At 38.0% G+C, this 72089-nt stretch overlaps 1 protein-coding gene across 1 annotated transcript; it reads right to left on the bottom strand.

Moving 5' to 3' along the window:
* Nucleotides 1–26587: 26587 nt before the first annotated feature.
* LOC134677899 (homeobox protein DBX1-B-like) lies at nucleotides 26588–57397 on the bottom strand. Its single transcript, XM_063536344.1, has 5 exons — nucleotides 57253–57397; nucleotides 50749–50820; nucleotides 50321–50466; nucleotides 27579–27789; nucleotides 26588–26700 (listed from the first exon to the last, which is right to left on the bottom strand). The coding sequence occupies exons 1-5, from the start codon at nucleotides 57359–57361 to the stop codon at nucleotides 26588–26590; spliced, it is 651 nt and encodes a 216-aa protein (XP_063392414.1). The 5' UTR covers nucleotides 57362–57397.
* Between the last annotated feature and the right edge of the window lie 14692 nt (nucleotides 57398–72089).

The following is a 72089-nucleotide window of genomic DNA, read 5'->3' as shown; positions in this document are numbered from 1 at the left end:
ATGTTGATGTTAGGCAATACAGTGAGAATCAATACAATTTTACCCAGTGGGTGTAGCTACATATTTACTTACTTAACTCAAGGACGATAAAAGGGATTTCCTTTATCGTCCTTGCTTAACTTAAGCCCCATTTAGACGGTTCAAGAACTTGCATGCAATATTCGATACATTGCTAACTACAGAGAACAATTAATTCAGTCGATCGACCAAATACAGCAATGTAACGAAAATTGCATGCAAGTTCTTGAACCGTCTAAATGGGGCTTTAGTCATTCATTACTAATTCTAATAATGTATACAGCTAGACTTAAATTAGGATCATACGAACAATATTTTGTACAAAAAATACCTATTCAAATTAGTGGAGTAGATCTAATTCTCATCTCATTGGATTAGCAAATCCAATTTCTATCATGCTGTATAAAATATAATCCATACTTTTACGGTGGGGAACAAATAAAATAAGAGACTGTGACAAGGACAAACAATTCTACTTCGCTGCTACTCCTACTGAAATATACATAAGACTATCGGTCGGGTCGAGTTCGGTTACTTCCCCCCACCCCCCACCTTTCATTCCAGATCCAGTTAGATTCATATTACCTAATACACCACTACCGATCTAAAATAGTAGCTAGACAATATCAAAATTTCCACAGACTGCAAATTTAACAGAAACACCGAACAATTAAAATTCCATTTTCGAAATGCCCGAACCTCGCCCGAACGCCAATCAGTGTTGCCAGCGCCGCGGGCCGTGTCAATCAGCCGCAGTGTTGTCAGATGGTCACAAAAGTTACATTTTTCGTGACTTTTCGCCTTCTCGTGTGACATGTGCGTGACTTTCGATCATGAGGCAATTTTTGTGACTTTTTAAAATTCATGAAATCGATCACAAATAGCATTAAGTATGAAAATGTGTGTTTCAAAAAGAAAAATCATATAGGTAAAGTTAGTAGATTTTTTGTGAAATATATTATTTTCTAAATTTTTTCTAACAAAATCGATTTAAAGTTGGTCAAGCAGATCTTGTCAGTAGAAAAAGGCGGCAAATTTGAAAAATGTAGGCGCAAAGGGATATCGTCTCATAGAAAATTTGAATTTCGCGCCTTTTTGAACTGACAAGATTTCTATACCTACTCATACAATACAATAATATAAAATGTGACTTAAGCAGCAAATACGTGACTTTTAGGGAAACGAAACGTAACTTAGGACTCCAGAGCCCTGGCAACACTGATCAGCCGTAATTGTTTCGCAGAGCGCGGTCCATTTGATTTTGACAGTTTGTTTTTTTTTTTTAATTTTCACATTCAGAGGAAAGAAAATGTTGTATTGTTTAGGTGCTTAGTTTTTTTTTTCGTCCATCTGGACAGGCTAAAGCTCTAAGCCATACTGCCTTTTAGGTGCTTAGTTTCAAAAGAAGAATTTTGTGAAATTCCTACCAGGGATTGCAACCGTTTTTTTGCAAAAAAATTCCAAATAATCCTATATTTCGAATTATTTTATGCTCGAAATGTAGGACTTATTTGTGTTTTAGCATTTAGGTAAATATGTACTTCGTATCATTAGATTGCCCAATTAGAAATGAAGTAATTAACAAAGAACGAAAAAATACCGCTTTCGTTCCCATACAAAAAATACCGGGATCCGATCCCATTCCTTCAACCAATAACTAGGTATTTAATAGGCCAATTTTACATAAAAATGTAATTTATTTCAAAAACTTATTCTATTGCATTAATTCCTATTCCATTTAAAAATAAGTCTACACGTAAGGCTTCTTTTTAAATGGAATAGGAATTAAATAGAATAGTTTATAAGTGTTAATAAGCTTAGTATTATTTTTATCCATGTTTTTAGGGTTCCGTACCCAAAGGGTAAAGTGGGACCCTATTACTAAGACTTCGCTGTCCGTCCGTCCGTCCATCTGTCTGTCTGTCACCAGGCTGTATCTCACGAACCGTGATAGCTAGACAGTTGAAATTTTCACAGATGATGTATTTCTGTTGCCGCTATAACAACAAATACTAAAAACAGAATAAAATAAAGATTTAAGTAAATGGGGCTCCCATACAACAAACGTGATTTTTGACCAAAGTTAAGCAAAGTCGGGCGTGGTCAGTACTTGGATGGGTGACCGTTTTTTTTTTTTTGTTTCGTTTTTTTTTGCATTATGGTACGGAACCCTTCGTGCGCGAGTCCGACTCGCACTTGCCCGGTTTTTATATTTATGCCCGCTAACCCTAAGCCCTCAAACCCTTTCTCTAACTTATTGAAACTTAACTTATTCTTATAAAATATAATAAATCAAAAATCAATCCGATCTAATGACCCGTGAAATGTTGCCATATATTTATTAAACAGATATTGAATCGCGTTAGTTACGACCCCGCATATGGCAACATTAATATCTCGTAAAATTGCGACCCCTTTCAATATGCTGTGACAGACAATACGCTGTTCTTTCTATATTGATTCATGAGTGTTACTTGTAATAAAATAGGTTTTTAAATATTTTATAAGTGATTATTGGACCTTAAATAACCTATTACAGCCACAGATGGTACAAGATAAAATACGATAGTTACGTATATTGAAACAAAACGATATTTCTCTCTTTATTCAACGATACAAATTCTAAACAAAATATAGCGCGTCACTTTTGCCAAGTCAGCATACCTGTGCCCAAATACTTTTTTTTTCTAAACTGTTCCAAACTTTTTAAAGCTAAACAACGGACTGGCAGCTGCCCGCCGCATCCGTTATGATTGAGAACTCTAAATTCGAAATTCAAAGTTCAATTTTCTAACTGACGATGACGTGCGGCGAAAAGTTTTGTGTTCATGAAATACGGTTCGCGAATGAAATAACAATTTCGGTTTGGAAGGTAAATAGTGTTTTAAAATGGAGCAAAGAATCCGTAACGGGCAGATCTAAACTAAAAGCGAGATTTAGGCTAAAATGTAAGTTTTAGTCCCGTTGTTGCGATACCGGGTACCTACTTCATTATTCTTTCCTGACAAATTATACGAAATCAGTAAGTAATAGTAGTTATTTATTTATTTATTTTATTGTTTTCAATTAGACACTTAAACATTTTTTTCTAGGTCCTGAATGTAAATAGGTTATGGGCCCGAGAATCCCAAAATTACGACATTGACTTCAAAGTTAATAACTACATAATTTAAAATGATATATGTTCACTGATTGCTATCTATTAATTGAGCCGGGTACTCACTAGCGAGCTGTAACGCTACGTCTTACGTAGGCGAACAACGCGCGAACGCGGCGCGGCGCGGCGCGGCGCGGCGCGGCGCGGCGCGGCGAAATCAATCCTTTGATGCCCATAGAAGTGTCCTACGTAAGCGATCTCGTTGCGAACGCGGTGCGGCGCGATTTGCACGCGAATGTCAGGCGGCGCGGCGCGGCGCGGCGCGGCGGCGGCCGCTTTCGCCGCGCCGCGCCGCGCCGCGTTCGCGCGTTGTTCGCCTACGTAAGACGTAGCGTAACCGAACATGCGTGATACAGTAACGAGGTTCTAGTGTGTACGCGTGTTACAGTTTCGGCTCGCGACGTCGCCGGAACGCTTTCACCGAGCGTACTCATTTTGCGAGCTGTAATTGTAACCGAACAGATACAGTACGAGGTTCTAGTGTGTACGCATGTTACAGTTTCAGCTCGCGACGTCGCCGGAACGCTTTCACCGAGCGTACTCATTTTGCAAGCTGTAACTGTAACCGAACAGATACAGTACGAGGTTCTAGTGTGTACATCATCATCATCATCATTTCAGCCTATATACGTCCCACTGCTGAGCACAGGCCTCCTCTCATACGCGAGAGGGCTTGGGCTATAGTCCCCACGCTAGCCCAATGCGGATTGGGGACTTCACATACACCTACGAATTTCTTCGCAGATGTATGCAGGTTTCCTCACGATGTTTTCCTTCACCGAAAAGCTAGTGGTAAATATCAAATGATATTTCGTACATAAGTTCCGAAAAACTCATTGGTACGAGCCAGGATTTGAACCCGCGACCTCCGGATTGAAAGTCGGGCGTCATATCCACTCCGCCACCACTGCTCCATCTAGTGTGTACGCAAGTTACAATTTCGGCTCGCGACGACGGCGAAACGCTTTCACCGAGCGTAATCATTTTGCGAGCTGTAACTGTAACCGAACAGTAACGAGGTTCTAGTGTGTACGAGAAGGCCAAGCCGCTGGAAGCCGGATCTATCCTCAGTTTTGGTTTGTAACTCCACGATGAAGTATTTTTCGCTTGTGCAGCATACATACTAGATGGTCTAGATGCCTACTCGATGATCATAAACGGCCACGATGATGGGGGATTCACAGAATGTATCGGGAAAGAAGATCCATAAAATACTTACGTAGTACACTATTTTCCCTGTAGGCGTCTATCAGCAAAATATATTTATCGTCTGACCATTCACTCATGACGAAGAAATACTCGATATAGTTGGTTCGCACTTCGCAGCGGCTAGCAACAACTGGTCTTGACGTCCACGAGCGCACTGCGAGCGCCCTTTGGTTCGCGCCAAAAACCGACAACCGTCGGATCGCTGCGAGCAGCTCGTGTAGCGTTCGTTGCAGGCTCGCGAGCCACGTACACACTATGTTTTTGGCAACAGTAACAGTTACAGTTACGTGCAACGTTACGGGTTCAGAAATGAGTACGCTGTAAACATCGGCTCGCTGCGAGCCGCTCGTGTAGCGTTCGTTGCAGGCTCGCGAGCCACGTACACACTATGTTTTTGGCAACAGTAACTGTTACAGTTACGTGCAACGTTACGGGCTCAGAAATGAGTACGTTGTAAACGTTGGCTCGCTGCGAGCCGCTCGCGTACCGCTTGCAGCAGGTTTGCGAACCACGTACACACTATGTTTTTTAGTTACATTACATGCAACGGTTACGGTTACAGCTCGCTAATGAGTACCCGGCTTTATATAGATACAATTAAACTCTACACTTACTAAACCGTGTCACTATTGTTTTTAAATTCATCGAGTTAAGAATAGAATATCGAATACATTCGCGTGTAGAAAGGTCCAAAATAAGGAAAACTTCGAAATAACCATATTATTTTATAGGTACTCAGTTGTGTATTTACGTCACGACTTCGCATTATTAGATTGCCCAATTAGAAGTCACATAATTAAACAAGACAACGAAAAAAATACCGTTTTTGTTCCCATACAAAAAATACCGGTTACCGATCCCTGGTCTAAAATATTCATTCATAATCATTATCAGTTCGTCGGGTGACAAGCAAAAGTCACTAACTAACACCATTGAAATTATTGGACAATAAACCGTGTTACAAGTGTAATAAAGTGCATTGTTACTTTAATTTTTTGATAGTACTTAGTGACTTTTGTTTGTCACCCGACGAGTTACTCTTTATCCGGTAAGCTGTCGACTGTAGAGGTTTTACAAATCAGCCGGTCTAGCCAAGGTTACAATCGCTATCGCTTCGACAACGAAAAGCTTTATGTCTCTCTATCACTCTTCCATATTAGTGCGACAGTGACAGTTGCATTTCGATCGCTACGGAGCGTAAGCGATTGGCATCTTGGCTACGTGGCCAGATTGATAAAACAGAATAATAAAAATAGCACCAATGGTTCGTTACAAAGTGTGTGTAGGTATGGTTACAGTAGGTATATATAGCAAATTAGCGGCCATTTCAAAACCAACGCCGAACTAATGTTATTAATGAAATAACACTCTCAAGGAGTTTATGTACCGTAATAATGTTTAATTAGAACTTCAAAAACTCAAACCAGTTCCCAACAAGGCAATTTGTAAACATTAGTTTAAAAAGCAACTGTAGCGTAAACATAAAAGCATTATTTATGGTGTAAAGTTTCTAAAGAACGAGAAAATATCATTAATAAAACACATTTTGTCGTCACAACATCAATAAATTACGTGACAATGAAATTGGCGCGTTTTTAAACGTCAAATTAGTCGCCATTTTTACGATTGTCACCTATTGTGTCTTTTGGGTGCGTTCAAGCGTATTTTTTTACTTTTTTAATTCGAAGGGGTGAGGGCAATGTTTATACTTTTTTTTAAAACTGCGTGTGGCCTTTTTGGATTAAGTTGTATCCGTTGAAGAATGTTGTTTTTTTTAAAGTGGATTCTGGGTGTTTTGCACGTGTTCGCCGTGGGCGTGGGAATCAAGCGCTAATACCACATATACTTGGTCAAGCAGATCTTGTCAGTAGAGAAAGGCGGCAAATTTGAAAAATGTAGGCCCGAAGGGATAGCGTCTCATAGAAAATTAGAATTTCGCGCCTTTTTCTACTGACAAGATTTGTTTGACCATCTATAGAGACTCCTCGATCCTTGGCTCGCGCTTAAGTGAGTCGTAATTGTTTACCGCTATCTTCTTCTTCCTCACGTTATCCCGGCATTTCGCCACGGCTCATGAGAGCCTGGGGTCCGCTTGACAAATTACCGGTAAACAATTAATTAATCAATTAATTGTTGTGACACCTTACACCTTGTGTTACACCTTATAAAACAAAGTCCCCCGTCGCATCTGTCTGTTGTGTGTGTGTGTGTGTGTGTTTATGTTCGCGATAAACTCAAAAACTACTGAACGGATTTTCTTGCGATGTTCACCTAGGGGCTGCCTATAAATTACATCATCTATTTTTGACGATTTTTGACACCCCCCCCCCCTAAAATCATCCAAAAATCATGCTTCGAATGGCCCCGTTTCCTCCTAGTACGTCATGCCACCATCATCCGATGTCCAGACCTCCCCTAATTTTAAATGAAGTAATTTATGAATAGCCCCCTATCGATAGAGTGATTTTTGAAGAAGGTTCATGTGTATATTTTTGTTAACCCGTGCGAAGCCGGGTCGGGTCGCTAGTTGCAGAATAATATAGGTAGAGTTAGACCACGAAAAGTCTGCAGCGATTTTGATAGCTCACGCAGTGCAAGTGTTATTATGAACGTCAAACTAACTTACACTCCAATAAGTTACAGATTTACTATTCACTAGAATTTGCGCTGAATATTCGTAGCGGTGGTGATGGTGGTACTGGTATACTTTGCGCGTAAAAACATATATTACTTTTTAAATTAAGCCCAATCTTAATTAAAACCAAAATATTACTTTGCTTCTTCTTCTTCGATTCGACCTAGCGTTTTCCCGGCCTAGCGCCAGGGTCCGCTTTCCTGCTCAGTCTTCTCCACTTTGCCCGGTCTTCGGTATCCTCGGGTGTGAGATTGTTCTCTCCCATGTCCGCTGTCACGACGTCAAGCCAGCGCTTCTTAGGCCTACCGCGTGATCTTATTCGCGTGAAAATAATACTTTGCTAATCCGCGTAAAAGATAACGTGCTAGTCAATCAGACCGGGCGTTAGACCATCAACAACTCCTGAGGATGCCTCGTAGAGAGGCGGAACATGTGTCGAGTATTATTCTTTTGGTGGTAGTTTGTTATATTTATTTGCGTATATATTTATTTTTGCGGTGGGAGGGTGGGAACATTATTTGCATGCAAAAAATACGCAAGTAAGTATAACGGGTTAGCACTGATTGACTAGCACGTTATCTTTTACGCGGATTAGCAAAGTAATATTTTGGTTTTAATTAATATGGATTTCCGCAAAGTAACGCCTGATTCTAATCACTATATAAGCCCAATCTTGACTTGAAGTACTGTCATAGGGACATTTTAACCCCTTAAGACTCCCCTGTGTCAAACTGTCTGCTCTTTTACTTTACACAGTAAACAGTGGCTGATCCCCGTTAAATTCACTAACATCTCAACAAACATGGCGCCCGTGTTTGCGATACACTTTGCGGTGTCCGGTTGCGAACATTGATGGATGAGAAGTTGAGAACTGACCGACTGTTACTGCCCTATTCGAACTTTAACATCTAGCCGCCCAGAGACCTATAAAAAGTTCTCCTGTTCCATTCTAATTTGAACTGTGTGTTGACAAAATAAAATTTCATTTTGCTTGGCAACGTTTGACGTATGGGCGGCTAGAGGCTATTCGAACTTTAAGATCTTAGAGAATATAACCAACGGAGTGGTCATTAACAGGCGTTCCCCTCTGTCGAAAATAGGCGGCCAATGGTCAACGACATGTTGTATGGACTGACGTATATCTGACATGGCTATGTTTACGTTACATTTGATGTGCCCCTCCCCCGCAACGAACGGCAGACTATTTTGTACCGTAAATTATAGACATGGCATCTCCGTTGGTTATATCCTCTAAGTTTAAGATATAGTTGGTCAAGCAAATCTTGTCAGTAGAAAAAGGCGCGATATTAAAATTTTATATGGGACAGTAACCCTTCGCGCCTACATTTATTAAATTTGCCGCCTTTTTCTACTGACAAAATTTGCTTGACCAAGTACCTATAGGTTCGTCAAATATATAATAGATCTATAGCTGGTCAAGCAGATCTTGCAAAAAGGCGGCATATTTGAAAAATGTAGGCGCGAAGGGATATCCTCCCATAGACAATTTGAATTTCGCGCCTTTTTTACTGACAGGATTTGCTTGACCAGCTATAGAAACGATATGGATTAGATGTTTCAGTGTCAAAAGTGACGTTTTTGTTTGAAGAACGACGTGTCTTAAAGTTTAGAGTTCGAATCGGGCCGTTACTCTTGGAAATCTGAGGGCCTTTTACGAACCACGTTCGACGTGTTGCGTCTCTGTCGCACTTGTTAATTCGTACGTAAGTGTGACAGGGAGGCAATACGTCGAACGTTCGCGGCAGGACCTCAGATTCCCTGTGGGAGCGTAGGTTCGTATCCTGACTGACTGCGCCATTAAGTATTAAGATATAAAATAAACAACTCTAGTTTCGTCTAATAATGATTTATTCATGTATTCAACGATAGAGTTAGACCAAGAAAAGTCTGCAGCGAATTTGATAGCCCACGCAGTGCAAGTGTTATTTATACGTCATAATTTCTTAGATTTGACGTTTGAAATCATACTTGCACTGCGTGGACTATCAAAATCGCTGCAAACTTTTCTTGGTGTAACTTTAGACACAAAAACATATAAGTCAAAGACAAACTAAACATACTCTACAGTCTATAGCAGCGGTCGGCAACCTTTTAGCAGCCAAGGGCCACATAGTAGTTAACGGAGGTGACGCGGGCCGTACTTTGGTAATATTCATGACTTTATGAGACATTGTCGTTTGTCACTATTACATACAAAATAGCCTAGGCGGCTCTCGGGCCGCAAGTGACAGGTTCACGAGCCGCATGCGGCCCGCGGGCCGCAGGTTGCCGACCGCTGGTCTATAGAATTATAGCCTATAGACTTTAAGCGTCAGCGTCAACCTACTCTACATACAGACATCAGTATCAGGGACCACCCCACACTAGCGTCTTTTGAGCGTCGGCGTATAGTTCACGCTATGGAAAATGGCGTCGCTGCGCAGTTGCTCCAACGTTGCGTCGTGCGAGAGCACAGAAGAAATAATAGTACTACCGTACAGAAAGGACACTTCCTACAAACCCGAAGTTTGACAGCGATTCAGGGTCGAATCATGCTATCCCTTTCTAATATATAGCACTATCCCTTTCGGCTATTTAGGGTTGTCAAAATTCAAGTGATTATCTTATCTGTGGTCGTGCACGCACAAGGAAGTCAAGTGGTGCCAACCCTAATTTGAACTTCAAAGAAGGTAAGCGGTCTTGACATGTCTTTTGATTGAAAAACGCTACTAAAACTATTACTGAAAGCAGAAGAATATAAAATGATCGTATTAGATTCATAATTGTTACATATTTGCCGTAACTTATTTTTAAAATGTGTTTTTCAATTAAAAGACACATCAAGATTGTTTACCTTATTTCTAATGCTAAAAAAACGAACTATAGACGCTGACGCTCGGCAGACGCTAGTGTGGGGTGCCCCTAAAGGTCAACCGCCATCCGATATCGGACCGGACAATGTGAAAACACTCTAAATGTAGTAAAAGATACCTACATTTCGACGAGGAAGAAAACTGCACGATCTAAAAGTATCGGATGTTCACAAATTGCTCTGTAACGTTATATGTCGAGGGCAGGGTCGGGATTCCGCGAGGGTAGAGGAAAAATGTGTTCTGTTGTGTTTTGTGATGAAAAGATTTTCTGCGCTAACTAAATCACGGGCAAAGCTAGTGAATAATACATTTATAGTTCGTTTTTTTTAGCATTAGAAAGAACTTGCAAGAAGGTAAGCGATCTTGACATGTCTTTTAATTGAAAAACGCTTTTTAAAATTCAAAAACTATTACTTATGAAAGCAGAAGAATATAAATGATCGTATTAGAATCATAATTGTTACATATTTGCCGTAACTTATTTTTTAAATGTGTTTTTCAATTAAAAGACACATCAAGATTGTTTACCTAATTTCTAATGCTAAAAAAAACGAACTATATTAGTATCGTTAGAGCCGTTCTCGAGATCCCCGAAATTTAAAAGTTTCTATGTTCGTAGTTCGTATATATGTACTTTAAACTATTACCAAACGAGCATTGAAACACGTCAAACCCATTCAGCTTTCACCAAAACTATAATTTGTCCGCAACCACAGACCACTTCAACCACTAGACGGCACATGAGTCAATCGAGGTCACCACACATAAGCGCTCCTGTACATATTAAGTACCTACCTACTAGATACTTATTTTTTTATAGGCGCAACTATTTAAAGAGGAACTGTACATTTGTCAAATTTCACTATTTATTAGTGCGATAGAGACAGTTCTAAATAAATTTATAGCAAAAATTTCATTTTTGGTACAAGCTTTTATCACTGACTGTACTTTTCTTTCCACAGGCAACTAAGTAATACTCATCAAGACAATTCTAAAAACCCCAAACACAATTAGGGTTTCGTTGTTTTATCACAGAGTTCCTATGGCCACCTCCGGTCTCCATCATTAGATCAGCTCGATGATACCATAATATTGCATTGTCACCCGATTTACGTATGTATGCAAAATTTCAGCTCAATCGGAAACCGGGAAGTGGATCAAATATAACTTGCAAGATTTGATTACAGACAGACAGACAGACACCGGTCAGGTGAAACTAAATAAAAGCTTGTAAAAAGAAGGTGATTTGACTAGTTTTAGTAGGAAAGTAGCCTGTTAATAATGCGGCGCTTGCGGTATCTGTGCAGTCTGAGCCCGCAGCGCACTAAATACACGCATTTCCACCGAAATGACTCAACAGGTGGTTGACATCACTCATGGTTGTCAACTTCGACACGGCGCCCGCTTCCCGTAGTTAACATGGATTCACTTACCTATGTGAATAATTACAACCAGTGCCCTGTTTATCAAAAGCTTGTAACTTGTAATACAAGTGGAAGTCCCTTTCTATCACAATACAAATCACAATATAAATCACCAAATAATCACAATATAATCACCATATACATATGTGTGTCAAATATATGTGTATTGCGATCACAATATTAATTCCTAAAAATTTACCATGTGTAATTTTAAGTGACATTGTATATTGTGAGATAAATAAATCATATCATATCATATCAAAAGCTGTCAAAAAGGGACTTCCACTTGTATTACAACTTTCAAGCTTTTGATAAACAGAAGACAGGACCCTAAATGACAGTTACTCGCAGACAAACGAAACGCTGTCTCTAACACACTATTAAGGAAGAGTGATAGAAAGACAATAGCGTTTTGTTTTCTGCAAACGACTGTAACCTTGGCTATGCCCCCTGGTCGCAATAGGGTATTCTCCTACTAGTCAAATCAGTTTCATTTTTCGAACCGTCAAAACGATTTGTTACTATGGAAATTATATGAAACACTAGCATATGACGTCACGATCAGATTACCTATAAGCTTTATAGCTAAAAGCTTTTAAGCTTTATACAGGTTTTAAAATATAAATTGTGTCTTTGTGTCTAAAAATAACTGCTGTCTACGTTTTTATATCAATCTTCTGGTGTTTTATTTCTTGCATGGTAAATACCTACCCAAGCGAATCTCAAAAAAATTTGAGAGCAGGTTCAGTGATTACATAGATATTTTTATCAATTCAGTTTTTGAATTTTGTTTTTAAATGAACATACAATTACCTAATGAGTTTTAAGCTACGTATGCTCGCGATGTCTACCTACTTGGCTATATACTCGTAGGCCTATAGGGGTTTTTGGGGGGCAAAAAATCGATCTAGCTAGGTCTTATCTCTGGGAAAACGCGCATTTTTGAGTTTTTATGTTTTCCAAGCTCGATCTCCCAGATTTGTTCATAATGCGGTGTCTATGATGACACAACAGGTGGTTGACTTGACATCACTCATGGTTGCCAACTGGTTTATGGCGTCCCGCTTCCCATACTAGTTAACATGGATTCACTTATCTATTTGAATAATTACGAGTTAGTAAATCAGGCGCTTAGTTGCGCGGTGCTCTCCGTAGCGAACGAAATAATTTACACTTACACTGTCGCGTGGCTCACTCCGCGATTCCGTCGCTTTGCTACAGGTAGCTAAAAGTACATCCGTTCCACACCAATTTTGGTGGCTAGCCATAAGCCGCACGTGGCGCTGTCGCCACCTAGCGGCCATATCTGTCCTGATCGTAACAGACGCGTTTTGTTAGAGAGTGAGTCTTCTGTACCTAGTACTATTATATTTTATTCTGTGCTAATATGAAAGAGTGGTATAGAGAGACACAAAGCGTTTCAAATTCATCAGGACTATACCTATAAAGGAAATCGAAGGAGACAAGAAGAAAGGGAAGCTAACAGACCTCCAGCCTGTATCTTTAGGTATTTAAATAAAAGTAAACAAACAATTTGTACATTTTCGAGTAGTTATAACATTTATTGGTTAACCGACCAAATACAAAACCGTCTGGATCTGTCACTGAACGACCCGACTTTAACCTACATTATTTGATCGTGTAATGTTTTCATCTACCCTCAACTGGGTTAAGGTGCCATTTGAGGGTAGATCTTGTTTACTTTTATTTAAATACTTAAAGATACAGACTATAGATACCCACTACGACCGGTCAGTACAATAATCCACGTAGTTCTGTAGAAAGCGACCAACTTTTTATTTTTGTCAAAGTGACTTACACCCTAACTCAGTGGCTTTGGTCGCTTTCTGTATTGATAAAAAAATTGAGTTCGTCGTTTTCTGCATAACCACGGTCCATTGATGTACCAACCAATGAAAATAAAATACGCAAACATCAAACCAAAACCTATAAAATAAAAGCATTAACGCGTAAAACGTTATTAACGTTAACGCCACGCGACCGCCACGTTTCCGACACATGGCGTGCGAGACCATATGTGTTAGAGCGAGAGGGTAGGTTTTGTTTTTAATTTGTCAATTGGACTTGGGATTAACTGGTGGCAGATGGATGAGACAGTTTTAGCTGACATTGATTTGGAATGAGGGAATTATATGGACAAATTGCTTTTAAGGAATCGACGAAGCAAATGCATATAAAGTCAAAATGGTTACTATTATTATATTAATTGTAGGTTGCTGAGTCAGACCAAGAAAAGTCTGCAGCAATTTTGATAGCCCACGCGGTTCAAGTGTTATTTATAAGTACGTCATAATTTCATAGATTGCGTCATCACGTGTGGTTTTACTTAACACAGAGATATATATAACTCCGTATAAGATAAATAAAGTCTAAGAAAAAAACGTGCCTCGGACGGCCAAGGAAAAGTCGTTCTCGAATAGATGGCGCCATTACCTTTTTACTATTCTCGGCTAGATGGCGTTAACGACACCGTTTGGTATTTGACAATTTTAACACATATCAGTGAAAGAACATGGGTCAGTAGGGAACAATAAAAATTAAGAATCATTTATCCGTAAACATATTTTGATTATTTTATACATTTTCAATTTTATTTTAAGTTTTAATCTTGTGTCGATAGATGGCCGTAAATGTACCGTGACTACAAAATTGACAATGACAGGACCCCTCTATACTATCTATTCTTTTTGCTTAACAGTAGATAAAGGATTAGCCGGTCGGGGCCAGCTACAAATCGAACAACTATACCTACAGATTAGATGCGCCATAATCGAAATTGTTCTCCATTGAAACACATCTTGATTCCAATCTTTTGAAGTAAAGATATGCCGATTCTCGAGGGTGCGTCAGACGCAGCCCTTTGATCTGCATGCGTTTGTAACGGGTTTGAGGCTAGGTTAAAAATGGGGAAGCATGTGTGGGTACCCACTGCAGGCATTATCATTTGATATTTACCAGTCGCTTTTCGGTGAAGGATAACATCGTGAGGAAACCGGACTAATCCCAATAAGGCATAGTTTGCCCTCTGGGTTGGAAGGTCAGATGGCAGTCGCTTTCGTAAAAACTAGTACCTACGCCAATTCTTGGGATTAGTTGCCAAGCGGACCCCATCAGGCTCCCATGAGCGGTGGCAAAATGCTGGGACGCCAGTAAAAAAGATGATGACTGAAAAAATAAGAAATATTAAAAAGCACTGTTTTGTACACTGGTCCTTCTGAAAAAACAAAGCCATTTAAAAATCTGATAAACGATTACCACTAAAAACATATTCGTAATTCTATAAATAAGTAAACACTTAAACATCGCCCCTCAAAACGGACTCCCTAATCTTAATCGCAGCAAACCGTTGTAATGACCTTTTAGGACCAACTTACCGTTTCCGCGGCGAAAATTGGAACTAAAATTCCGCCATAGTAAGCATCCGTTTCGTTAGCGATACTAGCGCCACGGTAGCTGTATGTGTTAAGTTTGTGCTGCGCTTTTAAGGGTGGCGCGTCATTCGTTTGGACCGCGTGCGTTTGACGTTAGTTTTGGCGGGAGTGTGCCGTGTCAACATCTGGTTGGTATCGATTTGTGTAATCTGCGATTTTGAGATCAAAGTGCCATGATTTTGAAGTTTAAATAAGTGGGTGATAACGCCTTTTAGCAAGTTATGACCGGTTGTTTATTTTAATCGCTTAGGCCCGCTTGTACCATCCCACTAACAAATAGTACTGGTAACCATGACAACTCCAGGTTTAACCAGTTAACCCCGGGTTAGTGGAATGGTGCAAGTGGGCCTTATTGAATTTCTAAAATAAATATTTTAACTCGTACTGTATGAGAAAGTTTTTATTACAGTATAGAAGTAGTTAGGTTTAAGTATGTTAAACCCCATACGAGATAACAACAGCATGAAATTAAGTACAGTCAGCCACCAGTCCGCATTGTGAGGACTTTATTCTTCTTTTTCCTCACGTTCGGAGCCTGGGGTCCGCTTGACAACTAATCCCAAGAATTGACGAAGGCACTAGTTTTTACGAAAGCGACTGCCATCTGACCTTCCAACGCTGTGTGAAGACCTTTTTTATGATTTATTTTGGAGGTGAAAAGTTCAAAAATATGGTTCTAGTTAAAAAATGAAACAAAAAACCACATTAATATTATTTAAATAATGTTCTCCGTCTTCATATTATACAATATATATATAATTTATATTTATTAGTTTATCTTTGTACATCATATAAGTATTAGTATTTTATCATAATTTTGTAGGTTTATGTTATTATGTTTATATGTATTATTTGACTTCTCGGTTACATTTCTCTTTATAAATTATGTATCTCCTGCACCAACATTTGTCTCTGTTTGACCCAATGGTTGACTGGTAGAGAATGCCTTTAGGCATTAAGTCCGCCATTTGTACATTTTTCCTGTGCTTGTGCAATAAAGTTTAAATAAATAAATAAATTAATTAATTAATACAATATAAATAAAATAACGTTTTAGGTCAGAAAATCGTCGTCCAAAAAATACAAGTAAAGACGTCCACACATGAGGTGACAACAAAATAAACGCGGCTCGGCGTCCTGCGGCTGACGTGTACTCACACCTTTATATTTATATCGCCCGCCCACTGGGGATTCGTTCGAAAACGCATACCGAACAAAATTTACGCAAAAGATCTAACCAACCAGTTTATATACGTGCTCTAAATTCATATAGTTGTTACGGTTCTCGAGGTCACGATACGCTGGTTTTAAGAATTTTACTCGCTCGGCAAGCGATGAGATGGACTTTCTAGCCGCATCCTCGCCTTTAAAAAAATATTGTTTATGCTCTACGGTTGGTATCAATGGGTATGCGTTCCATTTTCGGTTTGAATTTTCCTTTTATTATTGGTTTTGTGGGTGTTTAAAGTCATTGTTTTAGAATTTTTATAGACGTGAGTTAGGATACCATTATTTTTTAAAAGCTCAAATTTTTAACGCAATCATGATTTCATTCATAAAGTATATTGAATAGTATTTCATTCCATTTCCTGTGGTTTGGTGGTACAATTTAAAAGGACCCTTAGCAGTATTTTATTTATTTTATTTTGTATATTTTTGACGACCGTTCTGGCATAGTGGGTGGGGTGGGTAGTGACCTTGCCTATGAAGTCGATGGTCTCGGGTTGCGGTAAGGGCATTAGCCCCCATCCCCCATTCGCACAGGAGCTTTTTCAAAGCACCATGGAGACCATGTATGTATTCACACGACCGCGGTGACGCTTTTTATCAAGCGATGTTGGATTTTCGACTTTAAGCCATGGTCGTTAAATCGAATTTGATGCGGGCAGATTCAAGCGCTTTTTTAACGCGCGTTGAAAAAGCTCTCGTGCGAATGGGGGCTATTTGTGTGATGAATGTATTTAAGTATTTATACCTAGACGACCGGTCTGGCCTAGTGGGTAGTGACCCTGCCTGCGAAGCCGATGGTCCTGGGTTCGAATCCCAGTAAGGGCATTTATTTGTATGATGATACAGATATTTGTTCCTGAGTCATGGGTGTTTTCTATGTATTTAAGTATTTGTATATTATATATATCGTTGTCTGAGTACCCACAACACAAGCCTTCTTGAGCTTACTGTGGGACTTAGTCAATCTGTGTAAGAATGTCCTATAATATTAAAAAAAAATATTTATAATATTATACCTTATGCCTGTAGTGTAGGTATATCGTAGTCTGAGTACCCAAGCTTTCTTGAGCTTACTTCGGGGCTCGATCACCGGTTGATTTGTATAATAATGCCCTATAATATTTACTTATAATAAAACACTATTAAATAAAGTTTTCAAGGAAAATATCCAAGGCATAGCTCGAAAATATGACGCTTTTAGCTTCTAGGCAAAATCCTTACGTTATTTTTGAAATAAGATAATTAAAATCAGCTTTCAGTAATTAACTGTACATATCTAATGTGTTTTGTTCGTATCATTTAACGGCCCTATTTCGATGCGGTTCGGAGCACTTACCAACAGACTCCCGATCTGCATTTAATATAAGTACTGTCACCGCCATACTCCCTCGATCGAAGGGTGACAGTCGTGTACAAAAGTTTCTTTAAATAGTGTATCATATCAATAATGCTTTATGTTTAATATGTATGGGGTAATTTCCAAAACACTTTCGAAAGCATACTTTGGCAATGAATACTAACCGAAACCAAAGGTTGTCTAGATAAGATCGCTCTTAAGCGATAAGACGGCCTGTTGTTACCTCTATTGTCTTTATGTTACTGTACATTTATTGTAAACTACGCGTGTATGTGAGGTGTACAATTAAAGAGTCATCATCATCATTTCAGCCTATATACGTCCCACTGCTGAGCACAGGCCTCCTCTCATGCGCGAGAGGGCTTGGGCTATAGTCCCCACGCTAGCCCAATGCGGATTGGGGACTTCACATACACCTTTGAATTTCTTCGCAGATGTATGCAGGTTTCCTCACGATGTTTTCCTTCACCGAAAAGCTAGCGGTAAATATCAAATGATATTTCGTACATACCCTAATGGCATTTTCTTGTAGGGATTTTGTTGGGCCTTTGTTTACGTATTAGTTGGGCAACCGTTATATTTGGCCGTACGATTTGCTGGAGGGCCCTCGACAAAGGCCCTCCCGAAGATTCCCAACAGAGGGCCATAAGAGTAATTTTTTCGTTGGGCCTATTTAAATAAATCATACAATTATTCAACGGTGGTGGTTTTGGTTGGGCCGTGGTTGGGCCTATACACATTTGTTTGATGGTTGGTTAATTGTTACATTTGGCCGTACGATTTGCTGGAGGGCCCTCGACAAAGGCCCTCCCGAAGATTCCCAACTGAGGGCCATAAGAGTAATTTTTTCGTTGAGCCTATTTAAATAAATCATACAATTATTCAACGGTGGTGGTTTTGGTTGGGCCGTGGTTGGGCCTATACACATTTGTTTGATGGTTGGTTAATTGTTACATTTGGCCGTATGGCTTGCTGTAGGGCCAACTGCAAAAAAATAAAAAAGGGCAATTTTTTCGTTGTGCTTCTGTTTGCAAATTCAACAATTACCCAACGGCAAGTCAGGTAGGTCGGTAGGTAGTCGTGCACCAGGTTGAAGGCCCAACACAGCTTGTCCCACAAAGGGCCAACATTGTAACTTTAACGTTGGGCCTTGTGTAGGATTCTTACAATACTACCGTAGGTAAATAGTTGTGTAATTTATAGTGTGCCTACAGTCCTAATTATGTAATGGGCTTTTGTTTACGAGTCCTACAGTTACCCTACGTTAAGTAAGTGGTTGTGTAATACGACGTTGGGCCTTTGCTGATAAATATTACAATTACACTACGGTAGGCATTGGTTGTATTCACATGAAGGCCCTAGGCAGCAGTTGTTGTTAATCTTCTCTGTATCGTTCCAATTTTAGTATATGTACTGCCGAAGCAAGTACACTTACTATACACTCTAATTTGTATATATACTAACCGCACTTCGAAATTTCGTAAGCGAGATTTATGTTTTTTGAGATTTAAATTTAGAAAATGTTGGTAAAATATTTTTTTTTAAATTTATGTATAAATTTTATAGTTTAGATTTATAAGTTACTTTTAAAAAATATTATGATTATATCCGGAATAATCGAGAAAATAACTATAACTTCGATGTTTGGAGACAGTAACGCCATCTAGTGACGCCACAAGCAAACTCAACTGGTAGCTATTTTGATGACGTCACGCAGCCCCTGGCCTCTGTTAAAATGCTCGTGTGATATTTATTTATTTGTTTATGGTGTTATACTCTGTCAAGCCATTTCCGTCATTAGAAAAGAGCGACAAATTTAAAAAATGTAGGCGTGAAGGGTTATCTTCCATAGAAAATTTGAATTTCGCGACCTTTTCTAGTGTCAAACTTGCTTGACCGGCTATAGTTATAAATGCGATATTTGTCCTCACTGGGCCATCGAATTATATCGTTGATTAGCCAACGTTACTAAAATACACAAAGGCCCATTGTTGGGCTTCAGTGCCACTGCCAATGTTGGTAAATGCGATATATGTCATCATTGGGCCAAAGAAAATTATCGTTGTTTAGCCACCGGTACCAAAATACACACAGGCCCATTGTTGGGCATCAGTACCACAGCCAATGTTGGTAAATGTGATATTTGTGCTCACTGTGCCAACGAATGTTATCGTTGTTTAGCTACCGGTACCAAAATACACAAAGGCCCATTGTTAGGCGTCAGTGCCACAGCCAATGTTGGTAAATACGATATTTTTCATCAATGGGCCATCGGATGATATCTTTGACTAGCCAACGTTACCAAAATACACAAAGGCCCATTATTGGGCATCCGTGCCACAGCCAATGTTGGTAAATGTGATATTTGTGCTCACTGTGCCAACGAATGTTATCGTTGTTTAGCTACCGGTACCAAAATACACAAAGGCCCATTGTTAGGCGTCAGTGCCACAGCCAATGTTGGTAAATACGATATTTTTCATCAATGGGCCATCGGATGATATCTTTGACTAGCCAACGTTACCAAAATACACAAAGGCCCATTATTGGGCATCCGTGCCACAGCCAATGTTGTTAAATGCGGTATTCGTCACCATAGGGCCAACGAATGTTATCGTTGTTTAGCGAACGGTAGCAAAATACACAAAGGCCCATTGTTGGGCATCAATGCTACATCCAATGTTGGTAAATGCGATATTTGTCGTCATTGGGCCATCGGATGATATCGTTGATTAGCCAACGTTACCAAAATAAACAAAGGCCCATTGTTGGGCATCAGTGCCACAGCCAATGTTGGTAAATGCGATATTTGTCATCATTGGGCCATCGGATGATATCGTTGACTAGCCAACGTTACCAAAATACACAAAGGCCCATTGTTGGGAATCAATGCTACAGCCAAAGTTGGTAAATGCGATATTTGTCATCATTGGGCCATCGGATGATATCGTTGATTAGCCAACGTTACCAAAATACACAAAGGCCCATTGTTGGGCATCAATGCTACAGTCAATGTTGGTAAATGCGATATTTGTCGTCATTGGGCCATCGGATGATATAGTTGATTAGCCAACGTTACCAAAATAAACAAAGGCCCATTGTTGGGCATCAGTGCCACAGCCAATGTTGGTAAATGCGATATTTGTCATCATTGGGCCATCAGATGATGTCGTTGATTAGCCAACGTTACCAAAATACACAAAGGCCCATTGTTGGGCATCAATGCTACAGCCAATGTTGGTAAATGCGATATTTGTCATCATTGGGCCATCGGATGATATAGTTGATTAGCCAACGTTACCAAAATAAACAAAGGCCCATTGTTGGGAATCAATGCTACAGCCAAAGTTGGTAAATGCGATATTTGTCATCATTGGGCCATCGGATGATATCGTTGATTAGCCAACGTTACCAAAATACACAAAGGCCCATTGTTGGGCATCAATGCTACAGTCAATGTTGGTAAATGCGATATTTGTCGTCATTGGGCCATCGGATGATATAGTTGATTAGCCAACGTTACCAAAATAAACAAAGGCCCATTGTTGGGCATCAGTGCCACAGCCAATGTTGTTAAATGCGGTATTCGTCACCATAGGGCCAACGAATGTTATCGTTGTTTAGCGAACGGTAGCAAAATACACAAAGGCCCATTGTTGGGCATCAATGCTACATCCAATGTTGGTAAATGCGATATTTGTCGTCATTGGGCCATCGGATGATATCGTTGATTAGCCAACGTTACCAAAATAAACAAAGGCCCATTGTTGGGCATCAGTGCCACAGCCAATGTTGGTAAATGCGATATTTGTCATCATTGGGCCATCGGATGATATCGTTGACTAGCCAACGTTACCAAAATACACAAAGGCCCATTGTTGGGAATCAATGCTACAGCCAAAGTTGGTAAATGCGATATTTGTCATCATTGGGCCATCGGATGATATCGTTGATTAGCCAACGTTACCAAAATACACAAAGGCCCATTGTTGGGCATCAATGCTACAGTCAATGTTGGTAAATGCGATATTTGTCGTCATTGGGCCATCGGATGATATAGTTGATTAGCCAACGTTACCAAAATAAACAAAGGCCCATTGTTGGGCATCAGTGCCACAGCCAATGTTGGTAAATGCGATATTTGTCATCATTGGGCCATCGGATGATGTCGTTGATTAGCCAACGTTACCAAAATACACAAAGGCCCATTGTTGGGCATCAATGCTACAGCCAATGTTGGTAAATGCGATATTTGTCATCATTGGGCCATCGGATGATATAGTTGATTAGCCAACGTTACCAAAATAAACAAAGGCCCATTGTTGGGCATCAATGCTACAGCCAATGTTGGTAAATGCGATATTTGTCGTCATTGGGCCATCGGATGATATCGTTGATTAGCCCACGTTACCAAAATAAACAAAGGCCCATTTTTGGGCATTAGTGCCACAGCCAATGTTGGTAAATGCGATATTTGTCATCATTGGGCCATCGGATGATATCGTTGACTAGCCAACGTTACCAAAATACACAAAGGCCCATTGTTGGGCATCCGTGCCACAGCCAATGATGGTAAATGCGGTATTCGTCACCATTGGGCCAACGAATGTTATCGTTGTTTAGCGAACGGTAGCAAAATACACAAAGGCCCATTGTTGGGCATCACTGCCACTGCCAATGTTGGTAAATGCGATATTTGTCATCATTGGGCCAACGAATATTATCGTTGTTTAGCCAACGGTACCAAAATACACAAAGGCCCATTGTTGGGCATCTGTGCCACAGCGAATGTTGGTAAATGCGATGGTGGGCCAATACAAAATTAATGTTGGCTACGGAACGAACCTCATCCCAACGTTTTCCCTACCGTTGGCACCGTGGGCCCCAACGAAAATGCTACTAGGGTAAGTTCCGAAAAACTCATGGGTACGAGCCAGGATTTGAACCCGCGACCTCCGGATTGAAAGTCAGACGTCATATCCACTCGGCCACCACTGCTTAGAATATTGTAGTTAAAGAGTTGAGAGAATTGTATTGTATTTAATTGTACTAACGCTGCTGCAAAGTTTACTCAGGCATCTTGTTTACAGATGTAGTGCATAATTGTTTTCCATCGTATTTTCTCGGAAACGTTCGTATTTGTCATGCTACTTCAGTGAACCTCAAAGTACTTTGGGCAGGACGAGGGGCACATGCTAGGTAAATACCTACACTACAGAATAAATAATAGTACTACCGTACAGAAAGGACACTTCCTACAAAACCGAATTTTGACAGCGGTTCAGGGTCGAATCATGCTATCCCTTTTTAATTTATGGCACTAATCCTTTCGGCTATTTAGGGTTGTCAAAATTCAAGTCATTATCTTATCTGTGGTCGTGCACGCAAAAGGACGTCAAGTGGCGCCAACCCTAATAATTGCTCGGAGCAATGCTATGCGAGTTTGCCCGAAGTCAGGAGTGTCTCCCCATTGGGTACACTAAAAATGTTTAAAGAATAAAATACTTTCTAATTTTACCATATTTTTATTTCCACATAATTATGACATTACATAACGCTCCAAGCTTACATATTGAGAGATCACTGGTTTAAATGCTACTATATACAATTGGTGCATCGTATCAAATTAGACTACTTAAATAACTATATTTTTATTAAATACATACGGGCGCGTTTTGAGATCACTAGGAACCGTGCGCGTTGGAGGGTCTGCCATCTTGTGGCCTGAATCGGAAACATATGTGCACATGTACATTGCCAAGTGCTGCATCTACCGTTATCGTCGGTAAGTTTCCTTGTGCATAGGTTCTGCCATCTTGTGTGCTACATCGGAAGCATAAACGACACATTTACGCCTCGCGCCATAAATCTGACGGCTCCTATGCTGCCCCCTATAGTTCATGCATGGGGCCTATTCAATATGGCAACGCTTCGAGCAACACTGGGAATGTGAATTTGTGTGCATGCCCAACTGGGCATGCACACAAATAACGCGGTGACTCGTCCGTACACAAAAAGAGTTCGAGGTGTGCAAGATTTGTCTTTGACGTATGTCATTTTCTATGTATTTGTGTCGTTACAGATTGGATTTTGTATGTAGTGAGTGAGAAGTGCCACTTTGTGCATGTTTCCCCCCGCAAAAATAGTAGAAAGATTTGTACGGTACGATATCGCTTGGGCTCCTCCCTTCCGATGTGTCGGAAGCCGGTGTTGCTCGAAGTGGCAAAGGTCACTCAGAAAAACGGGTCTACTGGGGATACCTGCCCAATTTTGTTGCGGATTTCAAGCGCTATTAATGCTATTATAGTTGACAAAATATAATTTCCACCCATTCGACGTACAAGTGGTTGGAGAGATCGGTGCTAGGAAAGGAGACTCTTTGACAAGCTACCGATGTAAACAAGAAAAAAAAAACCTTTTTTTAACAAGCAGATGTCACGTCTGCGTGCGATACTACAAAATTTTATACTAAAGGATTTTTTTCCCATAATAAAAAAAATCAAGAAGACTAATTTTTCAATTATAAAAGATTTTATCACAAAAATGACAAAAACGGATGTCAAATATGCAAGAAAAACATTTTATACACAATAAAATATTTTCATCAATAACGAAGGATTGCGTGACATGCTAATATAGGGACGTTAGGGACCGTGCCGTTTGGAGGGTCTGCCATCTTGTGGGCTACATCGGAAGCATACCGACATTTACGCGTCACGCCAAAAATCTGACGGCTCCTATGCTGCCCCCTATGGTTCATGCGCGGGGCCTATACAACATTTTGAAATTAGCCGTTGACATGACCTGTAGGACGTACACTATTTCTTACTATATACACCGTGTTTTTTTTGATTTCCGTTAATTTCAAGGGTGCATTCCTGAGCTTAAATCAAGTAACTTTCCCATAGACACGGATATTCTAATTAACTTCATTTCGGAGATAATCAATAATTTATTTTTTTCTTATAAGGCCTCTACAAGCGTGTACACTTGTCTTAGGGCCAGTTTACATATTGATTAGTGTTTAGAATGAGTTCATACATTTGATACTAAACTTAATAAGTACAATCTCGGTCGATCAATGTTCGAAATGACATTGATATGTCATAGATTTCAATTGTTTGGTTGAGTTAAATGTAATGCCCGTGTTACAACAACGCTATATGCTACATTTAATTATTTTTTAAAGTTAATTTTTATGAAAAAAAAAACAAAAAAATATTTTTCTTTTTCAAAATTAACTATGCTATTTAGTTATCTTAAACGTACTTAACCATACCCCGAAGTTAACGGAATTCAATAAAAACACGGTGTATTTATTTACCTAAGGCCCTATCTTTGTATCTTTATCTTTGTGATCGTATTATATATCGTGCATTATTTAAGTAATTAAATGACAAAGTTCTAAATTAAGTCTACAATACTTACATCAGCTTAAAACTATTAAAGTCAATATGATATATTAATGTGATTATTTAAAACGGCTTGCAGGTAAGGGGTCATCCATTAATTACGTCACACGAATTTCTAGGTTTTTTGACCCCTCCCCCCCTCCTTGTCACACTTGGTCACATTTGGCAAACCCCTCCCCCCTAGTGTGACGTCACTTTTTTTCTACGAAATCGCCAAATCGAATTAAGCGAGTACCTAAATATTATTAATATTTTATCAAAATATTTTTGACGATATGAATATTAGTAATTTTATAACCTAAAACTGCTTAGGAAAGAAAATTAAACGAATAAAAACTATTAACGTTTTAAAAACTTGTTATTTAAATGTACAGCGAATAAAATAATTTAAATAAATTTTCGGTTACTGATGAAGTTAAAGTGACGTCACAAAGTTTGTGTCTCCCCCCTCCCCCATGTCACAATATGTCACATTTTCTTGACCCCCTCCCTCCCCCTAAACGTGTGATGTAATTAATGGATGACCCCTAATGCATATTCAGGTTTAATGACCACACGAGTAATCAGATGGCCTACCGCGAACCACGTTCGATGTGTTGCCTCTCTGTCGCACTTGTGAATTCGTACGTAAGTGTGACAGGGAAGAGGGAGGCAACGCGAGCGAGAAATGTGCACGTACTAACGAGCTCCCGCCCACCGAAAAGAAAAATACAAGCTCATGTTTAACAACGAGTATGATAAAGATGAATGGAATGCAAAAAATAATCAAAAATATCTGATTTCTTCGTATAGTTCGTTTTTTTTAGCATTAGAAAGAACTTGCAAGAAGGTAAGCGATCTTAACATGTCTTTTAATTGAAAAACGCCTTTTAAAAATCAAAAACTATTACTTATGAAAGCAGAATAATATAAATGATCGTATTAGATTCATAATTGTTACAATGTTACATATTTACCGTAACTTATTAAAATGTGTTTTTAAATTAAAAGACATATCAAGATTGTTTACCTTATTTTTAATGCTAAAAAAACGAACTATAGGTATAGAAATAAATATGGAAGTATTTTTGGGCTCCTTATGTATAGTATAACCTATCTATAGTTATATAATATCACGGAATTTTTGTTGTTTTCTGTATGAAATCCAACTGTCATTCACAAACAGGCAACCAAGAGACATAGTCCGGTCCAGTCAAGTCAGTCCGGTCAAGTCCGGTCGTGTATGGAGTATTGCAGCCACCTGTGGGATGGCTCAGCTAAATACCAACTCGCCGCTTTGGACTCAGTGGAGCGCAGAGCCAGGAGGATGATTGGCGACAAGAAGCTAACGGCTAAGCTTCAGTCTTTGGCCCATCGGCGGAAAGTCGCCAGCCTGTCGGTATTCTACAGGTTGCACTTCGGGGAGTGTGCTCAAGAGCTACACGAGCTTATTCCACCGTCCCCATTCTACCATCGGACTTTTAGACGCACGGCCGGTTTCCATCCTTACTTGGTAGATATTCCACCAATTCGCACGAAGCGCTTTGCTTCTACTTTCCTTATGCGCACTGCCAAGGAATGGAATTCCTTGCCGGCGTCTATATTTCCGTGTTCTTATAACCCGGCAACCTTCAAATCAAGAGTGAACAGGCACCTTCTGGGCGAGCTCGCTCCATCGTAGGCCACGTCTACGCCTCGGCTAGTCTGTGGCCATGAGTAAGCCCATTCATAATAAAAAAATAATAAAAAAAATACAGGCAACCAAGAGAGTACAATCCTCTTAAACAATCACATGAATGAATAAATCTAACCTATTCTATATACAGCTACGTGTAAACACGTCATGTCACGTTAATTTCCTCGTCGCTGGCGCTGTCACTGTCAAAGTCGTCAGCCTCATCCATTGGCTGGAACGGTTCGCGGTAGAATGGGGCGGCTATTTTGTCTTCGTAACCTGTGGAGAAAGAACATTTTAACCTGGGAAATTATTCGGGATGATTCGGGACAAGTTTTTACCATCAAAGTAACTATCTTTTTTTAAATAAACTGTTCATTTTGTCAATCAAAATCTATCAGGAATGCACTTTGATTTGAAACGGTTATAGTTATTTGTTTTACAAGGGTAAAAGTTGTTGTTTAACCGCTCGTTCTAATATTGATACCAGAGCAAGCGAAAGATCCCAAAATTTTGAAAATTTAACCACGAGTGGTTCAAAAAATGGAATCTTGAGCGTTGCGAGAGTTTCAAATCACTAGGGTTAAACAAAATTTGCCCCCGAGTGAAACACAAAATTTTTCACCACACCAACCCGAAGAAAATATAAACTGTAAGATATCAAACAAAAACAATCCAAATCAAATCCAAATGAATGTTATTAATTAAATTTTTATCATTCAAAATCATCATTTAAAAGTCAATTCAACCAGCAAACATAAGAAAACAACTCAAAATTTGCATTTGATTACTTTGACTCACATGTGAATAAAATGCAACTGTGCTATCGGTTTTTGAACAATCAAGATAAACTTTACCAGTTGGTGTGGTGAAAAATCCTTTGCGGGCCGGAGCTGGCCCGAAGCACAGAATAAATAATAGTACTCGGTACAGAAGGCTCACTCTCTAACAAAACGCGTATGTCACGATCAGCACAGATATGGCCGCTAGGTTGCGACAGCGCCACGCGCGGCTTATGGCAAACCCCAAAATTGGGGTCGAACAGATGTACTTTTGGTAGGTAGCTACAGGTAGTAGCAAAGCGACGAAATCGCGGAGTGAGCCACGCCTGCCCGAAGGCCGTTCTTTGCACACCACTGGTACAGACTAATAATCACCTCTAAATTCCCCAGAAGTGCTGGCGAACTTCTTCTCCTCATCCTCAGGGACCGGAGACATCTTCTGCTTGTCCACCTCAGCGTCAGACAGGTCCGGGTGGGGGTTGTTCTTGTTAGGCAGCGTCTGCTCTCTGGAGCCCCCGGACGCCAGAAGCTCCCGCTCTTTAGAATTGCGCCACTTCATGCGACGATTTTGGAACCAGATTTTGACCTGAGGAAAAATATTTTTTGTGAAAATCATTTTTGATACAAGTTTTCGGACTATCGGACTTTTTTCAATTAAAAAAATCGAGAGGCATTTCAATAAGCAGGGCATAAATCCCGGTTTTACCCTATATTGACACGTTAGAGCAATATACTCGTATTTATTCAATATTTCTTTTTTTTAATAGGAAAAAACATTTTTTTTGCAAATAACAGTAAACTTGTAACTGTACGTACTGTACTTTATTTGTAGTTTATATAAACTAAAAATAAACTTAACTAAAGGATTTGTAAATAAAAAAAAGTTTATCAATAGGAAGTACTTATTATTCTTATATATAGGTTTTTGTTTGATTTAATTTTAAATTAAACAAAGAAAAAGTCCCAAATGCCTAATGTTACTATACTCTTCATCTTTCTGGAAGCTTCATGGGAAAAATCTTAAATCGAAACTTTTTTTCAAGCAAGACCGTTACCGTTAACACATCAAAACCGATCCATCTTTCCGGAAGTATGTGTAACGTTCCTTTTTAACGTCTTTATCAGAAACACTAATGATCTCCGGTAATCAATTATAAACGCGATTTCACGATCGTTCCATATTTAAAACTGACAAATGGCGCAAAATTTCAAATATCGAACATCTATCAATAACTGATTGGCTACGCCAATCGGCGAGCACTATTCGTCATTCGGGAATCAAATTTGCTTTTTTAACGATTTCGCGCCGTTTTCGATGAAAAAAGGTTTGTCTATGGCGAAAATGACGTGTCATTTAATAGTGTGTGCAGTGATTCATCATTGCGCGCGGGCGTGAAAGCATCTGCCCATGAATGGACCGCAATTTCAACAATATCTCGATGATAGGGAGTAAAATGAATGTCTATAAAATGATATTGTCATTATTGGACATTGGAACTATGGAACGGTTACATTTTTATTTTACTTTTTTAAGTGAAGGCATATTCGTGGAGATTTAAAGGAAAAAAAAAGTGCGGTATGCTGTAAGTATTACTTTTGCAGGAGTCAGCAATACGCAATTTATACTTCTGGAGTTATATGACGTTTATAGGCTACGGTGACCGCTTACGTGGTGATGGTGATGGGTACTATTTTGATATAAAATGAGAAAAAGTAAAGTTTGATGTTTGCGTGTACCTACCAAAGAATATAATACTGTACACATTTAGTTTTTTACGAGTTCATCATTATGAGATCAAAATTACCACTTACTTAATTACATACTTTCTTTTTCGTGTGTCTTACTCCTTATAGACATATTCACAATACCTCAAACTATTCTATTGATGACATTGCCACACTTTGTCGTTTTAAATGCCATGCAAATTAAGCTTGGCTTTAGTAGTCGTGAATTTATAAAAAAATATTATACAGTAGGTAATCAAACAATTTTCCTAACAATAAATCCTAATACTAATTCAATACATCGACGTAAATCACATTCATTCTAACCCTTAACAATATATTTTCCATTAAACCCGTATTTTTCTAAAAAAATCAACGACAATCCCGCCATAACGTTTTTTCGGGGCACAGGCGACCACGCCTAGCAGCCATCAATAAACGCGCCGTCAGAAACACAATGCGTGGACACGGTGTTGTTCCAAAAAACTGTTAGATTTTTGCCACCATTATTTGTATTTCGAAATGGGATTCCGATTTACGTTAATGTGATTTTTTTAGTTGGATTTGCGATACGCACACATGTCATCGATGGTGATTAATATTACCTAACTTCAATTATTTTTTAAGTTAAGCCTAGAATCAAAATATACCTACTTGATGGAATTGCCATAGGGACTGTTAAAGGCTTGTCATGGTCATGGGCCTTTGGGTCCAAATAAGTAAATTAATTGAATTAAAATGCAAAATGTATGTACGAAACGAAACATGATATTTTCCAAGAAGACAGTTGACAATGTTTGACATAAACTTTTTAATGTTGGGATAAAAACTCCATTCTGCCATTAGGGTCCATAATTCGACTCGAGAGGTAATAGCAAAGAGAATAGATAGTATAGAGGGCTATTGCCAAAGTTAATTTTGTAGTCACGGTACATTTATCTACCGACACACGATTAAAACATAAAATAAAATTGTAAATGTATAAATTAATCAAAATATGTTTACGTATAAAAGATTTTTAATTTTTATTTTCCATACTGACCCATGTTCTTTCACTGATATGTGTTAAAATTGTTAAATATCAAACGGTGTCGTCAACGCCATCTAGCCGAGAATAGGCCCAAGGTGTGTGCGCCACCTATTCGAGAATGACTTTTTCTTGATTTCCGAGGCACGTTTTTTTCTTAGACTTTATTTATCTTATACGGAGTTATATATATCTCTGGTAATAGTAACACAAATCGGCAGTCGTCAGGAGGGTCAGACTGACTCCAATTTGACAGTAGCGTGCTTCTGACAGCTGTAATTGGTGCGTCAGATCGCCGCCGGGTACTTTTCGATGGACGGATACTGTTGGGTAACTTGGGGGTTGTGTAAAATGTTATTTGATTTACCCCTTCTCGATTTAGGACAGTAGGTACACCTACGGGTCCATATTGGGTCGCATAATAATTGATTGTACTAATGTAATGTTACGCATAAACCTCATTTCGCATAATTGTTATTGTGCTGGAAATATTAACATTTCTGAAAAATTATAACACAAACCTAACCTAACCTACCCTATTCTACACAACCTATGCAAAATACTATACTATACTTGAGGCACTGCTGTGAGAAGCATGTTTCTTGCTACCCATATTATATTTAATTTGTGTAAGTAGTTAAGTTTGTACTAACATTAGACATAAGAATTTATAATATTGTATACTAACAAATTGTATGAGTCATGTTACTTGAATAAATGAAATTTATTTATTTATTTAAAAATATTATCGAAAATACTTTCTGTTTCAGCTGGAGAAAAAATATGCGAAAAGAGATTTATGCGTAACATTACATTATGACAACCAATTATTATAGGATCCCTAGACCTACCCTACCAGCAACCAGTTGACAATTATTACCTACTGTACTTTGTTATATAAAAGATAAGGATAAAATTTTCTTTATTGCACATAGAAAAAGAAAAGCTACACAGCTATATTATTAGTAGGTATTAATAGTAAAGCGCATAGCAGTGCGTATACAGAAATTGCACTAAGTAGGCCAGGCTTTTATTATGAGCTGTGCGTTGCAGACTTGCCTTGGTCTAACTCTATGGTATGTTTTTACCGCAGTTCTATTACTTAAATTTTACATTATTATGCACAACTACGGGACTTAATCGCGTTAAATAAGGTAAAAAAACAAAGTCTTCTCCGAGACCTCGGAGATAACGCCGTCACCGTAACGTTAATAAGCGTAACCCCGCACAAAATGATCGGTAATAGCCGTTCGGTCGATTTGACTGAAATTTTGTGAAAATATAACCTCTAATACTCTGATCAACTGTGTAAAGTTGCAACTTTAATTAATGACTAGTTTTTAAAATATGACTATTTTTATGTTCAATATTTTTTCCTTACATATAATTCTTATTAGTTAACGTACACAGTAGCAACCTGTCTTATTATTATATACGTGGCAATATCGAGATAAAAAACATCATTCGAGGGTTCAAACTATCTTCACACCGAATTTCGTCCGGTTCCGTCCTAGTGTGAGCGTGATGGAGAACTAACAAACTCGTAGGTCTATTACGGTGCTAATACTGCTGTATTAAGGGGGAGGCCTATGAGCAGCAGTGGACGTCTTATGGCTGAGATGATGATGATGATGATGATGAATCTGTACTAAATAGTTACATTTAATTGATATCTGATTGGTTTAAAAAAAATGTCTGTAGTGAATGACAGCTTGACACTGATTTATTAATTCTGACATTTCGCACGAGTTCTTTATGCCGTTCGGCATTTGAATTGGTTTCGCTACTTCATAGATAAGAGACGATAATTATCAATACTACGTAAATAAGTACATATATTTAAAATAGTCATATTTTAAAAAACTAGTCATTAATTAATTTTGCAACTTCACACAGTTGATCAGAGTATTAGAGGCTATATTTTCACAAAATTTCAGCCAAATCGACCGAACGGCTATTACCGAGAATTTTGTGCGGGGTTCAACTTAATTTTACGCTTATTTTCAAAATCAGTTAGCCGCGACCACGACCAGTGAAACCTGCGTCGAAACGTCGGTAAATAAATGTAATAAAATAAATTCGCGATAGACCCGTCTATAAATGTGAGTTAATATGTGTTCAAAACGCGAAGGTTTATATTAAATACCTAAATTCTTATAATATTGAAGCTAAGTATTTAAGGTATTTTAACGTTGAAAACGGTTATATACCTTTAATAAATTGTTGGCCGCCATTATTTATGCGTCTTACATTTTAATGAGCCCAAACTTTGGCAATATTTTGCCAGCTGAAGTTCTTTCATCGCTAGAACTTTCGGTTTCACAGCTGATATTCAAATATCCAATGAGGCCGATGTTATAATAATTATAACAAACAAAAGTTCTATTCCAAATATATACTCATGGAAAAATTTAGAGGAACGCAATAAATAAGGGTTAGTTACTGGATTACAGCACCTAAAGTAATTTCATAATTTAATTAGTAATTAAACTTTTTTTTGCGTTCCTAAAAATTTAAAGTTCCATAACTGTATAATATAACTGATTTAATTATGGTAATTATTGATTTGTCACAACAAGTAACAATAATAAATCATTATAATAAACCCTAAAGTCCAACAAACTAGCATGCAAATTAGAGATGCACCGGATATCCGGTTACTATCTGGTATCCGGCCTATCCGGCCATGTATTTAATATTCAGCCTGATACCGGATAGTGGCCTACTATCCGGCCGGATACCGGATAGTAACATTGCTTGATTTCGGAGTAAACTAATTGGATTTAAGGAACAGTCTTGATCATAATCGTACTTACTTGTTTATTATTTAAAAACAATTTAAACATTCCACTGACGTGCACGCGCACTCATTTCGAACCTAGAAATGTGTCCGCGCGAACGTTCACTAGGAAACAGGTCAAACCTGCAGAATGCGCATCTGAAAAACCGAAATGTAGGTATAGTTCCCCTGGCCGAATATTCGGCGGCCGGATACCGGATATTTGGCCGATGGTCAGGCCGAATATCCGGTATCCGGTATCCGGCCAAACAATAATGGTAATAATGGTAATGTTTTGATTATACACAATTAAAATGTAAGAAAACCAAATAGTTACAGATTTAAAATGACAAACATAATAGTGTACAATTTACTCTTAGACAATAACAATAATATAAAGCTAAATGTTGGACAAAAAATGTGTACGTTATGTTTGAAAGTTGTCTCAATGACAGAAATTAGCATTTGAATAAAAGTCAACCCAAATCACCGAAGGGTTACGCAAATAAAACTACATATTTAAATTTAAACGATTGTACACGTATACAATTACACCACGAATTTGAATGTCAGAAATTAAAAAAAATAAACTATTTGACTATGGTAAACAAAACATGGCGGGCTGTCAATCACGATGCAAAAACTCCCGCCAAAAAACCGCGGCAAAATAAATAAATTCAACATTCGGAATTGGAACGCCGTGAATGTAAACAGGCTCCGTTTGAATATTCATTCCAAATATGAATATTTCAAATTTCGAACCAGACCGTCCGAAAATTAGATTCATTGGTTGCGTGGACTGTGATGGAATCTCGTTTTTATTGACATGAATATAATGCCTATTTTGCTGTGCGTATTTCGTAGCATAGATTATAGGAAGTGCCCACAGATGGCATAATACTATACAGGTAGAGATAACCCGTTTAATATAAATGAAAACTTAAACGCGACAGCCATTGAAGTCGCAAGTCAAAAGTAAAGATTATTATATATGTTTGTTTATTTCTTTCTTTGTTTTTATCAATAAAGAATACCAAAGTAAAGATGGATTAATTTTAAGAAATTAAATCAGGATCAGGTAAATATAAGAAATTCAATAAATATAAAATTTGGGGACAATCTTATTGTCAATGACAAAAGGCGGAAATTTTGGAAAATATCTCTCTCCCATAATAATTTTAAATTTCATTTCTTTTTCTATTGACAAATTGGTGTTCCCGACTATATATAAACAGAATCAAAGACAATCTTACATAGACATTTTTGCAACGTTTTGGTACCGTACCTATGCCCCGTCGGGTCTTCAGTAATCAATTATATCTGACCGCGCGACAACGCGTGCTGCAGCTGACGCGGGCCCTTTTTAGGGTCCCCTGGGGACCCTGGGGTCCCACACAACTATTAGCGACTATACAAACACTGTTTAGTAATATACTTGAAGGTAATGTTATATTACAGTGTTAATAGGGTATTTGACTATTAGTCAAATAGGTTTCTTTTTTCGAACTGTCAAAACGATTTTGCTATTACTATGGAATTTATATGAAACACTAGCATGTGACGTCACAATCAATTTACCTACTCTTTACAGTTGTATACGGGTTTTAAAAACAGAAATTGTGTCTAAAAATAACTGCTGTCTACGTTTCTCTATTAATCTTCTGGTGCTTTATTTTATGCATGGTGTAAAATAATTTATTTTAAATACATTCAAATGCCCTATAGCCAGTCGTTCACTGCCTATAGCGATATAAGTGCAGATGGTATGAAGCTTTTAGAAACTGGATTTATAATACGGTAAAATGTGCCTACTTTGATGAAGTATGGCGGAGGAGAGAAAATACTTTGACAGGCCAATTAAAACAATTTTTTTCCGTAATTGTCTATCCTCTGGCCGTCCATACGTCAAACCTTGCCAAGCAAAATGAAATTTTATTTTGTCAACACAAAGTTCAAGTTAGAATGGAACAGGAGACCTTTTTATAGGTCCCTGGGCGGCTAGAGGCTATGAAGAGAACGCAAAACTAAGAATATCCATTTACGTTAAATAAATTGCAATGTCAATATTTACTTAGTCGTCAGATATCGGTGAAATGTCGATATGTGCCACCCCTAACAGGAGTCAGACGCTTGAAATTAATTATTGATACTGTGATACGTCTTTTGTCGTTAATTTGTATTCAATTATCAACTTAAAAGGGCTATACATCGTTATTCCTATGATAAAAAAGGTGTCACGATATATTTGACCACTTTGGCTGTTACTATCTATTTGATATCGTAAAACTAAAAACACAATTATGGCCGCGATGCAGTTCGCAACCCCGCAGTGTCAGTATGAAAATTGTAGTATACTTCGCCTTAAGGGATGGGGCTCCCCTCGCCGATTAGGGCTAATCTGGAGGCACGAAGTAAAAATCACCCTTCAGGGTCCCCAGGGTGCAGAGTTACAGATTGATAGACTTGGCAATATTAAAAAAATTATGATTTTAGCAGAATTATCGGACAATATGTTTATTAGAAAACTAAAAGAATATTTAATAGATAAGGCGTTTTACTCATTTGATGAATTTATGAATACAAACAATGTTATATGTTATGTTATATGTTAATGATTATTGAAATTAGATACTTATTATTGTTAATATAAAATAGACATAAGATGTAAATATGTATAATAAAACTGACATGTAACTTACGTTATGAATAAAGAAATTGAATAAAGAAATTGAAATTGAAATTGAATTTATTTCAAAACAAGTGAGTCTAAACCGTAAAATTATTAAATTTTAGCTGATTTTACTATGTCTTACAACAGTTTAAATTCGATTTTATTTCAAGCAAGATATCCATAAACTTGTATATAAATTAATTACTTAAGGCAATCAGTATACGAAGGTGAATCATAAAAAAATCGTTTTTAGGTCAACATTTTTCAATCACATGTAAAATTACCTTACACAATAAAAAAAACAACATAGATTTTTTTTTTAGTATATTATAGCTATCTATGATTGAATTGACGACTTGCCAAGTATTTGACCAACCTAATAATATTCCTAGAAAATATATTTTTACTGAAATATACATTACAGATATTTAATAAAATATACCAATTACGAATACAAGATTTTATTTCGGACCCACGTTGGGCGCCACTTTTCAGAAAGGTTTGCGACTCTTTCAGTATTTTTTTAATTTACCAGGTTTGTAATAGTTTCACTGGGATTAAGCATGTCTACTGAACTAGGTCAAAGTCTGTGTGAGTCAGGATTCGATAATTTCTCCGCGGCATTTAAAAGTTAAACACAGATTTTTAAATACCATGTCGGTGGCAAACCATCATACAGCCAGTGCCGGATTTAGACATTTGCCGCCCGTAGACTATGCCGATTTTGCGGCCCCTATCAACTTCGCTTTTATAAATAATGTACCTAAATGTAAACGCGAGCGTAGCGAGCGCGAAATTTTTTCGATAGAAATAGCGCAATTTGATAGATAATGGTACATTTTTAGGGTTCCGTACTTCAAAACGGAACCCATATAAGATAACTTTGTTGTCCGCCCGGAAGTCTGTATCAAGGGTCTTGACATCAATATAAAGGTTCTTGACATGACAGAGGGCGGCAAAATCGATAAAATTCTGGTCAATTAACTGAACAGCAAATAAAATATTTTTGACCCAAATTTGCCGCTCTTAAAATCTGCCGCCCTAGGCTTCAGCCTACTCAGCCTAGTGGTAAATACGGCACTACATACAGCCCGCTTGATAAGCAGTCACCATAGCCTATGGACGCCTGCAAGTCCACAAGTATTGCACGCCGGTCCTTATAAAAATCTAACTTTGATATATTCATTTAGCCAACACAAAAACACAATATATTGCCGCCCTGTCTACCCATCGCAAGCGGCGCCCTACAATTATTTCACGTCAAATGCAACCGGCAAGACGGGCTCCCTAGGACGATTATGATCGCTTAGCGAACTTGAGCGACCGGGGGGCTAGCCAAGACAGCCACAGAATAAATAATAGTACTAGGTACAGAAGTACTCCGTTCGGCTCAGCATTGCTCCGAGCAATTATTAGGGTTGGCACAACTTGACGTCCCTTTGCGTGCACAACCGCAGATAAGATAATTACTTTAATTTTGTCAACCCTAATTAGCCGAAAGTAACGGAGTAGGGAATACCTGAACGCACTAGTTTCCTACCTCTGCTTATGCTATAGTTCGTTTATTTTAGCATTAGAAAATATGTAAACAATCTTGAAGTGTCTTTTTATTGAAAAACACTTTTAACAAATAATAGAATAATAATAATAATAGTTGTTAACTTGTTAGTTTAGGTTAAGATTTTTGTGATTTCGTAATTTTAAGTTAACTAGTTATACATTTAGTTGGATTTATTTAACAAAATAAGTCACGGCAAATATGTAATAATTAAGAATCATAATACGATTATTTACATTCTTTTTTTTTTAACTGTCAAAGTCATTCTTTTGCTTTCATAAGTAATAGTAAAAAATTAAAAAACGCGTATTTAAATAAAAGACACATCAAGATCGTATAGTATTTTTCCAATGCTAAAAAACGAATTATACGAGTATGCAAGCAAAGTGAACGCGCGCCCTCATTCGATTTACAAATTAAACTGAGATAATCTGTAATGTTGGCCAAACTGCGGGGGAATTCATATTGTGGCTCAATCGGGATTTTATTTCTAAACGGTTCGGGTTTCGAGTGCTTGTTGTAGGTTATAATTGGTTAAAGATATGATTTAATTCAATTAGAGTGGAATACGTTTATTATGACTTCTTATATTGACCTACCGGCGCTTACTAATTTAACCGTAAATAGTAATAATAGTTATTTGTTTCACTCGGGGGCAAAGTAGTTGTTTAACCGCTCGTGCTAATATTGATACCCGAGCCAGCGAAAGATTACAAAATTAAACCACCAGCATAGCGAGTGGTTCGAAAAATGGAATCTTGAGCGTTGCGAGGGTTTCAAAGCACAAAATTTTTCACCACACCAACCCGAAGCAAATATTAAATGTAAAATAGCAAACAAAATCAAACCAAATCAAATCCAAATAAATGTTATTAAACATTAATCATCATATCAGACATCATTCATCAGATGTCATTGAACAGTTTTTGTTCAAAAACTGATAGCAAAGTTGCATTTTATTCACATGTGAGGCAAAGTAATCAAATGCAAATTTTGAGTTGTTTTCTTATGTTTGCTGGTAGAATTAACTTTTAAATGATGTTTTTGAATGATAAATATTTAATAATATTCATTTGGATTTGATTTGGTTTGATATCTTATAGTTAATATTTTTCGGGTTGGTGTGGTGAATTTTTTTTTGCCCGGTATTTACCCCTACCGGGATTCGAACCCAGGACCATCGGCTTCACAGGCAGGGTCACTACTTTCAGAGCCAGACCTCTCGGACCGATAAATTAGCTAACTTATTGTCCTTGTATTTTAATATATAGGGTTGTTATAAATTATTTTAGACCATGCATGAAATAAAGAACCAGAAGATTAATAGAGAAACGTAACCAGCAGTTATTTTAGACACAATTTATATTTTAATACTCGTATAAAACTATAAAGAGTAGGTAATTTGATTGTGACGTCACATGCTAGTGTTTCATATAAATTCCATAGTAGCAAAATCGTTATGACAGTTCGAAAAAAGAAACTGATTTGACTAGTACTCAAATACCCTATTGTGTTTTCCTTTAGAATCTTTTTAGCCAGGTTTTATTATACATAAATAAAATCATAAGTACCGGTTATTATACCGGGTGTGGCCTGTAATATGAGCAAAAAATTAAACTGTAGGCTGTACTCCTCATACAGACCAACATTTGTTCAGCGACTTTTAAAAATACCTCGTGGTTTGATTTTTAAATACACTTTAAAGTTTTTTCTAAGACGCAATGTTTTGCGAAATTTGCTATGTTTAAGGCGTGACAAGCAACGTCAAATTTAATCACAATGATATGGCGTGGCGATGTCGTCCATTGAAGATAATATTTATTAAATTTTGTATTAAAAGTAGAGAGTCAAAATACTTCATAATTTTTAAAAGTTGTAGAACAAAAGTGTCACCGTTTGAGGAGTACAATCTATGTTTTAATTATTTGCTCATATTACAGGCCACTCCCGGTATAATCTACGTTTTACTAACATCTACAATAAAAATGTCTAACATTGTACGTACGTTAATTCCCATTTTCATTTCCTTTACATACGTTCACTAAATCACGAGCGAACCAGGGTTTTATGAGGAACGTTAAACTCAAACACACGCTCTGTCTTATCTCTATGACTCTTTGAAGTGCCGATTAATTTGCCAGCCAATTAAGATTGTTCTTGAAGACGGAACGCCGTATCTATAATACACCGTGTTCCTGTTGGACTTAAACGATAGACTTAGACCTAGATCTTCTTCTTTCCCTTTGCCTTATCCCACATAGTTCGTTTTTTTTAGCATTAGAAAGAACTTGCAAGAAGGTAAGCGATCTTGACATGTCTTTTAATTGAAAAACGCTTTTTAAAAATCAAAAACTATTACTTATGAAAGCAGAAGAATATAAATGATCGTATTAGATTCATAATTGTTACATATTTGCCTTACAACTTATTTTTAAAATGTGTTTTTCAATCAAGATTGTTTACCTAATTTCTAATGCTAAAACAAACGAAGTATAGGTGGGGTCGGCTCTCCTTATCCTTCGGCGCCAAGACGATCTGTCTTGAGTTGTCGGGTTGGGTAGTTGGGTTTTATCCAGTAGTTTGGCCATACTCGTCCACCACGTCAGAGGGGGTCGTCCTCTACCTTTTCTGGCTTCTGGCAGAGCTAGCGCTTTTTGCACGACATGGCTGTCGTCTCTCCGCATAACATGGACGCATGGCAAGACTTAGACCTAGATAAGTCTGCATAATATAGTTAAATGTGTTTTTGGATCATAAGGTTTTAAGACGAACTACTATTGCTAGATGCATTTCCTACGACTTAATTAGAGTTAGACCAAAAAAAGTCTGCAACGATTTTGACAGCACACGCAGTGCAAGTGTTATTTTGAACGTCAAAATTATATGAAATTTGGTATTACGTATAAATAACACTTGCACCGCGTATGCTATTAAAATCGTTGGAGACTTTTTTGGTCCAACTCTACAAGTTTTTTGACGTTTCGTTATGTCTAAAATCGTTGAATCATAACTTGGTCGCGAATGTCGTGATCGTGAAGTCACAACCACAGCTATTTAATTATTTATTGGTCAAATAAGTGATACAGCATTACAATAAAATAACAAGGCACTGTGAAACTATACAAAAAAAAAACAAGAAACTAAACGTTGCGTCGTCTGACTTGGTGGAGGCTATGCCCATTCGTTTGTTTTTTTTTAAGATTTTTTAATTATCTAAAAAGTTATGAGCATTTATAAATATCGCGGCAGGTGCCTGTGCCATTCGGCCATCACCGGACCACAGCGGCATAGGTTGAATTATATATGCACTTCTTACTTACTGAAGGCTTGGCCCGGGTATGTCCTTAAACTACGTCCAGGACCCGGGTATGTCCTTAAACCACGTCCAAGACCACCGGTGGACGGGCAGCAGCGTCCCTCAAATTCGGTGTACTCGACTGCGATCGCCAACCCGCCTGCCAAGCGTGGCGATTATGGCATTCACCCCCCAAAAAAGGGGGAGGTCTATGTTCAGCAGTGGACGTCTTATGGTTGAGATGATGATGATGACTGAATGCTTATGGCTGGGGCACTGGAGTCCTTGGTCACTTTTTCTTAGTATATGACCATACATCGGGGTTTTCGGTGCGGGAATGATTTCGAACTTTGTTTATTGTAAAATAATTACCAAACTATGAATTAAACGTAGGTAGTAAGGTCCAAATGTGCTTAGAAATGTTAAATTAGTATGTTTTTTTTAACAGTTTTTTCCTGTTATTTAGCTAGTGTAAAACATTCCCGCACCGAAAGCTCCGATGTATGTATATGACATCTAATTCAGTTTATAAATTATATAGCAGTGTTGCTACTTGATAAAAACAAATTAAAATATTTTCTGAAAATAATTTAATTTGTTCTAATAATATTACAATGCAGCAGAAACACGTTGTATATGTGTAGCTTACGCCATTTTGGTCATGTATAGCGCAATTAGTCGCTTATGAGCTTAATTAATAGGTTTGTTTGAGGTTCACTCGCGTGTTCGCGGTATAACAATACCTGTGTTAGCTATGAAGGGTTATATTGTTTTTTTTTAACAATTCTGGCCTGGATACAGGGTTATATTGTTTTTTTTTACAATTCTGGCCTGGATACAGGGTTATATTGTTTTTCTTTTTTACAATTCTGGCCTGGATACAGGGTTATATTGTTTTTCTTTTTTACAATTCTGGCCTGGATACAGGGTTATATTGACAATAGGTAATTTTCCTACTAGTCAAATCAGTTACTTTTTTTTGAACTGTCAAAAGAATTTGCTAATATGGAATTTATATGAAACATTACATCGTGACGTCACAGTCAACTCACCTACTTTTTATATTTCTATCAGATTTATTAAATAGAACTTGTGTTTAAAAATAACTACTATCTGTGTTTTTCTAATAATTATCTGGTGCTTTATTTCATGAATGGTGTTAAATTAGTTATTTACGATACAAGTGCGAAAAAGAGGAAATTCGAAACGAGTGGCGATAAATTAAAACACGACCGAAGGGAGTGTTTTAAATCGACACGAGTTGCGAATTACCTATTCGCACGTGTATCGTACAACGTTTTACAGTACATATGGCCCTTTGAACTTTTGACATCGCACCAAAAGTGCTATTTTACGCACTAGTGCGGGAAAATAGGACCATATGTACTGTAAAATTTATTTTAAATACAGTTGAATACCCCATTGTATTTCAATAAAGTATATACTAACATTTCAATAAACCGTAGTGTGAAACCGCCCTAACCCGTAACCTAATCTAAACCAGACCCTAATTTCAAACGAATCAGAACAGGCAACTTAATAACTCGAAAACATTCAATAAACCGAAAACCTGCTTACGATCGCTCCATAGTCCATAACCATCAGGAATCATAAAAAAAAAACTCAACGCAGCCATGAAAAAAAAACTCAAACGCGCGCGCTCCAATAGAAAAGCGGGAACACTTTTATTCGATACAAATCGGCCAATAGAAACGGGGTATAAGACGCCGTTCTAACGTTATAGCGGTCTCGTTCTAACTTAGGATACTTGTATAGGTCGTTCTCTTTCGTAGAGGGTAAAGGCGTATTTTTGTCTTAAGAACGTTTGTATATTTTATTGTTATGTCAGTGTTGGAGAGTTTTTTTATTATGTTGGGAGTGCTTTTGGCGGGTGATTTTCCCGATTTGCCGCCAGATTTCGTTAATGCTTGGTTGGTATAAAGAATGGAGTATTTTGTTTGCAATACCGATACGATACGGTTTTATTTGTTCGCGTTTTGTGATTTTCAATAAAATATGGCTTATGATGTTCAATTTATTGGTTGGATATTATAATTGGGTATTTGACTATTAGTCAAAACAGTGTCTTTTTTCGAACTGTCAAAACGGTTATTGCTACTATGGAATTTATATGAAACACTAGCATGTGACGTCACGATCAAATTACCTATTCTTCATAATAGTTTTATACGGATTTTAAAATAGAAATTGTGTCTAAAAGTAACTGCTGTCTACGTTTCTCTATTAATCTTCTGGTGCTTTATTTCATTGGTAGTAGGAATTTTTTTAAGGCATCAAGTCCGTATGTAAGATAAAACCGGTCAAATAAGTTTGTCAGTAGAAATAAGTTTTTGGCAAAAAAATAATTTTTGGTACAAGCTTTTATCGCTGACTGTACTTTTCTTACGACAGACAACTAATACTCATCGAGACAATTCTAAAAACCCCAAACACAATCAGGTTGCGTTGTTTCATCACAGAGTTCCTATAATAATAATAATAATAACCCCCCTAGGGATCAACCTTGCCGTGGTGGGGGGGCTTACGGGTCGGTGATACTACGAATATCAAGGTCGAACCATCTAGACCACACCCCACCCCAATATGGGAGATACAAAAATACCTGCCAATAACATCTAGGCTTTACCCTTCCTTAACTAAGATCCCAATCTTTCCTATCTCTTCTTCTTCTTTTTTCCTTCCCTCTTAGGATAATATGCAGTTACGTTCAAGAAGTTTGCGACCGGGGCCGCTACCCGAGGGTAATCGTCGGGGCGCATCTGGAGCCGTTGCTGGATGCTACAGCATGCGATCCAACGGCGATGCGGAGTTGAGCAGGCGGGCTCCCATCGAAGAATCTGTTACAGCCGCAGACGGGCCGCTTCCCGAGGGCGATCGTCGGGGCGCACCTGGAGCCGCTGCTGGGTGCCACAGCATGCGAACCAGCGGCGATGCGGAGCTGAGCAGGCGGGCTCCCATCGAACAATTGACTACAGCCGAAGACAACTTGATCCCTGCATCTACAATTACTACGTCGTTTTCTCCATGTCCTTCGTCGCCAGCTTCCTTGTTCTCGTCAATCCCGTCGTCACCTGCGTCGTACTTGAATTACTCTGATTCGGAGAGTTCGCCAGAAAGAGTAAAAACGCGTAGAAAAATTGCTCGTACACAATTATCTACCCAGTCTCAGACTGTTGTAGATACTTCCCGGAATTGCCGAGAATTGAGAAGTAGGACAGTAACTCCATCAATTGTGGAGTTAACTAATAAATCACGACCAAGCTCAGCAACACTAACCTTGTGTGCTACGCAGGAAGCAAATGCTTTTCAACCTGCGTCCACCAAGGCTGGTAAACCACGAGTACGCATGAGATGGAGTAATGATGTGAACCTATTTATCATGCGTACATACTATAAAGTTACTAAATTAGAAACAGATTTCACAGTATATCGAAAACTTTTACACGATAAATTTATGCAACAATATCCGGGAGTAAATGTTTCGGAACAAAGAGTTTCAGACCAACGACGAACTATTATACGCAACAAAATGATTTCTGATGATGAATTGACACGAATAAGAGAGGAAATTAGAGTAGAATTAGAGCACGAAATTATATCACCATCCCAACTATCCACACAACTTAATTCTAGTACAGATTTCATGTTTAGTCTAGAGATATCCACGACACCAACCAGTACGATTACCCAGAACCTGACAGAAACTATTCCGGACGCATATTTACCAACAGAGACCACAAACATGCAAACTGAAGATGAAGTAATGCCACCTTTATCTGATTCTGTAGGACAGAGACTTTACGAAAACCTTAAAACTATGTTAAGCCAATATACCGGTACCGACCCTATACTAAGACCTAAATTGCCGAAACTCAAATATAACGCACATCTTATACAACTAGTAGCACTATTTAACCAAAAAATACTACATGAGTTTATTTCACCAGAAACGCAACTTATTGATATTCATACACTAGTCTATTGCAGTGCTTTGGTAATATCACAGGAACTAGGATTTAAAATAGAAGAATGTGACCAACCACGTCGTAGAAACGTAAGAAAACCCGCATGGTGTATAAGATTAGAAAAAGACATAGCTCAGTTGCGATCAGATATAGGTAAGTTAACACAATATATTAATAACAATAGGTCAAGGAAAGTCGTAGATCGGGTAAATGAAATATTTAAAAATTGTAGAGTTCACAGCAGTCACGAAAACAACAATAGGAAACCTGAAGAATATATGGACACTCTGAAACAGAAGTTATCACTCAAAGCTCATAGATTAAAAAGGTATAACAAAGCACTCAAAAGAAAGAAGGATAATAAATTATTCAGTACCAATGAAAAAATATTTTACAGACAGCTCAACAACCCGACAGATGATACAACGACAAATGAACCTGAAATACCCGAGGTAAGTGAGCTAGAACAGTTTTGGGCCGGTATCTGGGAGACTGAAGTCCATCACAATGAAGAAGCAAGCTGGATAGAAGAAGAAGAAAGAAGATGGGAAGCAATAGATGAAATGAAATTTGAAGCAATATCCGAGTCAGACATAAAAACCATCACGAGCAGATTACACAATTGGAAATCCCCAGGTACTCGTATAGATAGAATCCATAATTTCTGGTACAAAAAATTGCACGTCCTCCATAAGGCAATAGCTAAAAACATTACCGAAATTATTCAAGGTCAGCAGATAATTCCAGAATTTATCGCAAAAGGCACCACTTACATGCTACCAAAAGGTAAGTACACAGCACAACCATCGCAATATAGACCGATTACCTGCCTTCCCACCATTTATAAGATCCTCACATCCGCAATAACCCGAAAAATTACCAAACACATAGAACAAAATGATATAATAGCTGAAGAACAAAAAGGGTGCAGACGGAACCACATGGGATGCAAGGAGCAGTTAATTATAGATTCATTAATACATAAACATGCCTCAAGTAATAAAAGAAACTTACATTGTACATACATTGATTACCAAAAAGCGTTCGATAGTATACCTCATTCTTGGCTTATACGTATACTACACATATATAAAATAGATCCAGTTTTGATACATTTTCTTAAAAACATCATGCAATTGTGGAAGACTACTCTACATCTTGACCAGATTAAAACTAGAGAAATCAACATTAACAAAGGTATTTATCAAGGTGACTCCTTGAGTCCCTTATGGTTCTGTCTTGCACTCAACCCGATCTCTCATCTACTGCGTAGCCAACGAGCCGGATATATCCTGAAACATAACAATAATGAAACAAACATATCACACTTAATCTACATGGACGATATAAAATTGTACTCAGAAACTGATAAAGAAATGAAATTATTAATAGATACAACAGCACAATTTAGTAAGGATATTAGAATGCAATTCGGTCTAGATAAATGTAAAACTATACACATCATTAAAGGTAAGATCCGACCAGGTGATTACGCAATAGATAACACTGATACAATAACTGCAATGGAACCATCTGATTTATACAAATATTTAGGATACCAGCAATCGAAAGGCATTGATCACTTCAAAATAAAGAAAACGCTTACAGAAGAATACAAGAAAAGAGTCAATACCATATGCAGAAGCCAACTCACAGCAAAGCACCTCATAAAAGCAATAAACAGTTATGCAGTTCCAATTCTGGTTTTCTCATTTGGAATTATTAAATGGACCAAGACGAACATCCGACAAATTGAAATTACCACAAGAAGAATATTTACAAAACATAATAACCACCATCCCAAATCTGCAATAGAAAGAATGTGTCTGAAAAGAGAAAGTGGAGGCCGAGGATTAATAGACTTAAACGCATTATGGGCAAAACAAGTAAGTAACCTGAAAACATTTTTTTTCCATAAAGCCAACAGCAGCGACATGCATAAAGCAGTAGTATGCAGTGACGCAAACTACACCCCTTTGAATTTAATGGAGAGGGAAACACCGACTACTGATATAAACTACGAGGCCCTAAGATTAGAACAGTGGAAGAAAAAAGTTTTACACGGTAGACACCCCCAGGACCTAGCACAATCACACGTAGATTCTGTAGCTTCAAATAAATTTTTAAAACTCGGATATTTATTCCCTGAAACAGAGGGTTTCATTATTGCCATCCAAGATCAAATCATAAACACAAGAAATTACAGAAAATTTATAATAAAAGACCCTCAACTCTCTGATGATAGATGTCGAAAGTGCCACCGCCATCCAGAAACAATTCAGCATATCACCGGAGCATGCCCTAATCTTACACAAACCGACTACACCCATCGACACAACCAGGTAGCAAATATCGTACATCAAAAACTGGCTCATAAACTCAATCTTATACCACACAGTAACACACCCTATTACAAATATAGCCCTAGCTCAATTCTAGTAAATGAAACCCACAAAATGTACTTTGACCGCGCCATACTCACCGACAGAACGACTCACTATAACCGACCGGATATAACCTTGACTGACAAAATACATAAAATCACTTACCTAATAGATATCGCTGTCCCCAACACCCACAACCTACATAAAACTATTACTGAAAAAGTACAAAAATATACTGACCTTAAAGATGAAGTTACCAGGATCTGGAATCAGGAAAAAGTTTACATTGTCCCCATAGTTTTGTCAACCACTGGTGTAATCCCTAAATACCTCCACCACAGTCTGAAACTTATTGACCTGAAACCAAATACTTATATACAGTTACAGAAAGCAGCTATACTTAATACTTGCAGAATCGTACGGAAGTTTCTGCAAGAGGATGAAAAAAATAGTCAAACCTAATTGCACATATCATCTACTTGGCTCCGGCCCGTAGATAATATTAATTACCAGCTTAGGCTGAGAAAGAGAAATCTTGAAGAAAATAATAATAAGCCCGCAGGGCAGCTTGTGGCGAGCTGTTGGGGAGTAACGACCCCACGGACCCGAGTGCTCCCGAGAGTCGGTCAGGGTCTCCGTCTCCGGCGTGTCTTCGTCGGTCGGAGTGGACCCCAAGGGGACCCGCAGGACTCTCAGCTCTGGCTTGCCTTCATTGGCCGTCCAGAGAGGAGTCGTTAGAGCTATATGCTCCAGGGGTGGAAGTGAAAGATGCATAAGACGCGAGTTGGCACAGTGGCTGGTAACAGCCACTGGGTAGAAAGCGGCGCACACCTCTCGACACCCCTGAGCCGCTCACATCGATGTTGCTCTGGTCGTCTTTACGACGGCAGTTTCAGGGGCCCATCTAGTCAGCGGCGAGTCACCGCCTGCCTCGATGACGGTGTTAACATTGTTATGGCAGGTGTCCGGACCTCTTTTACAATAGCCCAGTCTCATTGTCCACCCAAACATCAATCTATAGACCGGAACGCTGTTCACTTTTTCTACAATAGTCCCAATGCCTGCTGCGACCGGTTCATGGGTGTCTATTGTTGCGCCTGTGAACGGGTTCCAGCAGGCGTTCTACATGACATTAAAGCTCTCCAAGGGGCCTCTACGTGTTGGATCTGTGTCCCCACGCAAGCCTATCAAAAGACCGGGATTTGTAGGCCCGTGAATTCCATAATGGAGAAACAAATAATAATAATAATATGTGTGTTTATAATTTTTTTTTTATTGTTTGTAAGTGTTTTTATGTTTTACTTTTATATCCATATTATAATTAACCTAACTTAAGAAGAAAAATAAATAAAGAAAATAATAATAAATTCTTTATTTGCAACCATCGAGGATCATTTGTGTTAGTAATATAAATAGTGTTATCCTAGTGTTAGAACTACATAACTATCCTTAAAATAACTATATTTATTTATTTCTGCGTGCGTGTATCAAGCAGCAGTTATTCAAGTACATGCAATCGATTCTGCCTGCCAACATTCTCAGAATGCTGTTGGAGCTGGCCCTCACTCTGCGCACAAGGGATGTAGCTCGCTTGCGCATGGTGGTGTAGAAGCAGTCTACTACCACCTGTCTATAGCCACCTCCTGTCTCCATCATCAGATCAGCTCGATGACACCATAATATTGCATTGTCACCAGACTTACGTATGTATGCAAAATTTCAGCTCAATAGGAAACCGGGTAGTGGATCAAATTTAACTTGCAAGATTTGATTACAGACAGACAGACAGACAACGGTCAGGTGAAACTAAATAAAAGCTTGTAAAAACGCGACATTCAAATTTACTATGAGCGGCGAAGGCTATTCGCGACTACATTTTTTAAAATCTTCCGCTCTTTTTTTATTACTGATGGAAATAGCTTGACAGAGTATAAGTACATTATTTTTGTGCTAAGAATATTAAACAATTAAATATCGTTCTAGGAGCGTAGCCATAAAAATATCCAACGAATTTAAGACCGGAAATGAAAAGTGAAAACCGGCAGGGGCGGAAATAAACAACCCCAGTCTTTTGTTTTTTAAATTGATACGAGGAAGGGGAAAGTCTTTGAGCTTTTTTAAAGATCATCTATCATCTATATATTTTTTAAATTTTAGCTTACTTTTGATAAGATGCCACAGAACACGTAATTTCGATAAAAAAAATCTTTTACGATTTAAAAAAAACACATTTATTATCTTTATGTAGAGTTTTTTAGTTTCTTTAATAATTATGGAGACATGCGAGTCCTTTAAGCCAGGCCAGGGGGGTTTTATTTTATAAGTGATGAGTATTATGAGTAATTAAAATACAATATACAATACAATACAATACCTATTTAATCATGTTTTCATTATGCACAATAAAGAATATTATTATTATTTGTACTCCATTTTGGATTTCACGGGCCTATAAATCCCGGTCTTTTGATAGGCTTGCGTGGGGACAAACATCCAACACGTAGAGGCCCCTTGGAGAGCTTTATTAAAGTCATGTACAATATTATTATTATAAATATATAAAATCACAAACAATTACGAAAACACCACCCGACTTAACGCCGTCAAAACGCTTCAGATTCAAAAAATACAGTTATTCCCTGAAACACCCCATAGGGGCCCGGGTGTTACAAAAAAGCTACCCTCTAGGGGGCTGTCACTTACACGCTAGGGGAGGGGAGAAAGGTTTAAAACAATTACGACGGAAACGGATATTTAGATGCAGGTTTGATTAAGGATTATTGGGCCTTTTCAGAGGCGTTTTTGGGGTGTTAAAATCAATTGAGTTTTCAACGTGGCGCTTTTTATTTAGTCGATATTTAATAAGTTTAAAGGCTAACGTTATTCATAAAACTTTACGGGCATGATTTAGTTAAATTATGGTTTATCCCTTTCTTACAAATATCTACATACTATATACCCACTTAAGTCGAAAAGACAAACGATATATAAGTACATGGTGGCTAAAAAATAACTGCATTCCCGTTGCCCGGGAGGTTTTGGGATTATACTGAGCAACTTTTACTATGGGACCAACCCCGAACTCTCGAAAAAAGAATTTACCCTCTTATAGAAAATGGACCAACCAAAATGTATGAAGCGGTATCCAGACGGGCCTGATCGAATCGGTCGATAATAAAAATAATTAGCGCCAATCTCATCTGGCGTCCACACGTACACAATTTATTCACCAATTTTAGAGCCATAAACAAACGCACGTACAGGGCGGCTACCGCGAAATCCGAAATTCGCAAATTGCGGGGATCTTTCTCTTTTAATTCAATGAAGGCGTAACTATAGTGACAGTGAAAAATCCCCGCAATTGACGATTTTCGGTATTGGCAGTAGCCCTACAGATCCTAGCATTCCATAGATACTAGCTTCGAAAATTGGTATTTTTGTGTCCGCACCTCCTGATTTGATCGGGCAATCGAATCAGCGAACCAAATTGCCGTTTGCGTTAGGGAATGCTCCTGGTACTGAGTTTGTATGGCGAGAACCGGGAATTCCCAGTTCCGGTACTTGTTTGTTTAGAAAACCAGTACCGGGAGCACTCCCTAGTTTGCGTCCGCACCTCCTGATTCGATCGGGCAATTTGATCAGATTGGCGAAAAAATGACTAATCTGGACGCCTTAACACAACTGGTACCGACCTGGCTATCCTTGAGCCCCAGCTTCTCAGCCAGTTTCTTCCTGTCTGGCTTGGAGATATACTTCTGGACCTGGAACCGCTTCTCCAGACCCTTGCGCTGCAGGTCGGAGAACACGGCGCGCCGCATCATGCCCCGCCGAGGTTTACCTGGTTGTTAAGTTTTTTGTTAAATTTAATTCTAGATACTAGCTTTTATCAACGAGTATTTTAGGGTTCCGTACTCAAAGGGTAAAAACGTGACCCTATTACTAAGATTCCAGTGTCTGTCTGTCTCCAGACTGTATCTCATAAACCGTGATAGCTAGACAGTTAAAATTTTCACTGGCGATGGCAAGGAACCCTTCGTGCGCGAGTCCGAGTCGCACTTGTTTACTTTGTTTTTAGTATAGATAGGACATCTACTTTATATGTAAAGCAGTATTTTCCTACCTCGCGAACTGTGTGCCCAGGGAAAGGCGCCGGGCAGCGGAAACACTTGTGTGTGCGCCTGCGACGGTCTCACTGTAACAAAAATGGCGTCTATTTTATTTGTTTGCCTATTATTAATAAGGAGTATTACTGCAATGAATGAATGAAAATGAATGAATGAAAATCTTTATTTCAGGCAACTAGTGGCCCATACATAAATACCTTAAAACTAGCATACATAATAAAACAATATTTTAAAACTAAACACTACAAAACACATTATGGCTGCGATGCATTACGCAACCCCGGAGTGTCAGGGAGCCGGCCGCGGAACCGCCGAAACTTGACACCCTTCGGCCAAAATTCCTCCTTGGTGAAGGTCGCTAGATGTTCAGTCGGAACGCTCAGCACAAACGAATTAAAATTCGCATTGTGTCGAGATTCCGACTTCACGACCCTCAGGATGAATGCGGTCGTCGGCCTTCGTAAGGTAATGTAGACGGGACACATACAGCAGCGTTGACGGTGTTGCAGGACGCAGCAGATGGTTAGGTCCAGTCGGTGCGGTACCACACTGATTCTGGCGAGCCGGTTTTCTTCTCTTCTCCACCTTCTTGAAACCGTCCTCGTCGCATCGCGACTCCCTTAGAGTCGGCTGTGTTTGTGTGTTTGTGTTGGTGGCAATGTGCTGCCGCCAGAGTGCAGCACTAATTTGTTTAGTAAACCATAGAGTAACTTATACATACTAGGCCTTAAACAGTTTTTTGACAAGTTTTCACTTTGGTGTTCACTATGACATTGATGCACCAAGGCGGTATGTTTACGGGTGGCCTACCGCGAAACGCGCAAATCGAAATTTCTTTAATCTGCCTCTCTATCGATCGAATAGACAAGAGTGATAGAGAGGCAGAAACCGAACTTTCGACTGTCGTGTTTCACGGTAGGCCATGTGATTCACCGTGACGCATGATGTGTCATTGATGATGTCAATGAGATTTGTTTACTGTATGTGCTAGTGGTGGTGAGATTTGTTTACTATATGTGCTAGTGGTGCCACCTACGCAGAGCTTTGCCTAATATTCCCTATTAGTAATTACAAATAAAATGTCTGAATAGAGAATATTACTCAAAACTCTGCGTAGAGGGCTTCACTAGGCCAAAACATGGCCTACCGTAAAACACGACAATCGAAAGTTCGGTTTCTGCCTGTCTATCACTCTTGCCCATTCGATCGATAGAGAGGCAGATACAGAGATTTCGATCTTCGCGTTTCGCGGTAGGCCACCTGTAAACAAACCGCCTTGGTGCATCAATGTCATAGTGAACACCAAAGTGAAAACTTGTCAAAAAACTGTTTAAGGCCTAGTATGTTTAAGTTAATCAATGGTTTACTAGACAAATTAGTGCTGCACTCTGGCGGCAGAACATTGCAGTAATACTCCCTATTAGTGTCCATCTAAGTTAACTGTGCGCTGACTTTGAAGTAACAAAGTGAATTAAGTGTCACAATTACACCATTATTTCAAAGAAACTTGACATTTATGACGGTGACACTGTCATACTATACCATTGCAAAGTCTGGTGAATCTTGCCGTGAATGTGGTGTGTCTGAATTAAGGATGACTTACGCTAGACCAGGCCGGGGCCGGGCCGGAACTTCCGGCGCTTCGTTTTCTACGGAAAGCACCACGTGATCACCGATCAGCCGTCATAGAAAATGACGTGTCGGATGCCTCGGCCCAGGCCTAGCCCGGTCTAGCGTGAGTCATCCTTAAGGTACAAATACAAGTTTAAAATGTATGAAGAAGAATTTTATAATATAACAGTAATTTAGAGATGCACTGGATATTCGGTTACTATCCGGTATCCGGCCTATCCGGCCATTATTTTAATATCCGGCCAGATACCGGATAGTGACCTACTATCCGGCCGGATACCGGATAGTAACATTGCTTGATTTCGGAGTAAACAATGTGAATTTAAGGCACAGTCACGGTCATAATCGTATCTGTATTATCTTATCTTATCTTATCTTTATCTAGAAATGTTAAGGAAACAGGTCAAACCTACACAATGCGCACCTGAAAAACCGAAATGAAGGTATAGTTCTGCCAGCCGAATATTCGGCGGCCAAATACCTGATATTCGGCCGTTGGTCAGGCCGAATATCCGGTATCCGGTATCCAGCGAAACAACTATTCGTTGCATCTCTAGTAATTTTAGCAAATCATTTTTTTCGGAGATACCCGATTGCCACTATTAAGCCCACAAGTTAACAGACAGATAGATAACCCTCTTTTTGCGATACATTTAAAAAGACCACCTCATAGCGGTTTAAAAAAGCAATTCTTTTCTATTCGCCATTGTTCGCGCAACAAAAGGGGCATTATTTGCCCAATTTGATACATAAACATACGTTTAGTTTATCTTTAAAGTAAATATTAGCATCTGGGCGTTACAAAGATTTGTTAGATGAATATAGCGAACGCATTATTCAGTTGCAGCAAATTTTTAAGTCACATTTTTTAGCGAACGCTTATTTTATGGCCTTATAATTTATTAGTAGATTAATATCGCAAACGCCTTAATTATTTACTGCAAATTTCAGTAATCGCATTTTTAAGCGAACGATTTTTTAATGTCATTATAATTTATTAGTAGATTAATATCACAAACGCCTTATTTATTTGCAGCAAATTTCAGTAATCGCAGTTTTTAGCCAACGCTTGATTTATGTTCTTATTATTTATTAGCCTCATTTTTTAGCTAAAGGTGCTCCCGAAATATTTTTTACCTACTGTCTACACACATCTTTTCGGCGTTTGTAAAATATAACTAACATGAAAATTTGCTTTGTTAAAGTATGCGTTCCTGAAATACGCTGCAACTAAATAAGGCGTTAGCAAAATATACGGAACATGAAAATTTGCTTCGCTAAAAAATGCGACTTTAAAATTTGCTGCAACTGAATAATGCGTTCGCTATATTCATCTAACAAATCACTTTTTTCTAAAACACTGATTTAAACTTTCACGATTATTAAACATTATCAAACTGCACAACGGGACTTAATCGCGTATTTAAGTTTTAAGATTTACCTCCGACGTTTCGAGGACGGCGTTGTCCCCGTGGTCTCGGAGAAGACTGGCTCAAGTTGACATCAACATCTTCTAGCCGCGCGAGTTTTTCGAACTACCCGCACTTGGTCTTGTTTATCAGTTTGAACGTTTTGCGCACTAGGGATGTCACTCTGTCGACACACAACACTAACGATATTCGATTTATCGACTGTCGATATTCGTTTCCGCTTACATTTACTAATGACTGGATTCCATGTGGATGAGATCTTAAAACCCTCGTCCCGACAAATATCGACAGTCGATAAATCGAATATCGTTAGTGTTGTGTGTCGACAGAGTGACATCCCTAGTGCGCAAAACGTTCAAACTGATAAACAAGACCAAGTGCGGGTAGTTCGAAAAACTCGCGCGGCTAGAAGATGTTGATGTCAACTTGAGCCAGTCTTCTCCGAGACCACGGGGACAACGCCGTCCTCGAAACGTCGGAGGTAAATCTTAAAACTTAAATACGCGATTAAGTCCCGTTGTGCACTTTTTTCTAGTATGCCATATTACACCTTTTAACATAGCCAGTAATTACATAATATCAGTGATAAAAATATTAGAGGAAGGAAATTAAATCATATTGGTTTACATTAATAAATCAAAATTCACGCAATATAAAAGCTTATTTTTTGGTTTTCAACCAAATAACTTGAATCCTGACAATTGGTGTGTAAGTAGCTCCATAAACGGATTTTTTTGTTGCCATAGACCGCAGTTTACTTTTTTTGTTAATCCAATAACATTAAGCCTCCTCCAGACTATGCGCGTGAATCGCGGGCGAAGCCGCGAACGCAAGTGTGGCGTCGATTTCGCAGATTGTTCACGTCTTCGCGCCTTGTTCTCCGTTTTTTGTCGGTATTTCGGCCCGCGTCAAAGGAGACGCGAAGCGCGAACTTGCAAGACTCCACATTACACATTATTTTGGCTCTTCTGTGGCCAGATAAATATTAATTATATTATGTTTATATTACATTAAGCAGCTATATTTTACGGTTTCACAAGAAATCAAAATGGAAAAACAGCTAAATCACGTATGATGCCATAGATAACTAACAGTTAAACTCGATCAGCTGATGCTTTTCCGCCATCTTGCCGCAAACCAAACTGCGAAATCGCCGTGAAGTGTGCGAGTGTGGAGTCATACGTCAACTTCGCGATATGTTCGCTCCGCGACGTCGCGCCGCGATTCACGGACATAGTCTGGAGGGGGCTTTAAACGGAGGCAAAATGGACAACGGCCCTTTTCAAAGGCGTTTTTTTGGAAACGCAAGCGTGTTTATAACCTATTATTGTATTGTATAGCAATAAAAATATTGGCAGATCGATAAAAGTTATTGCTTTTTTTTGTTGTATTGATCTTGGTGTAAAAAACATGGGTTTATTTGTGTTATAATTGTATATTGAATTTTTTAAGGTTATGAGACGTATGAGGTTATGTATGACATTTTGAGACATGCTGACAGATTTGTGTGACATACTGATACTTCCGCTTGTCTATGTCAGGGTATCGTCAATAGAGTTGAGGCGAATGATTCTATTTATCTTCATAATAATCTTTTTTGGCATATTTTTGTAGTAAAATCGATTACAATTGTGAAATATTTTCTTCCTTACGTCAATGACATTCGATGACTTTTAACGGCTGTTATAGTCGCACCAATAAAAGTCTGCAGCGGATTTGATAGCCTACGCAGTGTAAGTGTTATTTATGCGTCATAATTTCATAGAAGTTTGACGTTTAAAATGACACTTGCACTGCGTGGGCTATCAATCAAAATCGCTGCAGACTTTTTACGGTCTATCTCTAAAAGTGTTAAAAGTGTCCTTGCCAGTGGGTAAAATAAATTAGTACGAGTGGCTGCTGGGCCCAGTTTTATAAAGTTACAAGTTACAAGTTTACAGGCGTTTACTGGCAACACTTGCTCCGTTTTTTACAATTTGCGTTTTATAAAAGTACTGTGTTACAATTTTACAGGTTACAGGTACAAGTGCCTGTAGCTCAACCATAGACGAAAATACGGGAGTTTTATAGTTTTAAACTCATAATCGAACAAGCGTTTTATAAAAATATTGTAAATTACAAGTGTAGATTGGTACACTTGTAACAAAAACTTACATACGTCTTGAGTCCTGTAACAGCACAACAGCAGTTACTTGTAGACTCGTTTTCTGAGAGATTTTAAACTTTACTCTTTATTGTTAAGCACCAACGCCAACGATTGTGCCAGGGCATGCATATTTTTCCATGCACTGACCTTATCAGTTTTTGTTAATGTATCTGTAATATATAGTAAATAGGAAATAAAGTGACAATATGTTTGATACTGATTTTATTGACGATTCGTTTTATTTTATCTACTTGGAAATGGAAAGGGATTATTCCCGATATTTGTCGTTGATTTATTAGCATTCGTCTCTTTATTTAAGTATTATAGTGCATTCACATTATGGTAAAGTGTACTATTCATAATTTTCGATACACAGCGTATTAATGTTTGAGCCGCTACCGAAACGATACATGTAAAAATGTGAAAGAGTACTTATTTACATGTTATTTACTTATTAGGTAAATATTTCATGAAATCTAACTTAATCTGAATCTGAAAACGGCCCAAAAAGTATATCCTTGGCATGGATCGCCGCTCTCCCACTCGATTTTTCCTTCATTTCTGGCCATTTTTCCAGTAATTAATATTTTACAGCAAACAAAAACACATCATTTAGTAGAGCACCGAGTATCTATGACAGACGTTTTTTTTTAAAATAGTGATGTCCTTCACACCTGTAGATTTCACATGTAATCGAGATTGACCGTGGTTCTTTACAACTGTAATAATTTATGTGTATTTATAAAACACCTGTAGCCGTTCACAGTGCATTACAGGTGCCTGTAGCCTGTACTCTTGTAACCTGTAACTTGTAATTTTATAAAACTGGGCCCTGGAGGCTAAATAAAATCTTGTCAGGGTATACTTTGAGATTATTTTTATTCCAGACCATTGGTTGCCTGTTGTCCAATATATGGTACACTCACCAGCCAAGTAGGGGTGGTGGCAGTGCACCAGTAGATGCTGTAAGTGCTGGGAGCCATTGGTTGCCTGTTGTCCTAATATATGGTACACTCACCAGCCAAGTATGGGTGGTGGCAGTGCGCCAGGAGATGCTGTAAGTGCTGGGAGCCATTGGTTGCCTGTTGTCCTATATATGGTACACTCACCAGCCAAGTATGGGTGGTGGCAGTGCGCCAGGAAATGCTGTGAGTGCTGGGAGCCATTGGTTGCCTGTTGTCCTAATATATGGTACACTCACCAGCCAAGTATGGGTGGTGGCAGTGCGCCAGGAGATGCTGTAAGTGCTGGGAGCCATTGGTTGCCTGTTGTCCTATATATGGTACACTCACCAGCCAAGTATGGGTGGTGGCAGTGAGCCAGGAGATGTTGTAAGTGCTGATGCTGGACGGGGATGGGTCGGCTGGCGATGGGCTTCGCGATGGGCCACGGAGTCATCATTGGTTGCCGGTAATCTGTGGAAAAAGAAAACCGACTAAAGACTGGCTGAGATTAAAAGCTAGGTAGAGTTAGACCAAGAAAAGTCTGCAGCGATTTTGATAGCCCACGCAGTGCACGTGTTATTTAGGTATACGTCATAAAATAGAAGTGTGACGTTTAAAATGACACTTACACTGCGTGGACTATCAAAACAGATGCAGACTTTTCTTGGTCTACTCTAACTCATCAACGTTTTCATAAGGGGGTGTCGTTCTGTCGTTTCGTATATTAGTTACACAAGGTGTTTTTTTGATTATTGTCTATGGTCCATAACTTTTGTAAAAATGCCCAAAATGTAAAAATGAGCGTCGTTTTCGTTTGAAATAATGTAGTGCACAAACATAATAATGTCAGCGGCACGCGCGACCGCGACGGGGAATTAGCCTCGAATTATCTGCATTTTCATTTACGCCAGCTTCATTTTGCGTGTGTGTGTGGCTTTATTTTTATTTAATATACTTGGCCTCATTGCCACGAGCGCTTTTACAACGCGCGTTATAAAAGAGTTTGTATGACACAAATGGATACATGTGTCTTTATTCACACGACAGCGGTAGCGCTTTTTATCAAGCGATGTTGGATTTTCGACTTTTAAGTCTTGGTCGTTAAATCGAATTTAGAGTGCGGACAGATTCAAGCGCTTTTTTAGCGCGCGTTGTAAAAGCGCTCGTGGGAATGAGACCTTACTGTGCCAATCTTCAATGGACGCCATCGCCACGCCATATCATTGTGATTGACGTTGCTTGTCACGCCTTAAACATAACAAAATTTGCAATACATTGCGTCTTAGAATAAACTTTAAAGTGTATTAAAAATCAAAACACAAGTTAATTTTAAAAGTCGCTGAACAAATGTTAGTAAATATGAGGAGCACAGCGTACAGTTAAATTTTTTGCTCGTATTACAGGCCACACCCGGTATAACTCTTATAATTCAAAAAGGCATGTGTAGCTTTTTACGGCTCCCTTTGGTCAACTCCCGCCCGCTAATAAGAATTGTATCATCATCATTTCAGCCTATACACCGTGTTTTTATTGAATTCCGTTAACTTCGGGGTATGGTTAAGAACGTTTAAGTGAACTAATTGGCATAGTTAATTTTCAAAAAAAAAATATTCTTTTTCTTTTTTTTAAAGAAAAAATTAAGTTTAAAAAGTAATTAAATGTAGCATATAACGTTGTTATAACACGGGCATTACATTTAACTCAACCAAACAATTGAAATCTGTGACATATCAATGTCATTTCGAACATCGATCGACCGAGATTGTACTTAAGTTTAGTAGCAAATGTATGAACTCATTCTTAACACTAACCAATATGTAAACCAGCCCTAAGGCAAGTGTACACGCTTGTAGAGGCCTTATAGGAAAAAAAATAAATTAGTGATTATCTCCGAAATGGAGTTAATTAGAACATCGGTGTCTTTGAGAAAGTTACTTAATTTAAGCTCAGGAATGCACCCATGAAATTAACGGAAATAAAAAAAAACACGGTGTATACGTCCCACTGCTGAGCACAGGCCTCCTCTCATGCGCGAGAGGGCTTGGGCTATAGTCCCCACGCTAGCCCAATGCGGATTGGGGACTTCACATACACCTTTGAATTTCTTCGCAGCTAGATGTATGCAGGTTTCCTCACGATGTTTTCCTTCACCGAAAAGCTAGTGGTAAATATCAAATGATATTTCGTACATAAGTTCCGAAAAACTCATTGGTACGAGCCCGGATTTGAACCCGAATTGTATAAAACCTCTTTATTATAAAGACAACCTCATTGAGCTTCATTTAAAAAGCGCCCCTATTAAATACCATTTAAGTTAATATCACAACGCAAATCAAAAGGACATCACTTCAATAAATAACCTCCAACCTCAAAATAATTCCATAACCAAAAACAACCTTACATCAATACGTTAAAGTTCAAACTTGTCCAACCATTAGGCGGTAATACGAGCTTGTTAAAGTTACTCTCGATGTCGCCACAGACTAGCGCGATTTAATTAAGTTCGTTATTGGTTTCGCGCCAATTTTTGCGCGCCGGGCGCGAAGGTAATTGATTCGGGGGACCGTTTATTGGAAGTTCGTTATGTTGGTACTTGTGGAGTTAGAGGCGTTTTTCAATGAAGTTCGACAATGGTTTGAATCTTTGTTTAACAGTACATACTTGTGTTTTTGAACAGTAGATTTTTACAATAAGAGCGACGAATATCAGTAATGTCACGGAAGACACGGTTAAAAACAAGTGATACCGATTTATGTAAATTTTTGGTAATTGTAAGAGTGCAACGGACTTTGTAACTTTGTAATGACAAAGTGTGGAATGTCATCGTTAACACCAAATTGTAATAATACATTTATGACGCTTTTAATGGCACTTTTTTCTTTTAAAGTCGGCGCTGGGTTATAGTTCGTTTTTTTAGCATAAGAAAAAAAGGTACATAAACAATCTTGATGTGTCTTTTAATCATGAATCTAGTATTAAACTGGATTGGGCATGAGTGGTGGGGATAACTGACAGAACGGGATAGTCTTATGTATCTTTCAGTAGGAGCAGCAGCGAAAGCGCTATTATTGTTTGTCCTTGTCACAGTCTCACATTTTATTTGTTCCCCACCTTTTTTTTAGTATTGATAATGGTGGGCAACAAATGAATTCGACCAATCACAGTGTCGCATTTGCGTATGTTTTGTCCCTCACGGAGGCACGCGTATACCACTTCTATAGGATGCTACTTCTATGCTTTTAATTGAAAAACACGTTTTAAAAATAAGTCATAGGTTGGACCTTTAAAATCCAATAAAGAATCAAATCCAGAAATAAATTGATAATGGCGCTTGCATCTAAATGCCGAAAATGAGCACAAGAATATATTTAATAGAAAAATTAATAAGACGTTCTCTTATGACTATCAAAAAACACGAACCACAAAAGGCCCAAGTGCATTTTTAATAAATTCGCACACAATTAGAACGAACACTTGAGAAAACAAAAACACGAAATCCTTACTTGCTTCTTTTACAATGGGGCCACAACAATAGATAATCCGGCCACAGATAATGTTAAAAATGGGAGTTATGTTGATCCCGGCACAATGCCGTTTTTATGTGTTTTTTACTTACCCCAGTTTGTTAAGGGATTATATTAAAATAATATTAGCAATATTTTATTACGTTTTATTAACTGTGGGATTGTTAAAATAGACAAATATAAATGGTAAGTTCACGCCTACTATGATGAAAAGGACAGTGGTACATTTTATCTTTTAGCAAAAAGAATAGATAGTATAGAGGGGTCCTCTCGTTGTCAATTTCGTAGTCACGGTACATTTACTGCCATCTATCGACACACGATTAAAACTTAAAATAAAATTGAAAATGTATAAATTAATATGAATAATAATATGAATAATGATAAATGATTCTTAATTTTTATTGTTCCATACTGACCCATATTCTTTCACTGATATGTGTTAAAATTGTTAAATACCAAACGGTGTCGTTAACGCCATCTAGCCGAGAATAGGCCAAAGGTAATGGCGCCATCTATTCGAGAATGACTTTTTTTTGGCCGCCCGAGGCACGTTTTTTTCTTAGACTTTATTTATCTTATTTGGAGTTATATATATCTCTGCTTTTAGTCAACTGTAAAATATGGGTGCACAAATCATCTCAAAAATATGTCCCATAGCTCTTATGTCAGTGAATTAAGAACTATGGGACATATTATTGAATAAGTTGGCTACACACATATTTTTACACTTGACTGTACAAAAAAGTCCATCGTGTGAAACAGATTTTTATATTTATTTATTTAATCTTTATTGCACAAAAGAAAAACCTTAAAGTACAAAAGGCGGACTTAATGCCATAAGGCATTCTCTACCAGTCAACCTTAAGGCTAAGCAGAGAAATTGTGAGCGGTGCTACAATTACAAAATTATACTATTCCAATAAGGTCAAAATATCCATGAACATATAATATACTCTGGCAAACCCACTATGTTAGTAGAAAGGCGTGAAATACGAATTTTCTATGCGAGGACAACCCAACGCGCCTACATTTTTTAAATTTCCCGCGTTTTGCTACTGATGGAAATGGCTTACCAAACTATTAAAATTTAAAACCAGAAAGTAGTCAATTTCAAATAAACTAATTAATTAATTAATTAACTTCCAATTCACCTAAAAATGATTACATCACACGCGGAATTTAAAACTAAATTAAGAAGTTTGCTGTTAGAAGGCTGTTTTTATAGTATTAATGAGATATTTCAAGGACATAGTTCATAAACCTATAACCTGTAATATTATATACTTTTTTATTATTATTATTTGATTTGCAATTATCCTTGGATTATAATTATGTAATTGACATCGTATAATTATGCCATGATTTTTTTTTTTATTGTTTTCCTAATTCATATATTTCTTAAGATTCTGAATTGTATAAGTATTTCTATATTTCTTGACATTGTATTTCACTTTTTTGACATTTTTAATGATGGCTGTATTTTTTTTTGTGTATAGCTTTTTGACATTTTAGTGACGTTTGTATTTTTTTTTAGTGTATGTTGAACTCATATAATATATTATACTGTACTGTATGACTACCTAATGTAAGTTAGCATGTAAAAACCTTTCAAACACAATACTGTATTGTTCATGAAATAAAGAATTGAATTGAATTGAATTGAATGCCTGTGATTTTTTAGGGTTCCGTACCCGAAGGGTAAAAACGGGACCCTGTGGTACTAAGATGCCTCCGTCCGTCTGTCTGTCACCAGGCTATATCTCATGAACCGCGATAGCTGTACAGTTGAAAATTTCACAGATGATGTATTTCTGTTGCCGCTAAGTATAACAATAAATACTAAACACAGAATAAAATAAATATTTTTTAAGAGGTCTCATATAATAACGTGATTTTTTGCCGTTTTTTGTGTTTTGGAACCATAGACCACCTCGGAACCCTTCGTGCGCGAGTCTGACTCGCACTTAGCCGGTTTTTTACCTAACCAAACATACCTGAAAAACAATATCTTAAACGTAAAAGATGTATGCCTACAAAACCGAATCACACCGCCATCCCCCAGAGCTCCCCACATGACTTCTCAGTTCTTAGGAATATATTAATTGCACCCCGCGGATAAAACGCTTAAAACAATTAGGGGGAGTCGTTAAGAGTTCCGGGATAACGCCCCCGAGCCCCGGCAACGAATTAAGGTTTTTAATAGTGAATTTTTATATTGGAAAAGTTCAGTTTTCATTGCCGGATTTTTATTTGATTTTACGCAATTGATTTTTGATGTTGATTTGGTTGGTCTGTATCTTTAGGTATTTAAATAAAAACAAACAATTTGTATATTTTCGGGTAGTTATAACATTTATTGGTTAACCGACCAAAGGCAAAACCGCCTGGATCTGTCACTGTACGACTTGACTTTAACCTACATTATTTGATCGTGTAATGTTTTCATCTACCTACATGCCCACAAGCTGTTAACTATTGCCCACATGAGAGAAAAATGTACAGTTCGCGCGAACACACAAGTTTTCTCTCCTGTGACATTACATTCATTATGTTTGTGCGTGTTTTTTTGTGTGTCACTGACATTGAAATTAGATTGATATCCAACTTTACTAATCCAAACACAAACCATAGAATCGTAAAGGGGCCCACTGATTAACAGTCCGCCGGACGGTATCGGCCTGTCAGTTAGAACAAAATTTTGACAGCTCCGAACAACTGACAGGCCGATACCGTCCGGCGGACTGTTAATCAGTGGGCCCCTTAAGACAACAATTAAATCAATACGGTATACACCGTGCGCCGAACGGCAGGGAAATCGTTTCTTAACCGCCATCGGATCGCGATCGCCGTTCAAAAACATATATATATATATATATATATATATATGTAGCGGAGATTAATCTATTTAAAATTGTAATATGTGGCTTTCCATTATAGAAGGGTCTTTATGCTTCAAGGTCCTTTTTATCTGAAATTCCATCACAAATTCTGACAGAACGGTCCTTATTGTTCGAAATTTATTACAATCCCAGAATTTCGTATATTACGAGTGTATCACTAACATTGAAATTAGATTGATATCAAACTTAACTAATCCAAACACAAACCTGCTGCCCGATTCGAATTTTAAGATGCGTCAAACAAAAACGTCACTTTTGACACTGACCCATCTAATCCATATAGTTTCTAGATCTATTAATTGACCATTGGTCAGAACCGTAAGACTACAATTAAATCAATACGGTATACACCGTGCGCCGAACAGGCAAATCTTTACTTAACCGCCATCGGATCGCGATCACCGTTCAGAAACATATAGCGGTGATTAATCTATTTAAAATTGTAATATGTGACTTTCCATTACAGAAGGGTCTTTATGCTTCAAGGTCCTTTTTATCTGAAATTCCATCACAAATTCTGACAGAACGGTCCTTATTGCGCATGTGATTCGAAATTTATTACAATCCCACAATTTCGTATATTACGAGTGTATCACTAACATTGAAATTAGATTGATATCAAACTTAACTAATCCAAACACAAACCTGCTGCCCGATTCGAATTTTAAGATGCGTCAAACAAAAACGTCACTTTTAAGATAAGATAAAGATAAAAAATAGTTTATTCAAGTAGGCATATTACAATGCGCTTATGAACGTCAAATAAACCTTTACCGGCTCCAACCGTACACCTCTGCCCCGAGAAGATTTAAATCCCCCCTCAATTGGAGGAGGGTATCCCAATATGGGACCGGCAACAAACTCGGCGGGACACATCTTTTCAAAACATTATTACATCTTATAATTAACATGCATTACGAGTAATTAAGAAAAATACAATTCAAATTACTATAGAATTCATGCAATTATACTCAGTGAGTACATAACTTTATAGAATTTGATATAAAAAATAAACATACATATATGTACATGAAATCACAAATACGTAGCTCTTTCAGAAAACATATCAAATCTTACAAAAGGAAAAGAAATTAAAATCAATAAAAGAAATGAGAATACATATTATATGAATCTGACTGATTGTTATGAGATGCTTTCATACAATTTGATGTGCTTTCTTACCTGAGCTGAGTCACCTTTAACTCTACACATAATACAATATTTTTAATTACTACTTGTCGTTATTACAGTTTTTGACACTGACACATCTAATCCATATAGTTTCTAGATCTATTAATTGACGTATCTTTAAGTACGAATCGGGCCGTCAGAACCGTAAGACTACAATTAAATCAATACGGTATACACCGTGCGCCGAACAGGCAAATCGTTTCTTAACCGCCATCGGATCGCGATCGCCGTTCAAAAACATATAGCGGTGATTAATGCGACAAAGGCGCACGATATATAACGCGGGCGTGCAAGTGACAGCCAAGACGGGTGTCGAGTTAAATTCTAAAACGGTCCGGAGGGGCGCTGCAGGGTGTGGCCTGTAAGCTGCGAGTAATTAGTATATGGTGGCTCAAATTGATAAATAATTTATGGGAATATGTTTTTACTTAAGTTTGGCACTAATGAAAACTACAATAATCTAATTAAAAACAAAAATCTTATTGTACTTAAACCAGTATGACAAAGATGAATAGAATGAGAAAATTAATCAAAAATAACAGATTTCTTTATATATTTTGTGCTTCTTATGTTTGAGTATTGTGTATAACCTGTCTATAGTTATAATATCATTGTTTGGCGACACAGTTTTTTGTAGCGTCCCCTATTCCAGTGTTTCCATAATGTTAATATCCGGAGAGGATATACAGGGTGTCCCATAAGTGACACCTCACAGTGACAATGGAGGTAGACAAGCCTAGAAGACCCAAACCAACTTAACATGACCCCAGTAAAAGTGGCACGGTTTTCAAGTTATTGCCTTAAGGTTTTTCATGAATTTTGACCGTTTTTAACATTGTTAAAGCCAGTGTGCACTAGGAAAGGTCTCGAAGTTAGTTTTTTTCATGTGTACGGCATCATGAATAGTTAATTAAGATAACAGAATAGGTATTTTATCGACAAACTACATACAAAAAAGTACTGGCTTAATCTTGAATTAAATTCACAGCGAAACATCAATTTCGACTTTGACCACCTGTCGTGAAAAAAAAATTACTAGAAAACTACGTTTGTACGAAAAGCAGTTAGAGTCGGTCCAAAAAAAGTCTGCAGCGGATTTGATAGCCCACGCAGTGCAAAGTGTCATTTATACGTCATAATTTCATAGAAGTTTGACGTATAAAATAACACTTTCACTGCGTGGGCTATTAAATCCGCTGCAGACTATTCTTGGTCTGATTATACCTCTTATAGTTCGTTTTTTTTAGCATTAGAAAGAACTTGCAAGAAGGTAAGCGATCTTAACATGTATTTTAATTGAAAAACGATTTTTAAAAATCAAAAACGATTACTTAACTATGAAAGCAGAAGAATATAAATGATCGTATTAGATTCATAATTGTTACATATTTGCCGTAACTTATTTTTAAAATGTGTTTTTCAATTAAAAGACACATCAAGATTGTTTACCTTATTTCTAATGCTAAAAAAAACGAACTGTAAACAATTACGTATTGCGAATAGCATTTGATTATTGTTTAGTAATAGGGTATTTTCCTACTAGTCAAATCAGGTACTTTTTTAGAACTGTCAAAATGATTTGCTAATATGGAATTTATATGAGACATTACATCGTGACGTCACGGCCAACTCACCTACTTTTTATATTTCTATCCGATTTATTAAATAGAACTTGTGTTTAAAAATAACTCCTATCTGTGTTTTTCTAATAATTATCTGGTGCTTTATTTCATGCATGGTGTAAAATAATTTATTTTAAATACAGTATAAGTTACGTTTTTTTTTTTCTGTTTATTTCTCACTGCACCCACATGGACGCTTTTCTGTTTCGCCCTATGGTTGACTGGTAGAGAATGCCTATACCGGCATTAAGTCCGCCTGTTGTACTTTTTGTATGTGCAATAAAGTTTAAAATAAATAAATAAATATAATACCCTATTGATATATGACGTGAGGAGTGCCCCTGACAGGCAAGACGGGTGTTGGGCTAAATTCAGAAACTCACCGGCCGTTCGGGCGATATACTTGTATTTAAGTATACAGCGTGGGACCTGTACATGCCAGAAACTTCACGCTGGTCATAATTAAAATGACGATAGAGTTAGACCAAGAGAAGTCTACAGGGATTTTAACATCCTACGCAATGCAAGTGTTATTTATACGCCATAATTTTATAGAAGTTTGACGTTTAAAATAACACTTGCACTGAGTGGGCTATTAAATCCGCTGCAGACTATTCTTGGTCTGATTATACCTCTTAAGCAATTACGAATTGCGAATAGCATTTGATTATTGTTTAGTAATTGATATATGACGTGAGGAGTGCCCCTGACAGGCAAGACGGGTGTTGGGCTAAATTCTAAATTCAGAAACTCACCGGCCGTTCGGGCGATATACTTGTATTTAAGTATACAGCGTGGGACCTGTACATGCCAGAAACTTCACGCCGGCCATAATTAAAATGACGATAGAGTTAGACCAAGAGAAGTCTACAGGGATTTTAACATCCTACGCAATGCAAGTGTTATTTATACGCCATAATTTTATAGAAGTTTGACGTTTAAAATAACACTTGCACTGAGTGGGCTATTAAATCCGCTGCAGACTATTCTTGGTCTGATTATACCTCTTAAGCAATTACGAATTGCGAATAGCATTTGATTAACCGGTGTGAAGTTAGCAGCCAAAGTTAGCAGCCGCCGATAACCCAACCAAATTAAGAAGTCAAAATTTTTAATGTAAAAAATGTCATAGAAAACCACTAAAAGAGCACCTGATACATGTAATTACAAAGTAAACAGACCGAACAAGACTACAAGTGATGAAAAACTAAAATATGTACATTTTCGTCACAGAACTCATGCTATCTGTAATATCGCCTAATAAAACGGCAAGCTAGCTCTAGAGGTTTTTAAAACCGGTTCCATGCAGCATGCAGCAAAAGCTGCTGGGATCTATAAGTGATACTCGACCATAAACTTGGAGAAAAGGGGAGACAAAGGCAAACTGAACCCAAAATATTCTAAATAGTTGCAGTATTCAAAGATTTTTACCATGAAGGACGGCAAGCAAGGGATTTTCGACCTATGTGACAGATAGCTACTGTCATAACCTACAAACGATTGTGCGTCGCAAGTTGATACTCGATAGATAAGACTAGTCAATTAACAGAAAATTATAAAATTAAGATTTTCTTACTTAAGTGGCTGATGAGAGCTACAAGTGCTGAAACGGCCAGCAAGAGATTTTTGAAACCTGTACTATATAGCTGGATAATCATGCTATAGAACTGCTAAGAGCTTTTAGTGATACCCGACCGCAAATATTGTGAAAAGGGGATACCAAAGCGAAATGTACACAAAATATTCTGAAAAGTTGCAGTTTTCAAAGATTTTTACCATGAAGGACGGCAAGCAAGGGATTTTCGACCTATGTGACAGATAGCTACTGTCATAACCTACAAATGATTGTGCATCGCAAATTGATACTCGATCGATAAGACTAGTAAATTTACAGAAATTTATAAAATTAAGATTTTCTTACTTAAGTGGCTGATGAGAGCTACAAGTGCTGAAACGGCCAGCAACAGATTTTTGAAACATGAACTATACAGCTAGATAATCACGCTAAAGAACTGCTGAGAGCTTTAAGTGATACTCGACCGCAAACATTGTGAAAAGGGGATACCAAAGCGAAATGTACCCAAAATATTCTGAAAAGTTGCAGTTTTCAAAGATTTTCACCATGAAGGACGGCAAGCAAGGGATTTTCGACCTATGTGACAGATAGCTACTGTCATAACCTACAAACGATTGTGCGTTGCAAGTTGATACTCGATCGATAAGACTAGTCAATTAACAGAAAATTATAAAATTAAGATTTTCTTACTTAAGTGGCTGATGAGAGCTACAAGTGCTGAAACGGCCAGCAAGAGATTTTTGAAACCTGAACTATACAGCTAGATAATCATGCTAAAGAACTGCTGAGAGCTTTATGTGATACTCTACCGCAAACAGTGTGAAAAGGGGATACCAAAGCGAAATGTACCCAAAATATTCTGAAAATTGCAGTTTTCAAAGATTTTTACCATGAAGGACGGCAAGCAAGGGATTTTCGACCTATGTGACAGATAGCCACTGTCATAACCTACAAACGATTGTGCGTCGCAAGTTGATACTCGATCGATAAGACTAGTCAATTAACAGAAAATTATAAAATTAAGATTTTCTTACTTAAGTGGCTGCTGAGAGCTACAAGTGCTGAAACGGCCAGCAAGAGATTTTTGAAACCTGAACTATACAGCTAGATAATCATGCTAAAGAACTGCTGAGAGCTTTAAGTGATACTCGACCGCAAACATTGTGAAAAGGGGATACCAAAGCGAAATGTACCCAAAATATTCTGAAAAGTTGCAGTTTTCAAAGATTTTTACGATGAAGGACGGCAAGCAAGGGATTTTCGACCTATGTGACAGATAGCTACTGACATAACCTACAAATGATTGTGCGACGCAAGTTGATACTCGATCGATAAGACTAGTCAATTAACAGAAAATTATAAAATTAAGATTTTCTTACTTAAGTGGCTGCTGAGAGCTACAAGTGCTGAAACGGCCAGCAAGAGATTTTTGAAACCTGAACTATACAGCTAGATAATCATGCTAAAGAACTGCTGAGAGCTTTATGTGATACTCTACCGCAAACAGTGTGAAAAGGGGATACCAAAGCGAAATGTACCCAAAATATTCTGAAAATTGCAGTTTTCAAAGATTTTTACCATGAAGGACGGCAAGCAAGGGATTTTCGACCTATGTGACAGATAACTACTGTCATAACCTACAAACGATTGTGCGTCGCAAGTTGATACTCGATCGATAAGACTAGTCAATTAACAGAAAATTATAAAATTAAGATTTTCTTACTTAAGTGGCTGCTGAGAGCTACAAGTGCTGAAACGGCCAGCAAGAGATTTTTGAAACCTGAACTATACAGCTAGATAATCATGCTAAAGAACTGCTGAGAGCTTTAAGTGATACTCGAACGCAAACATTGTGAAAAGGGGACACCAAAACGAAATGTACCCAAAATATTCTGAAAAGTTGCAGTTTTCAAAGATTTTTACCATGAAGGACGGCAAGCAAGGGATTTTCGACCTATGTGACAGAGAGCTACTGTCATAACCTACAAATGATTGTGCATCGCAAATTGATACTCGATCGATAAGACTAGTAAATTTACAGAAATTTATAAAATTAAGATTTTCTTACTTAAGTGGCTGATGAGAGCTACAAGTGCTGAAACGGCCAGCAACAGATTTTTGAAACATGAACTATACAGCTAGATAATCACGCTAAAGAACTGCTGAGAGCTTTAAGTGATACTCGACCGCAAACATTGTGAAAAGGGGATACCAAAGCGAAATGTACCCTAAATATTCTGAAAAGTTGCAGTTTTCAAAGATTTTTACCATGAACGACGGCAAGCAAGGGATTTTCGACCTATGTGACAGATAGCTACTGTCATAACCTACAAACGATTGTGCGTCGTAAGTTGATACTCGATCGATAAGACTAGTCAATTAACAGAAAATTATAAAATTAAGATTTTCTTACTTAAGTGGCTGATGAGAGCTACAAGTGCTGAAACGGCCAGCAAGAGATTTTTGAAACCTGAACTATACAGCTAGATAATCATGCTAAAGAACTGCTGAGAGCTTTATGTGATACTCTACCGCAAACAGTGTGAAAAGGGGATACCAAAGCGAAATGTACCCAAAATATTCTGAAAATTGCAGTTTTCAAAGATTTTTACCATGAAGGACGGCAAGCAAGGGACTTTCGACCTATGTGACAGATAGCTACTGTCATAACCTACAAACGATTGTGCGTCGCAAGTTGATACTCGATCGATAAGACTAGTCAATTAACAGAAAATTATAAAATTAAGATTTTCTTACTTAAGTGGCTGCTGAGAGCTACAAGTGCTGAAACGGCCAGCAAGAGATTTTTGAAACCTGAACTATACAGCTAGATAATCATGCTAAAGAACTGCTGAGAGCTTTAAGTGATACTCGACCGCAAACATTGTGAAAAGGGGATACCAAAGCGAAATGTACCCAAAATATTCTGAAAAGTTGCAGTTTTCAAAGATTTTTACCATGAAGGACGGCAAGCAAGGGATTTCCGACCTATGTGACAGATAGCTACTGTCATAACCTACAAACGATTGTGCGTCGCAAGTTGATACTCGATCGATAAGACTAGTCAATTAACAGAAAATTATAATATTAAGATTTTCTTACTTAAGTGGCTGCTGAGAGCTACAAGTGCTGAAACGGCCAGCAAGAGATTTTTGAAACCTGAACTATACAGCTAGATAATCATGCTAAAGAACTGCTGAGAGCTTTATGTGATACTCTACCGCAAACAGTGTGAAAAGGGAAATGTACCCAAAATATTCTGAAAAGTTGCAGTTTTCAAAGATTTTTACCATGAAGGACGGCAAGCAAGGGATTTTCGACCTATGTGACAGATAGCTACTGACATAACCTACAAACGATTGTGCGTCGCAAGTTGATACTCGATCGATAAGACTAGTCAATTAACAGAAAATTATAATATTAAGATTTTCTTACTTAAGTGGCTGCTGAGAGCTACAAGTGCTGAAACGGCCAGCAAGAGATTTTTGAAACCTGAACTATACAGCTAGATAATCATGCTAAAGAACTGCTGAGAGCTTTATGTGATACTCTACCGCAAACAGTGTGAAAAGGGAAATGTACCCAAAATATTCTGAAAAGTTGCAGTTTTCAAAGATTTTTACCATGAAGGACGGCAAGCAAGGGATTTTCGACCTATGTGACAGATAGCTACTGTCATAACCTACAAACGATTGTGCGTCGCAAGTTGATACTCGATCGATAAGACTAGTCAATTAACAGAAAATTATAAAATTAAGATTTTCTTACTTAAGTGGCTGCTGAGAGCTACAAGTGCTGAAACAGCCAGCAAGAGATTTTTGAAACCTGAACTATACAGCTAGATAATCATGCTAAAGAACTGCTGAGAGCTTTAAGTGATACTCGACCGCAAACATTGTGAAAAGGGGATACCAAAGCGAAATGTACCCAAAATATTCTGAAAAGTTGCAGTTTTCAAAGATTTTTACCATGAAGGACGGCAAGCAAGGGATTTTCGACCTATGTGACAGATAGCTACTGACATAACCTACAAATGATTGTGCGACGCAAGTTGATACTCGATCGATAAGACTAGTCAATTAACAGAAAATTATAAAATTAAGATTTTCTTACTTAAGTGGCTGCTGAGAGCTACAAGTGCTGAAACGGCTAGCAAGAGATTTTTGAAACCTGAACTATACAGCTAGATAATCATGCTAAAGAACTGCTGAGAGCTTTAAGTGATACTCGACCGCAAACATTGTGAAAAGGGGATACCAAAGCGAAATGTACCCAAAATATTCTGAAAAGTTGCAGTTTTCAAAGATTTGTAGCATGAAGGACGGCAAGCAAGGGATTTTCGACCTATGTGACAGATAGCTACTGTCAT

This window comes from Cydia fagiglandana, chromosome 27 (genome assembly GCF_963556715.1).
Source record: "Cydia fagiglandana chromosome 27, ilCydFagi1.1, whole genome shotgun sequence".
NCBI classification, from domain to species: Eukaryota; Metazoa; Arthropoda; class Insecta; order Lepidoptera; family Tortricidae; genus Cydia; species Cydia fagiglandana.
The sequence above is the reverse complement of the archived record's forward strand: the minus strand, read 5'-3'. Positions and strand labels throughout refer to the sequence as shown.

What these genes read in the sequence shown, in the direction of transcription:
- LOC134677899 (XM_063536344.1), bottom strand. Translation starts at nt 57,361, where the DNA reads ATGATGACTCCGTGGCCCATCGCGAAGCCCATCGCCAGCCGACCCATC. An exon ending in CTGGGCACACAGTTCGCGAG is followed by an intron (nt 50,467 to 50,748) that starts GTAGGAAAATAC and finishes CTTAACAACCAG; the next exon opens with GTAAACCTCGGCGGGGCATG. An exon ending in CACTTCTGGGGAATTTAGAG is followed by an intron (nt 26,701 to 27,578) that starts GTGATTATTAGT and finishes CTTTCTCCACAG; the next exon opens with GTTACGAAGACAAAATAGCC.